This window comes from Capricornis sumatraensis, chromosome 7, assembly GCF_032405125.1.
Source record: "Capricornis sumatraensis isolate serow.1 chromosome 7, serow.2, whole genome shotgun sequence".
Lineage (NCBI taxonomy): Eukaryota > Metazoa > Chordata > Mammalia > Artiodactyla > Bovidae > Capricornis > Capricornis sumatraensis.
The window spans coordinates 87,860,637-87,932,725 of record NC_091075.1 but is presented as its reverse complement, the minus strand read 5'-3'; the positions used below and the strand labels follow the sequence as shown (position 1 = coordinate 87,932,725).

The 72,089-nt window shown below is 37.8% G+C and overlaps 1 protein-coding gene across 2 annotated transcripts; it reads left to right on the top strand.

Annotated features, from left to right (window-relative positions):
* The first annotated feature begins 44,422 nt into the window (after positions 1-44,422).
* Positions 44,423-67,391, top strand: LOC138081749 (sulfotransferase 1E1). 2 transcript variants are annotated; one of them, XM_068974843.1, is made up of 8 exons: positions 44,423-44,527; positions 47,913-48,075; positions 52,035-52,160; positions 52,964-53,061; positions 56,812-56,938; positions 59,490-59,584; positions 62,460-62,640; positions 66,546-67,391. In XM_068974843.1, exons 2-8 carry the CDS (start codon positions 47,925-47,927, stop codon positions 66,656-66,658), a joined length of 891 nt encoding a protein of 296 aa, XP_068830944.1. In that variant the 5' UTR covers positions 44,423-44,527; positions 47,913-47,924; the 3' UTR covers positions 66,659-67,391. The 2 variants fall into 2 exon arrangements, with proteins under 2 accessions (XP_068830944.1, XP_068830945.1); XM_068974844.1 differs by lacking the exon at positions 52,035-52,160.
* Positions 67,392-72,089: the final 4,698 nt, after the last annotated feature.

The following is a 72,089-nucleotide window of genomic DNA, read 5'->3' as shown; positions in this document are numbered from 1 at the left end:
CACACTGCACTTCCTAGAAATGTTCTGAATGCACTGGCAATTATTTAAAGATAGATTTAGAACAAGGAAATTATTTGTTAGGTGTATTTCAGTAACATGAAGTCTCCAATATCAGTATCTTTATTCAGCCAAAATTAAACAGATAAATGTGAAAAAAAGCAAACTGTTGACTGATTCTATAACATAGATTAAATATATTTTAATCTAAAGGGGAAATGTGATTGTTTCACTTGTGTTGATTAAGTTTGAAATCTTATAACATTGAAGAGAAAAGAGACAGAAAGTTACCTAATTATATTACATAGCCTAAAAAACTTACATAGTCTAATAAATTCAATTCTACTGCTGAGCTGCTAATATTGATAAAGCTAGTTCAATACAGTTAAAAACATAGTTTGGCAAACTGTATTAATACTTAGTCTTCTCAGAATTTGAGGACAAAATAAGCTTATAAAAATTGTATTTAATTCTTTAATATTTTGGAAAAAAACAAAGACAGTAAAATTATTATCATAACATAGTAATACTATTGTGTCCCTTTATATGAATAAGGACATGGATTGATTGTTGTAGATAATGAGAAAAAAAATGACACTTTCATTCCAAACATTTAATTCTAAATGTGATAGTTGCAATTATATTTACATAACAATTACAGTTGTTAAATATGGTTGACGTTTCTATTAGCAACCGTAGATCATACCACACCCATAAATGACTGACAAGGAACCCAGCAGCTGTTAAGGACCATAGCAATCTTAACTGGAAATCAGTTTCACCAAGATTTTCTCTTGAGGTTAGTTTTTCCATCTTAAAATGTATTTTTGTCTTGATCTCATGATGTAGCCCATGGGGTTCAAATTCATTCTTTCCTTTCACTAACAAGATGACATTGGTACTGTGCCTTGTCCCCCAAATTCCAAAATCTTCATTGATCCCTTAGGCTTCATCCTCAAATTCCCCTTCTATAACTACCTGTTTACATATCAGTTATTTAGTTTGGTGAGTAGCTAAATTGTTATGACATCCTGAAATAAGCTTACCTCTCCGTTTGGGCCCAAACCTGAAAATATGGGAAATGGGAATAGAAGGAAAGGAAATTCAATATGTAAGAGAATGTAGGAGTTTTGGGGAAGAAAGCAAAGGTTGAGGAACAAGGAAGGTAAAGTTTGGAGTATCTGCCTTATTCAGCATATGTTGCAACATCTGAGATGCCTAATACTTGAGTTTTCAAGAATTATAGTAAGATGTTGTAGAAGAATCCTAGTTGGTTTAGAAGCCCTTTGTAATTCCTCCTGAGCTTGACATTTTTTAATTCAGCCTTTCTATATAATCTTTTGGAAAGGCTGAATAGTAATTTCTCTCCAAATCATCTGTATGGTAGCAAATTCCTACATCTTGTCCTGTTGATCAAAGTACTTCTTTTTCAAATGAAAATTCTAATCTAGATGCATAACATTTCCTCCTTACACATTTCCTTTTGCTTAGTTTTTGTTATATTTACAAAGAAAACTTTAATCAATTTAGAGATGTTTCTATATAGTATCATCCCCATAAGTCTTCCTATTTTACAATTAATAATTACAATTAACGTTGCTCACCTTTGTGTAGGATGTGCTCTTATGGCTCAATCTTAATCTGTCTTATATTAGACTATAGTGTGATGAAGTGGAATAAAAAACATAGGTTTAAGTGATATATAAAGTTATAATCAAATGGTTTCCTATTTTGTATACTTCTTCTCTAAAGGAAGATTCCCTTATTCAAAACATACACTGTTTAATATGTGGCATGTCCTGTAAAAGATGAGAGAACAAATAATTGCTCTAAGAAAATTATCTGTGGACAAGGATGTCTATGCACATGAGGAAAATGAACCTTGGGAAACCACAGATCTGGTGCATGAGAACTGCCATTCGGAGCAGGACTCATTCTGATACAAATCTCAGAGAATGTACAACTGAAAGTAATATACTATTGTAAATCAGCTATATTTCAATAAAAAAAATCTCAGAGTGCTCAAACTCTAAGACAACTCTAAATAAGCAATTTATTGGTCTGAGTATATGTCTACGATAGATTGATTCAAACAGAAGACCAATTTAGCTGTGAAAATGATCAAGAGAGAAAAAAAAATATTGCATTTAAGCATCAACTAGGAAGGACTGAATTATTTATACGGAAATATTTCCTCCAAATAAAGAATGTTAAAATTCTAAATATAAACATTAAAATTGTAAAATTAGATTTCATTTATCTATATAATCTCATTTTGAGAATGTTTCTAAAATAGTTCATTTAATTGTAAAGGTATCAACTTTATCTGAATGGAATATGTTATCTTTCGCTACTAACTTTGTTTCCTTTTCTCTCTCTAGTTTCTGTGAAATTCTCCAAGGAAAACATTATAAATTCAGAAAAATTTTCCTGTGTTTTGGTTGGGTTTTCAATTCTGCTCTCATATGGATGTAAACTTGTCTGTATAGGATATGAGCAATTTGCCTTAGAACTTTCTTAGAGTATGATAGGAATATATTAATATCTTGATATGGTTTTTTAAAAATTTTCAATGATCGTGCATGCCTAAGTATTAAAATATAGTTATTTTTGCATACTTGATCAAAAGTATATTTTTACTTATTATGCCAGTAGTTATAAGAAAAAGTGAAATTGTATTGAAAATGCTTCTTTTAATGATAAGCATTGTGTGATCTATGATCCCTTGATTAAAAGAGGCTTTGCTGACACCTACAGCCTGAATTGATTTTTTATGTGCTTCAAAGTTGCTGGGTGTGTGTTTTTTTTTTTTTTCATTTTGGAGAAATGTTCCATGGTTAGATTTGGATTGGACGTAAGTATGCTTTATTTTCCTTTAACTAGAAAAAATGCTACTGTAAAAGAGTAGATGAGAAAGGAAGACTAGCATGATAGGTACCTCCACTGTGTGTTCTGAATGCAACAGTTTAAAGAAGTGTACATTTGAAAACTGAGTATCTAAAATACATTGATTTCTTAAATGTGCCTATGTCTCATAGCCCTCAGAATATGTTCATGAACCCCTAGAGATGTACCTATCAATTTGAAGACTGCTGCTTCATGCAATTTCATGTTAAATATAAATAACTTTCCTTTGCTGTCCACCTTTTAAATGAATGCCCTCAAATACTTTGAAAGAACTCTGATTTTCACTAGAAGAATACATGTTTCTCTTATATTCCACCTACCAGCAGTATAACTATTCTTTTCGTGCATGATCCAGAAGTGGGTTAGCATTTTCCTCACTTTCTAGTCTGCTGCTGCTGCTGCTAAGTCGCTTCAGTCGTGTCCGACTCTGTGCGACCCCATAGACGGCAGCCCACCAGGCTCCCCCATCCCTGGGATTCTCCAGTCAAGAACACTGGAGTGGGTTGCCATTTCCTTCTCCAATGCATGAAAGTGAAAAGTGAAAGTGAAGTCACTCAGCCGTGTCCGACTCTTAGCGACCCCACCGACTGCAGCCCACCAGGCTCCTCTGTCCATGGGATTTTCCAGGCAAGAGTACTGGAGTGGGGGTGCCATTGCCTTCTCCTCTAGTATGCTTATAAACTTCTAATTTTTCATTTGATGTCGAAAATCTGATCCTTTGGAACTTACATCATATGATAAGTGACTGTTTCACTTTTGTTATCTACTAAACTCATAGTGAAAGTGAAGTCGCTCAGTCATGTCCGACTCTTTGCGACCCCATGGACTGTAGCCTATCAGCCTTCTCCGTCCATGGGATTTTCCAGGCAAGAGTGCTGGAGTGGGGTGCCATTGCCTTCCCTAGGGGATCTTCCCGATCCAGGAATCGAACCCGGGTCTCACGTATTGGAGGCAGATGCTTTACCGTCTGAGCCACCAGGGAAGACTTGCCCTTAAATGCAAGTAGCGACCCCTCTCTAGTCCTGTAAATAATCAAAACCGATTCAACATGCTCCTAGCTCTCAACAGGGAGAGTTGCCCAGTCCAGACAAGAGCCACAATTTCAATTCTTCCACCTCTTCATTACCATTTCCACTTCACTTTTTTTTCTAAATTTTATGTTATTGAAGTATAGTTGGCTTACAATGTTGTGTTAGTTTCAAGAGTACAGCAAAATGATTCTGTTACATAGACAGATAGATATTCTTCATCAGATTCTTTACCCATATAAGTGTTTTTACAGAATATTGAGTGGAGTTCCCTGTACTATACAGTAGTCCTTGTTGGTTATCTATTTTATATATGGTAGTGTGTGTATGTAAATCTAAGCTCCGAATTTATCCCCCCGCTACATTTCCCTTTTCACTTCACTTCTGTAACATATTTGTAAGGTTTACCTCTGCTTTGAGACAATAAATATTAATTACCTAGAAATTCCTCCACTTTTAAAAGGCTAACTTTGAATAGGTTAGCTTTTTATCTTAACCTCCTCAGCTTCTACATAGCCCTTCTATTCAGTTCTCTCTACAGCTGCAATTGTATGCCAAGGGGTCTCTTCTGTAACACCAATGTTTCTCCTTCCTTCCACTAACTACTTTCTAAGTCACCTAGAATCCATTATCCATTCAGCCATTCTATCACCACTAGCTCCACTGTCCTTTCAAGCCATATTGCAAAAATTTCAGCTATCAATCTACACAGCATAATAAACTAGCCCCTAGCCGTGTGTGGTTATTTAAATTGTAAATTTTAAGTAGTTAAAGTGAAGATACGAAAAATGTACCTCCTCTGTCAGTCTAGCTACATTTCAAGTACCAAATGCCACGTGTGGCTGGTGGCTGCTGTATTAGGCACAGAAAAGAACATTTTCATCTTTACAGGAAGTCCTGTTAGACTCCCCTAGGCTGAATGTTTTATACCAACAACTAGACTACTGAACCCTACAGAAGAGAACCATAAAACCATGCAGCTGATGGCCTTGTACATTTCTGTGCTCCAAACTTACCTGCATTGTGGGTGTTGCCATTGAAATAAATATGCTTGGTACTCTCCAATCCTCTATTTCCAACACTCTCCACCTTCTGCTTAACAGAAGCCTACTGTGCCAAACCTGCTTTCACTGTTCCTACCAGCAAACCTGCAAATTCATTCACCCATATTTTCCTTTGTTCCTTCCCTGCCTTTTTGGTAGAACGTGTATCCCTCCTCCTCCTTGAAGTCGGGTCTTCAGCCTCTGCTGAGCTTCACAACAGGGACTGCCCCCACTAATATCTTTCTCTGTGGACATTTTCAATCTTTCTGCTTTAAAGGGTCCATTTAACATGTTGAGATCTCTCCCTTCGGGAGAGGTGATAACAGCAAAGCCTTTTTAATTCCATAATATATTGCTAGTTCTTCAACAATCTCTTAAAATAACATCCTACATTTTCTTTGTATTCTTACTTCCCACTCATTCATTAATATCCTACAATTTGCCTTCTACATCATTATTCCCAGAAACTGGCCCCTCCACGGTGACTAATGACCTCCTGGCTGGTCCTCAATGGATACTTCTCAGTCTGTACCCTATTAAATATCTCTGTAGCATTTGAAATACTGATACTCCTATTTAAGAACACTCTTCTCTGGGACTTCCCTGGTGGTCCAGTGGCTAAGAATCTGCCTGTAATGCAAGGGATGCAGGTCCAGTCCCTTGTTGTGGAACTAAGATCCCACATGTTACAGAGCAACTAAATCTGCAGGCCACAACTGCAGAGTCCACGCACTGCAGCAAAGGGATCCTGCAACTAAGACCCGGCGCAGCTAAACAAACAAACATTTCAAAAAACAACACTCTTTCCAGATTTTATCTCTAGTGACACATCTTCCTGGTTGTCCCCTTGGTCCCTCTGGTTATTTAGATAGTTCTGCTTTCTTAACCATATATGTTGATATTCTCAGCAATTCCTTCTGAGCCATCATAGCCTGTATTTATTTGTGGGAGGGGGGTATTTATTTTTCTTTGGATTGATATCTCTATATTTTTATAATGTCTTATATTGCAACTTATCAAGATAGAGGCCTGACCATTTATTTTCTGTTTTCCTTGCTACTGCAGTGAGGCATGTCAGTTAGGTGAGGTTATGCCTATCAGATACACTTTCAAGGTGCTAAAATCGTAAATTCAGTGAAGATGAGGAAGCAAGTGTGTAGGACATTAACTACCTGATGAGGACTCTAGCTCTGTGCCAACTGGAGTGGCAAAATTCTGGTGTTTATTTTGGTGTTTTTTGTCTGTATGAACCAAGAGTCATAGTGGAGTGGCAGAATCTATGTGAACTTCATTATTTCCCTAGAAATCCCTCACTGTAGTCTTTAGTGCTGTTCCCATCTATTTCCAAGCCTGGATCTCTGAATTAGATTCTCTAAAACACACTAGAAATTTCTAAAATAAATTTCTTTCCTGCTTAAACACAGATTATGTTTCTATAACAACTAGACAGTGATCAACACAGCCTTGATTTTCTTTCTTCCTTCCTTCTCTCCCTTTCTTGTTTTTCATTCTGTGTACATTTCTGAAGTGATCTGATTCACTCCCGTAACTGCAATTATTATTTTTATTCTAAATATACCTGAATCATATGACCCACTGAGGCTTTTTCTTAAGCTTTATATCTATACATAAAGTGTACTATTCTGCTTATATTTATTCTTTCAGGTAGTTAGAACTATTTATGCTCCTGATTTGGCATGATCAGATAAACTTCTGGAAACTCAAAGATGAGTTGAATCAGAACTAGTCTTTAGTCTTGAAACCTGAAGCTTGGTAGATCAGGAGATGTGACTGTAATTGCATAAACATCTGGAAAAGGGCAACTTTGACAACTACAGGAAAAGAGGGGTGTAGTGCTATGGGGACCTGTGAAAGTGTTTGATCTAAATAAGTTAGGAGGACCTTTTTTCATAAGGAACTGCTTTGTAAAGCTATGGTCAATAGAATGAGAAAGAGCTGAAACAGCTACTGAATAGAATTTTTGGTGAAACAAAGCACGATGTTCAGAGCCTATTGAAGGAGAACGAGGATGCCATTGCTGGACTAAAAGAAGCCAGTGTTTGTTGGAGTGGAGGAGAAAGGGAAAGGAGTAGAGAAAGATGCTACCCGACACTAGAAAGGCAGAAATGAGGTCATTCAGGGATTTGTAGACTAATTCAGGGATTTGGTCTCAGTCTTGATAACAATGAAAAGCTATTGAAAGGTTTTGAATAGTAGGACTATGATGGGAGGTGATGAGATCAGATTTATGTACTAAAAACTCACTCTTGCTTCAGAGTAGAGAAGAGATTGCGGTAAAGGGAGAATGAAATCAGGTGCACTAGTTCAGAGCCTTTTGCAGTTATCAGAATAAAAGAAGACGGCTTCCCAGTGGCTCGGCAGTAAATGAAAAATCTTCCAGCAATTCAGGAAAAGCAGGTTTGATCCCTGAGTCAGGAGGATCCCCTGGAGAAGCAAATGGCAGCTAGCTCCATAGACAGAGGAGGCTGGCAGGCTACACTCCATGGGACTGCAAAGGACTGGAGAGGACTGAGTGAGTGACTGAAAGTGAAAGTTGCTCAGTAGTGTCTGACTCTTTGCGACCCCATCCACTATACAGTCCATGGAATTCTCCAGGCCAGAATACTGGAGTGGGTAGCCTTTCCCTTCTCTAGGAGATCTTTCCAACCCAGGGATAGAACCCAGGTCTCCCGCATTGCAGGCGGATTCTTCACCAGCTGAGTCACAAAGGAAGACCAGGAATACTGGAGTCTGTAGCCTATCCCTTCGCCAGCAGATCTTCCAGACCCAGGAATCAAACTGGGGTCTCCTGAATTGCAGATGGATTCTTTACCAACTGAGGTATCAGGGAAGCACTGAGTGTCTAAACAACAACAAATAAGAGACAATATTGTTTAAGGAGGGTTGGTGGGGATGAAAAGAGCTGAACAGTTTCAAGAGGATTTAAAAAGGAATTTACGTGTTGAGCTTTGTAATCATTTGGATATGGAGAGTAAGGCAAATAACACATGCATGACTGTTAGTGCCTTTCACTGAGATGGAGAACTCTGAGGTGAGGGTCAGGAAAGCCATAGAGGCATCTCACATTTACTAGGTCTAAAAGGAACATCTTGCCTTCTGCCTGAGCCTAGCCTTGTTCACCTAGATCATTCTCTCCATTGCTTAGTCCGTCTGCATATCATACCATCTCCTTCCTCAACAGCCAATCTAGCATTAACTATTTTTGAGTCTACCTATCAAATGTCCCTGGTGGCTCAGACGGTAAAAGCATCTGCCTCCAATGTGGGAGACCTGGGTTCAATCCCTAGGTCGGGAAGATCCCCAGGAGAAGGAAATGGCAACCCACTCCAGTATTCTTGCTTGGAGAATCCCATGGATGGAGGAGCCTTTTAGGCTACAGTTCATGGGATCGCAAAGAGTTGAACACAACTGAGCAACTTCACTTCACGAAATGTCCCATTCCTAGGTGAGACACCATCAATTTACTGGAATAGTCTAGTCTCTTCACTCTTCTCACAGCTTCTGATATTGTTCCTATCCAATCTGTGTTCCACACTTTAGCCCAAGAAATCACGTAAAACATCAAAACTAATTATATCTGTCTTACTGAAACGAGGAGCCAATGGTGAGGGGGATAATAGCCTGCCATGCTGCAGTCCATGGAGTCACAAAGAATTGGATATGACTTAGCAACTGAACAACTTATTGAAATCCTTTTTTTTTTTTCCATTGGCTCCTCATTGCTTATATGGTACTAGTCAGTCATCTAAACTCACCTACGAATCCCCGCGCGATTTGAGCCTCATCTCTCACCACTTTCCACACCCATCTTTTTCGCAAGGATACAGACACAGCACATGTCTTTTGATTTCAAGAATGTATGAGACTCTTGTTCCTGCATCCCTATGTGTGTTATTTCCTTCAACTAGAATATTCTCATTTTATATTACTCCACTCCATCCCCGCTCTGCTGGCCTACCCCTGCTTTGGCATCACTTCTCCTCTGCTATTTGTCAGGTTATCCTTTTCTGAGGTCTTCTGGAAAGTGTTAAATTTTCATGAGATCAGTGTTGTATTTTTTCAGCAGCATATTTTAAGGGCCTATTTACATTTTTGTCTTCCCTCTCAATTTTGAATTTTTTGACAGCAAGGATAGCTATCACTGCATAGTCAGTATCTTGCAGTGCTTGAAATATACTTGCCCATAAATTGATAACATTTAATTGATTGAAATTAAATTGGCTACTCATCCCTAACCTCATGGCCTTGACCTAAACTTACAAAAGAGAGACATGCATGTAGATAGGAAATTTATTTGTGCATTTTAGTGTCTAGTATCTAATGATTTTAAATGTCCAGGACCTTATCCATTGATGATACAAATGTCTGAACAAATGAAATTAGCAATGCTATTTTTCAACAAAGATAAACTAACTCACATGATAAAGTCATATATTTAATTATAGAATTTATAATTAAAGCATTTTGCTATGCTCTTTAATGATTAACAAGCTATCCTTAAAGAAGGTTAAACGATCTATGTAATATTATTTCAATTCAGATGCAGAATCCTCATCTTAACTAAGGAAAGATAATGTGTTGCATGACCTTTTTGTTTTTCTCTGACTTTGCAGTCATCTAAGCATATTTCATAGCTATTCGATGCCACCTACTGGTAAGAGGTGATATTTTTCCTGAAAAGAAAAAGATTAAATTAGGTCTATCAGTTCATGGGAAATAGATGGGGAAACAGTGGAAACAGTGTCAGACTTTATTTTTTTGGGCTCCAAAATCACTGCAGATGGTGATTGAAGCCATGAAATTAAAAGACGCTTACTCCTTGGAAGGAAAGTTATGACCAACCTAGATAGCATATTCAAAAGCAGACATTACTATGCCAACAAAGGTCCATCTAGTCAAGGCTATGGTTTTACCAGTAGTCATGTATGGATGTGAGAGTTGGACTGTGAAGAAAGCTGAGCGCCGAATAATTGATGCCTTTGAACTGCGGTGTTGGAGAAAACTCCTAAGAGTCCCTTGGACTGCAAGGAGATACAACCAGTCCATCCTAAAGGAAATTAGTCCTGGGTGTTCTTTGGAAGGAATGATGCTAAAGCTGAAACTCCAGTACTTTACCTCATGTGAAGAGTTGACTCACTGGAAAAGACTCTGATGCTGGGAGGGATTGGGGGCAGGAGGAGAAGGGGACGACAGAGGATGAGATGGCTAGATGGCATCACTGACTTGATGGACGTGAGTTTGAGTGAACTCCGGGAGTTGGTGATGGACAGGGAGGCCTGGCGTGCTGCAATTCATGGGGTTGCAAAGAGTTGGACACGACTCAGCGGCTGAACTGAACTGAATTGATTCAAACTGATTGTCCCTTTTCAAATCTATAAGGTAGAGAGGGGATTGAATCTCTCTTGGTTATGTGCGTGCAAGTGATTATGTGTATGTGTGTGTGAGTAAGTGAATGTGTGTGAGAGAGAGAAAAAAGAAGAAAGACGAGGAGAATGTGGGGAGGAGGGATGGAGGAGAAAGACAAGAGGAGAGGAGGAGATGGAATGATCCTCTGAGGTTGCCCCCGGTCCATACGAGGACTTTTTCCTACACGCAAAATTCAAATATTTTCTTTTGGAATGCTTAGAAAATACTTAACTTAGAAAGAAAACTTTGAATTTCCTTAACACTTGGAATATGTTTCACAAAGTTGTTCAGAGTTATAATAAATCTTGAAGTCTAGTTTTCCTTTTATTTCTCAATGTTACTTCTCTGCTGCTTGCTTTAAAACTCCTTATAGGTTTTAGCTCTGCTTATTGGAATCAATGAGAACATAACTTTTAACATCATTATAAATTTAAAACAATATCAACAAATATTTTTTCTTTGAATGTTTAATAGACATCCCCTGTAAAATAATTAAATCTGATATTTTTTTGTAAAGTCTTAAATTGTTTATTAAACTTATTTAATGGTTATAGCATTATGTAAATACTTATTAAATTTCTTTACATTGTAATAATATAGAATTTAATAATCATTAAAGAAATTTAATTAAAACCTAATGCTTTGATATTTTTCTTTGTACTTATTGACTAAAATTATATTTGAAAATTATATTTTCAAAACTGTCTCAATTTAGTCTATTTTAAAATCTATTGGCAAAGAAGATAATCATAGATATCTTAACTCTTCATAAATCACTTGTTCTCATTTTCAGTACTGTTTGCATGTGTGATATTTTTCTTGGTTTAGTTTGCTTGTCTTCCTCAATTTTAATCTGTATCTCAAAGACAAAATTAAAAAACTTTTTCTTTTCTCTAAAAACTTTTTCTTTTCTTTTGTTTGTAATATTGAGTTTTATACCTTTTGAGCTTATTCTGACATATTATTCTTTTTTTCCCCTAACTTTTAAGTTAAACTCTTATTTTATTGCTCACTTCACTAGTCTTTTAATTTTAGAACAGTTTAAAATGTATTTATTCATTTGTTTGTTTTTGGCTGTGCTGGGCCCTTGTTGCTGCACAGGCTTGTCTCTAGTTGGGGAGAATGGGGGCTCCTCTCTAGTTGAGGTGTGCAGGCTTCTCATTGCGATGGCTTTTGCTGCGGAGCACAGGCTCCAGGGAACATGGGTTTCTGTAGTTAAACCGCACATGGGCTCAATAGTTGCGGCTTCCAGGCTCCAGATCACAGGCTCACTAATTGTGGCATACGGGGTTATCTGCTCTGAGGCATGTGGGATCTTCCTGGACCAGGAACTGAACCTGCATTGACAGGTGGTTTCTTTACTTTTGGGCCACCACGGAAGCCCTAGAACAGTTTTATATTTACAGAAAGATTGTGAAGAGAGTTCCCATATACCCCAAATCTAATTTTTTCCTGATATCTTTGTTAGGGAAACTAAAATAGAGGCAGTCTTGTTCAGTCTTCAGAGGCAAGAAAGCAAAATAGGCCTCTGATCTGATTCTGATCTATCTGAACACGTCCCTGATGACTTGCTAGCTTCCTGCCGGCTTGTGAGTGCATAGGTTTTTACGAGGGAGCTGAGTGGCATTTTAGATAAGAGAATGACTCTTGGAATTTTCTTCAGCCCCTGAGGGTTCGGTCTGGAAGTTCTCTTATCTCACAAGATGAAACATAAAAATGTTAAAGTAAAACCAGAACTGCATTTTTGCAGTCAAACTGATGATGGTATCAGTTTGTGGCCTGGATTTAAAAAGCATGAGCTCCTGACACTGCGATTTGAATCTCATCTGTGGAGGGGAAGCACTGTTTGGGACTCTTTCCTGATTGGAACTCCAGACTACTCTCAATATTGGTCAGCCCAATCTGGTGATGTATGTACTTCTACCTTTCTCTATTTCTATTTTTCCTTTCTTCTAATGATTGTATATTGAAATTAAGTTAAATAATCCTCTATGACATATTGAAATTTTTTATAGTGTTTAACAGGCAGTTTTGTTGGTTAACGAATCTTTTGAACCTAAAACAAAAGTAAAACTTTTGGCAAAACAACCTTATATTACCAGAGTACATTTGTTACAACGGCTGAACCAGTATTAATACATTGTTGTCATTAGGTCACTAAGTCGTATTGGACTCTTTGTGGCCTCATAAACCGCAGTAACACAGGCTTCCCTGTCCTTCACTGTCTCCTAGAGTTTGCTCAAACTCATGCCCATTCAGTTGCTGATATCTGCACTTTAGTTAATATTAATATACTGATTTTTACTCCCTTGATGGTAGTGGTTTAGTTGCTAAGTCATGTCTGACTCTTTTGCGACCCAATGGACTCTAGCCCACCAGGGTCCTCTGTCCATGAGATTTTCCAGGCAAGAATACTGGAGTGAGTTGTCATTTCCTTTTCCAGGGGATCTTCCTGACTCAGGGATCAAATTAATGTCTCCTGCATTGCGGGTGGATTCCTTACCATTGAGCCACCAGGGAAGCTCTATTCTCTTAGTTTTTTACTTAATATCTTTTTCTGTTCCAGTTAGTTCTTATGTCTCCTAGGCTCCTCTCAACTGTGACAGTTTTTCTTATTTTTGATGATCTTGATAATTTCGAGGAACAATTGTCAGATATTCTGTAGAATGTCTCTGAATTAGGACCTGCCTGATAGCTTTTCTCAGTATTATACTGGAGTCATGAGTGTGGGGGAGGAAGAATACAAAGGTGAGGTGCCAGTTTCACTTCCACATATTAAAACGATCTTGATGTTAATTCTGATAAATATGACCTGTGCTGTGGCTCTCACCCCCTACTGAGTTTCTGATAGTAAGACTGGGGTGGACTAACAAACTTCCAGGTGATGCTGATGCTACTGATCTGGGAACCACAGTTTGACAAGCACTGTTGTAAAAGAAGAAAATGTAACCTGTGAATAGTGACTGGCCTATGGAAGATGGTGAATTTTACTCTAAGTACAGTATGCCTTAATAAGTCTGACTTAAACAAAACAAAGAAGATTTTAACATATTACAAAGGAAAAGAATTAGCATGGGTTCTGGGACACTCATTCTGGTTCTCCTGTCTCTTAAGTGAAGAATGTTGGGTACATTCCTTACCACTTCCGTGTCTCTGTGTCCTTATATGCAAAATGTAGGTGATAATGCTGTTGTTTCATAGTTTTCTGAAAATTACAATTTGACAAATGGTAGCATTTGATTCATGCTAAACATGAATATAACTCTGTGGTATTCTTTTATTAAAAGGAAAAACTATTAGGTGAGTATGAGTTCTTAGTAGGCATCCAAAAGAGAGTAAATTGGATTTTTTTCCCAAGGACAGCTGGGGTTAGTGAATTGACATGCCAGATTATTAACAGTGATTCTATGCGTAACAGAATGTGATGTGGAAAAATATAAATGAGCTTCTATTTATAACTGAGTTGTATTTATGGAATTATACATGATTATGCCTGAAATTGCAAATGGTTTTACTCAAGCTTGTTCTTTATAGAACTGTGTGTTGTTGTTGTTGTTTAATCGCTAAGTCGTGTTTCACTCTTTGTGACCCCATGGACTGTAGCCTGCCAGGCTCATGTGTCCATGGGATTTCCCAGGCAAATATACTAGAGTGGACTGCCATTTCCCTTTCCAGCAAATCTTCCTGACCCAGGGATCAAACTCACATCTGCTGCATTGCAAGTGGATTCTTTACTGCTGAACCACAAAGGAAGCCCTATAAAGTTGTGTAATGTTATAAGATTAAACCTTATATATGATATAGACATTCATTAATACCTCCAATTGTGACATTTCTGAAATATATATTATTATAATGCTTTGACTGGATAGATATTAGGTCTCAATTAGTTCTACTTAATTTATCTTTTGATATGATCTTTTGAATGAGTTATATCAATGAATCTCAAACTTAATGTACTTTGGAATTGTATACAGGGCTAATCAAAACACAGAATATGGACCTCCTTTCAGAGATTATGATTCAGGAGATTTGAGATGAGGTCTGAGAATATGCATTTTTGAAATTTGTAGAATATATAGATGTTAACAGTTGAGGCATATCACATTTTGAGAATGACAAAACAATTAAAACTATGTGGGCATGTTCTATTGTATTCTTCCCAGACCAGATTCGATTAGAATCTTCTCCAGGCCAGAATACTGGAATATTCATACTGTTGTCTTTGGATATAATTATTTCTCCCTTCTTCATGTCCTGCCAAAGTTCTACTTGACTTTCAAGACCATTTCAAGTTTATTTTTTCAAAATTACTTTTACATGCCTTATACCTGTAATGCCCAGTTCAGTTCAGTTCAGTTCAGTCGCTCAGTCATGTCCGACTCTTTGTGACCCCATGAATCGCAGCACGCCAGGCCTCCCTGTCCATCCCCAACTCCCGGAGTTCACTCAGACTCATGTCCATCGAGTCAGTGATGCCATCCAGCCATCTCATCCTCTGTCATCCCCTTCTCCTCCTGCCCCCAATCCATCCCAGCATCAGAACTTTTCCAATGAGTCAGCTCTTTGCATGAGGTGGCCAAAGTACTGGAGTTTCAGCTTTAGCATCATTCCTTCCAAAGAAACCCCAGGGCTGATCTTCAGAATGGACTGGTTGGATCTCCTTGCAGTCCAAGGGACTCTCAAAAGTCTTCTCCAACACCACAGTCCAGAGGTCTGTTCTATATTTCTCTTCTTGTTTTGTATTCTTTCATATAGCAAGCTCTTTATATAATTCATGGATCTATTCATTTATTTTTCAAGTATAGAATAAATTATACTGCTGGGGAAGAGAAGTTGAATGTATTATGGATACTTTGTTGAATATGGAATGATTTATAAACTGTTTTTTTTTTTTTTTTTTCCTCAAAACTCCAACACAGACACTATAGGCAATCAGGTTAGAAACCTTTATCACAGTTGTTTTCTTTTCTTTTACTGTTTTAGGGTACCTGACATGACCATGAAAAAGGTTGCAGGAAAATGATCATGGCATATTTTTCTTGCTCTTTGAAGATATCAAAGAGATGATGATAATCCTTAAAATGAGGTTAAAATGACAGGAAAATGGGAGGAAGATTTTCCAAAAGTAATGATAGGAGCTGAATTTAATTTATACTACTTTCTGGTAGTGGGATCAGAAGCTGAAGTTAATAGGGAATTATCAAGAAAGTGGCAGCTCTTTGACTTATAAAGTCAGTGTTGTTCAGCTGCTAAATCGTATCTGACTCTTTGCGACCCCATGATCTGCAGCATGACAAATTTCCCTGTCCTTCACTATCTCCTGAAGTTTGCTCAGACTCATGTCCTTTGAGTTGGTGATGCCATCCAACCATCTCATCCTTTGTCACCTCCTTCTCCTCTTGCCCTCAATCTTTCCCACCATCAGGGTCTTTTCCAACAGTTCCATCAAGTGGCCAAAGCCAGTAGTTAAAAGTAATCAAATGCACAGCAAGAAGAAAAATATTTTAAGAATGAAACATAAGTTATGCATTAAGGTTTAATGAGATACTTAAGGGACGCAAAATTCTACAGACCAAGTCTTCCAATGGAAACTGGAACCAGCCTCATTATGCTTCTTCATCTTGTATTCAAAACATTCTGTAACCAATAAGCCTCTTCCCAAGAAACTGACTCCAAAATTGTCTCCTTTTAAGAGTCCTTAGGCAGAGCAAAGATTTCCATAATTTTTGTGGCTGGATGGAGTCTGGTACAGGCAGAATTTATACTGGAAATGTTTCTTTGGTAGATGATGAAGAGTGAGGCAGTAAATGTGAAAAATAACTATTGATCCACAGTCATACCTACTGAATAATTCAGTAATTATTCTTGTAAAAGTGAATGGGCAATCATCAAGAGGACTGTCCTCTATCCTTTGTCTGACAAGGACATAGACAAAGTGGTTATGATGTTGTAGCCATGCATTCTGGGAGAAAAACTCAAAAGGACAATGCAAATAGCGGAGTGCAGTTTATTACACTGTCGGGCCCAAGGCAGAGTCTCCTCTTAGCCAAGGACCCTGACCAGTTTTTGTGAAAACCTTATATATCCTAAGTGTACGTGCTCAAACCCACCTTCCCAGATTCTCTGAAACTAGTCTGAACAAAGGAAAAGAAAGATGCAATCAAATTTAACCTGTGATTTGTATGCCTTAAACCCATGATTAGTGTGCCTTAAGCCTAGGTAGTTAACAGTGGACAGTTATCAATAGGGCTTCCTTAGTGGATTAGATGATAAAGCTCTAATCTGTCTGCAATGCAGGAGACCTGGGTTTGATCCCTGGGTTGGGAAGATCCACTGGAGAAGGAAATGGCAGCCCACTCCAGTATTCTTGCTTGGTAATTGCCTAGCACATAAAATAGTTAATCTGTAAGTACTTTTGAAGCAAAGCATAAATAATGCTCACTGAGATACTTATATGCTTCACATATTATTTTTTGAGTAAAGTAATTGTAATTATTCACAATTATTACCAGGGACAATGCTATGACTAATAAATAAATTATCAATAGGCCTGTGGTCATACCCTAATAACCATAATAGAATTTATGATTCTATTTGGCTACACAGATAATTAAGGTATGCTTTTAGGTGATGGAGAGTGCAGGTACGAGCCCTGGGGCTCTTCCATCCGGGGGTGGGGGGGAGGGGTCTGGTTTTCCAGTTGGTATGTCGTTTCCATAGATACTGGGCATATAGCTCAAAGTCCACAGTTTGGCACAAGATGGAGTCCTGCTCTCAAGATGGAGCCTATTCTGTTTCCTCCTTCAAAGACATACAGTCGTCTAAATGTCCAGGAAGGAAAGAAGCACCAGATATAAGGAAGTACCTGGGTAAACTACATAATCTCTCATTTGGAATGCTCAGAAGGCTCCTTCAATTTAACAGCCCCCTAGGGCTTTTATTATCCTTACCTACAAATGTGCAAAATAAATTGCTAAAATAAATTTGCATTAAATAAAAGTCAATGACAAACCATTCAGGTCTTTATTTGCTAATTAAATATGTTTAATAAATGGTGGAGAGGGTGTGGAGAAAAGGGAACCCTCTTACACTGTTGCTGGGAATGCAAACTAGTACAGCCACTATGGCGAACAGTGTGGAGATTCCTTAAAAAACTGGAAATAGAACTGCCTTATGACCCAGCAATCCCACTGCTGGGCATACACGCTGAGGAAACCAGAATTGAAAGAGACACGTGTACCCAAATATTCATTGCAACACTGTTTATAATAGCCAGGACATGGAAGCAACCTAGATGTCCATCAGCAGATGAATGGCTAAGAAAGCTGTGGTACGTATACACAATGGAGTATTACCCAGCCATTAAAAAGAATACATTTGAATCAGTTATAATGAGGTGGATGAAACTGGAGCCGATTATACAAAGTGAAGTAAGCCAGAAAACAAAACAAAACACTAATACAGTATACTAACACATATATATGGAATTTAGAAAGATGGTAATGATAACCCTGTATACAAGACAGCAAAAGAGACAACAGATGTATCAAACAGACTTTGGACTGTGGGAGAGGAAGAGAGTGGGATGATTTGGGAGAATGTCATTGAAACATGTATAATATCATGTAAGAAACAAATCACCAGTCTAGGTTTGATGCAGGATACAAGATGCTTGGGGCTGGTGCACTGGGATGACCCAGAGAGATGGTATAGGGAGGGAGGTGGGAGGGGGGTTTAGGCTTGGGTACACCTGTGGTGGATTCATGTTGATGTATGGCAAAACCAATACAGTATTGTAAAGGAAAATTAAAAAAAACACAAAACAATGCTAGATGCTTGGGTAGGTGTTTTGGGAAAAATATGTGAATAATTACAATTACTTTACTCAAAAAATAATATGTGAAGCATATAAGTATCTCAGTGAGCATTATTTATGCTTTGCTTCAAAAGTACTTACAGATTAACTATTTTATGTGCTAGGCAATTACTAGGGACAATGCAATGACTAATAAATCTTTTTCTTTAATGAAGCTTATATTTTATTCTGATGGAGGGAGAGAGAAAACAAACAAAAACTTATGTGTAATATGCCATGTGGAGATAATTCCTGTGAATTATCATACTGAAGAGTGGAGGACTAAAATTTGGGGGAACATTGGTATAAATCAATCTAGAAATGCCTATGAAAGTGATGCTTAAGCAAAAAACTGAATGAAAATTATACTTCATGAAGAACAGAATAAACCATTTATAGGGTACAGACTGGTATCTCTACATGGAATGCTCCCCTAAAATTCAACATTTGCTACTTATCTCCATGTAGATGTCTATACAACTTCTCAAAATTTAACTCTTATCCTCCCTTTCTTGTAACTTGTATCCCAAGTGAGTAAATTCCCAAGAAAACGTTCTTTGACTTGCTCAGCCCCAAAACTGTGGAATCATCCTTTACTCCACTCTCTCACTTACCATTCCCAAATCCTGTCAGCTCTGTGGCTATTTCTTACAAATCCATCACTTTCATTTATGTCCAAGTCATCATGGTCCATTGCCTGAATAGCTGAGGAAATTCTTGCCAACTGAAAAAACACTCTTGCCAACCACCATACAGATCTATAAGAATTAGGTCATTAGCCACTGTGATTGCTGACCTCTAACAGACCCTGAAAGGAGTAAAGGATGGAGATTAGGAAAGAGGCACATTGTGCTTTGGGAAAACTGAAAGAATAGAATTTCAGATAGTTAGATATTTTCATGAGAAACTTTTGAACTCAAGTACTTGCATCTTCTCGTACCTAAAGGGGCCCTAAAATCATTAACAGAGACATCTGTTCCTTGTGACTAGCAGAAATCTTCTACAGATTTGTGTGCTTGGTTGCATGTATCCTCTTCACCAAAATCATATATATACAGAGAGAGATACAGACTTCCCCATACCTTTTCAGAGCAGTTCTTCAGAACTAGCTGAGAGGGTGTCTGCCAGGCTATAGGCCTCAGCAATTCCCCCAAAAGCTGAATTTATAACTCTTACATTGTTGTGTATGCATGTTTTTTTAGTTAATATCCTGACTATTCTTTCAGATTCTACTCTTGCCCACACCTCCAATCTCACATTTATTTTCAGCATAGTCATTAATGTAAATCTTTTAAAATAGGGATCAAATCTCTCAGTCCTCTGCTCAGATCTCCATGTTGAATTTTTCAAAAACAACCAAAGATGTTAGAGTGGACACCAAATCCCTTTGCAACCTGGCTCCCCAACCTTTTTCCTGTCCTCTCTCTCCTTGTTCCTTTTTCTCCTCTATCCATACTAACCCCTTTTCAGTTTAGTTCAGTTGTTCAGTCATGTTTGATTGTTTGCGACACCGCAGCACTCCAGGCCTCCCTGTCCATCACCAACTCTCAGAGTCCATCCAAACCCATGTCCATTGAGTCAGTGATGCCATCCAGCCATCTCATCCTCTGTCGTCCCCTTCTCCTTCTGCCCCCAATCCCTCCCAGCATCAGAGTCTTTTCCAATGAGTCAACTTTTTGCAAGAGGTGGCCAAAGTACTAGAATTTCAGCTTTAGCATCATTCTTTCCAAAGAACACACAGGACTGATCTCCTTTAGAATGGACTGGTTGGATCTCCTTGCAGTCCAAGGGACTCTCAAGAGTCTTCTCCAACACCACAGTTCAAAAGTATCAATTCTTTGGCACTCAGCTTTCTTCATTCCAACTCTCACATCCATACATGACCACTGGAGAAACCATAGCCTTGACTAGATGGACCTTTGTTGACAAAGTAATGTCTCTGCTTTTTAATATGCTACCTAGGTTGGTCATAACTTTCCTTCCAAGGAATAAGCATCTTTTAATGTCATGGCTGCAATCACCATCTTCAGTGATTTTGGAGCCCAGAAAAATAAAGTCTGCCACTGTTTCCACTGTTTCCCATCTATTTGTCATGAAGTGATGGGACTGGATGCCATGATCTTAGTTTTCGGAATATTGAGTTTTAAGCCAAACTTTTTCACTCTTCTTTTTCACTTTCATCAAGAGGCTCTTTAATTCTTCTTCACTTTCTGCCATAAGGGTGGTGTCATCTGCCTATCTGAGGTTATTGATGTTTCTCCCTGCAATCTTGATTCCAGCTTGTACTTCCTCCAGCCCAGTGTTTCTCATGATGTACTCTGCATAGAAGTTAAATAAGCAGGGTGAAAATATACAGCTTTGATGTACTCCTTTTTCTATGTAGAACCAGTCTACTGCTCCATGTCCAGTGCTAACTGTTGCTTCCTGACTTGCATACAGGTTTCTCAAAAGGCAGGTCAGGTGGTCTGGTATTCCCATCTGTTTCAGAATTTTCCGCAGTTTATTGTGATCCACACAGTCAAAGGCTTTGGCACAGTCAACAAAGCATAAACCCCTCTTTACTATTCCCCAAATATACTGAGCATGCCCTTGATTTGGCACATTTGTACCTACTGTGCCATTTTTCTGGAATGCTCTTCCCCAAAATATTTTTATAGGTCACTCATTTTTCTTATTCAGATCCCTATTCAAATACTACCTGATAGTGAAAGTGAGTTGCTCAGTCGTGTCCAACTCTTTGTGACCTACTGGAGTGGGTAGCCTTTCCCTTCTCCAGAGGTTCTTCCCAAACCAGGGATCAAACCCAGGTCCTCTGCATTGCAGACATGTTCTTTACCAGCTGAGCCATTAGGGAAGTTCAAGAATACTGGAGTGGGTAGTCAACCCCTTCTCCAGGAGATCTTCCTGATACAGGGATTAAACCTCAGTTTCCTGCATTACAGGCAGATTCTTTGCCAACTGAGCTATCAGGGAATCAAATACCTACTCAGAATGAAATTTCTTGGTCACTATATTTAAGATAAACTACTCCTTACCTTATCATCCTGCTTTACTTTTTGGAAATTAGTATCAGTCAATACTTGGCATTCTAAATGTCTCACTTGTTTTGTCTATTGCCTGCTTCATCTAAGCAAACTGTGGGAATTTAAGTCTGCTTTTATCCAGTATTGTACTTTGGCACTGTGTAGTTCAGTAGCCAAGTTGTGTTTGACTCTTTGCAACCCCATGAACTGCAGCATGCCAGGCTTCCCTATCCTTCACTATCTTCCAGAGTTTGTTCAAACTCATGTCCATTGAGTCGGTGATGCCATCCAACCATCTCATTCTCTGTTGCCTCCTGGTGAGTTAAAACACACACACACACACACACACACACACAATGTCAGAGTTACAAATCAAGTTTTATTTAAGGGTAAAATGAGGACTATATCCCAGAAGACAGCACCCCAGATAGTGCTGAAGAACTGCTCCAAAAAGGTGAACAGGGTGGTCAGTATATATGCGATTTTGTTGAAGGGGGAGTACATGCAACAAATCAGATATTTTTTTTTGCAGAAAGTTACTGCTAGTCTCATGAAGTATACTGCTAGTCATGAGGAGCAGATATCACCATGAAGGATTTTAGGGCTTTTCCAGATATGAGGAGATACAAGAATTGAGCTCATAAAATCACTTCCTGAAAATATCTATCTATCTAAAGACCTATCCTGCAAATTTCCCCAGAGTACAGAGTGCCTTACTTCTACTCTCCACTCTGAATTCCTTTCAGGGGCTGTTGAAAATCAGCATCTGCAGTTAACACATGATTTAAACCTTGTAGAGGTGTATGGCAAATGTAATTTGTAGTTGACACCTACTAGGCCATTAATAGAAAACTGTGAAACAAAAAAGACAAAATAATATCTTTCAATTTATATGCAGAAAATGATGGGATCAAGAAAAAAAAAGCAAAACACTAGGAATATAGCCACCTTCAACTCTGCCACAAAAGTATGATTCTCAGTAAAATTGAATATCAGTGCATGATAAGATTTTAATATTTATATTTTCTCATATTATCTGAAAGTAAGCATAGAATTTCTGGAGAAGTGATCAGAGGTATTATTCCTCACAATAATTACTTTGCTAATTCCCTTTTGCCTTAGTTCTTTCTTATTCTGAAGTAAAGTGATAGCCATATAGACACACCTACAAGTACAAAGGCTGCTTTTACATTACAGGAATGGAACCCCAAAAATATAAATAGGAGTTCTATAAACATGTTGACTTCCTCTGGTCCAGAAAGGGAAAGGGAAACTTAATTTCCCTAATTTAAACAAATTATAATTGGCAAATGAAAGTTTTCAAGGTTCTTATTCTTTGGAATGTAAATAAATATCTCCAGAGATGGAAATATGTCAAGTGCCTCTAATTTTGAAAGTCCAGGTGAAGTTTCCTGGATTCCAAATGATATAAAGACATATCTGTCAGAGAGTAGATCTCAGGATCTTTTAACTACCAAGTCTTGTTTATTAACTTGGACCCCACATTTCATAAAGTCTTGCCTGTATAAAAATGTAAAAGTATTTTCTCTATAGTCCTGCCATCTGGTCATGTTTTAATTTTTTTTTTTCCTACTGAGCATTTTTGTTCTTTCCTTTCAACAAGCTGTTTCTAATTTCCCAACGAACATACTAATATACATACACACACACAATCCTACATCATCACGTTTTACAAATCCAGCCAATTGTTGTTGTTCAGTCTCTACATTGTGTCTGATTCTTTGTGACCCCATGGACTACCTTGGGAACAAGCTCCTCTGGCCTTCACTATCCCCTGGAGTTTAACCAAATTCATGATCATGAGTCAGAGATAATAGCTAATCCATTTCATTGTCAGCTGCACCTTCTCCTTTTGCCTTCAGTCTTTCCCAACATCAGGGTCTTTTTCCAGTGAGTTGGCTCTTTGCAGCAGGAGACCTAAGTATTGGAGGTTCAGCTTCAGCAACAGTCCCTCCAAAGAATATTCAAGATTGGTTTCCCTTAGGATTTACTGATTTGATCTCCTTGAGGGCCAAGGGACTCCAGAGAGCTTCTCCAGCACCACAACTCAAAAGCATCAGTTTTTCAGTGCTCAGCCTTCTTTATGGTCCAACTCTTACATCCATACATGACTATTGGAAAAACCATAGCTTTGACTAGACGACCTTTATTGGGAAAGTGATGTCTCTGCTTCTTAATGCACTGTCTAGTTATGTCATAGGTTTCCTTTCAAGGAGCAAGCATCTTTTGATTTCATGGCTGCAGTCACCATCTGCAGTGATTTTGGAGCCCCCTCAAAATAAACTTTCTCACTGTTTCCATTGTTTCCTCATCTATTTGCCATGAAGTGTTGGGACCAGATGCCATGATCTTAGTTTTTGGAAGGTTGAGTTCTAAGCCAACTTTTTCACTCTTTTCTTTTACTTTCATCAAGATGATTTCTGCCATAAGGGTGATGTCATCTGCATACGTGAGTTTATTGATATTTCTCCTGGCAACTTTGATTCCAGCTTGTGCTTCTTCCAGCTCAGTGTTTCTCATGATATACTCTGCATATAAGTTAAATAAGCAATATACAGCCTTGACACACTCCTTTCCTAATTTGGCACCAGTCTGTTGTTCCATGTCCAGTTCTAACTGTTGCTTCCTGACCTGCATACAGGTTTCTCAAGAGGCAGGTCAGGTGCTCTGGTATTCCCATCTCTTTCAGAATTTTTCACAGTTTGTTGTGATCCATTCAATCAAAGGCTTTGGCATAATCAATAAAACAGAAGTAGATATATTTCTGGAACTCTTCTGCTTTTTCAAGGATTGAATGGATGTTGGCAATTTGATCTCTGGTTCCTCTGCCTTTTGTAAATACAGTTTGAACAGCTGGAATTTCATGGTTCTTGTACTGCTGAAGCCTGGCTTGGAGAATTTTGAATATTACTTTTCAAGCATGTGAGATGAGTGCGATTGTGTGGTAGTTTGAACATTCTTTGACATTGCCTTTCTTTGGGATTGGAATGAAAAGCGGTTTGGAGTTTTCCAGATTTGCTGGCATATTGAGAGTAAAGATTTCCAGATTTACTGGCATATTGAGTATAGCATTTTCACAGCATCATCTTTTAGGATTTGAAATAGCTCAACTGGAATTCCATCACTCCCACTAGCTTTGTTCATAGTGATGCTTCCCAAGGCCCACTTGACTTTGCATTCCAGAATGTCTGGCTCTAGGTTGGTGATCACACCACTGTGGTTATCTGGGTGGTGAAGATCTTTTTGTATAGTTCTTCTGCGTATTTTTGCCACGTCTTAATGTCTTCTGCTTCTGTTAGGTCCATACAATTTCTGTCCTTTATTGTGCTCATCTTTGCATGAAATGTTCCCTTGGTATCTCTAATTTTCTTGAAGAGATCTCTAGACTTTACCATTCTATTGTTTTCTATTTCTTTACATTGATCACTGAGGAAGGCTTTCTTATCTCTCCTTGCTATTCTTTGGAACTCTGCATTTAAATGGGTTTATCTTTCCTTTTCTCCTTTGCCTTTTGCTTCTCTTCTATTCACAGTTATTTGTAGGGCTTCCTGAGACAACTGTTTTGCCTTTTTGCATTTCTTGGAGATGGTCTTGATACCTGCCTCTTGTACAATGTCATAAACCTCTGTCCATAGTTCTTCTGGCACTCTGTCTATCAGATCTAATCCCTTGAATCTATTTGTCACTTCCTCTGTATAATCATAAGGGATTTGATTTAGGTCATATCTGAATGGTTTATAGATTTTCCCTACTTTCTTCAATTTAAGTCTGAATTTGTCAATAAGGAGTGGTGGCTGCATGGCAGGAGTGACTGTGAGGAGATACCCCATGTTCAAGAACAAAGGAGAAGCCCCAGCAAGATGATCAGTCAGCCAGTCAGTTCAGTAGCTCAGTTGTGTCTGACTCTTTGCGACCCCATGGACTGCAAGCAAGCCAGGCTTCCCTGTCCATCACCAACCTCTGGAGCAAGATGGTAAGAGGGGCAAAATCACATTTAGAATCAAACCCCATACCTGCCAGAACCATTCAGAGGGCTCAGACAAACCTGTGCACACCAGGATCCAGAGATCCCACAAGACTGAGACAGAACTGTATTTGTGTCTCCTGAGGAGGTACACGTCCACAGCGGACTGCCACAGGGGCATGGGCTCGGGCTCTGGCTGCAGTAAATGTGGGTATGGCATAACGCCTTTTGGAGGAAGTTGTCATTAATTCCGCAATAGAGCTGCCAGAACTTGCACAGGACTGGGAAAGAAACTCTTGGCAGGCACAATCAGAACCTTGCGTGCACCAGGACCCAGGAGAAAGGAGCAGTGACCCCACGAGAGATTGACCCAGCCTTGCCCAGGAGTGTCCAAGAGTCTCTGGTGGAGGCATGGGTCGGCAGTGGCCTGCTGCAGGGCTGGGGGCACTGGGTGTAGCAGTACATGCATGGGACCTTATGAAGGAGGTCACCATTATCTTCATTACCTCCACCATAATTTGGCTCCAGGTAAATAACAGGGAAGGAACACAGCCCCAACTATCAACAGAAAATTGGATTAAAGATTTGCTGAACATGACCCGCTCATCAGACCAGGACCCAATTTCCCCCTCAGTAGTCCTTCCCATCAGGAAGCTTCCATAAACCTCTTGCCCTTCTCTGTCAGAGAGCAGACAGACTGAAAACCACAATCACAGAAACTAACCAATCTGATCACATGGACCACAGCCTTGTCTAACTCAATGAAACTATGAGCCATGCCATGTAGGGCCCCCCAAGATGGATGGGTCATGGTGGAGAGTTCTGACAAAATGTGGTCCACTGGAGAAGGGAATGCAAACCACTTCAGTGTTCTTGCCTTGAGAACCCCATGAACAGTATGAAAAGGCAAAAAGATAAGACACTGAAAGATGAACTCTCCAGGTCAGTGGGTGCCCAATATGCTACTGGAGATCAGTGGAGAAATAACTCCAGAAAGAATGAAGAGACAGAGTCAAAGCAAAAACAACACCCAGTTGTGGATGTGACTAGTGATGGAAGTAAACTCCAATGCTGTAAAGAGCAATATTGCATAAGAACCTGGAATGTTAGGTCCATGAATCAATCCAAATTAGAAATGGTCAAACAGGAGATGGCAAGTGTGAACATTGACATTTTAGGAATCAGTGAACTAAAATGGACTGGATTGGGTGAATTTAACTCAGATGACCATTATATCTACTATCGTGGGCAAGAATCTCTTAGAAGAAATGGAGTAGCCATCATAGTCAACAAGAGTCTGAAATGCAGTACTTGGATGTAATCTCAAAAACGACAGAATGATCTCTGCTCATTTCCAAGGCAAACCATTCTATATCATGGTAATCCAAGTCTATGCCCCAACCAGTAATGCTGAAGAAGCTGAAGTTGAATGGTTCTATGAAAACCTACAAGACCTTCTAGAACTAACATCAAAATAGATGTCCTTTTCATTGTAGGGGACTGGAATGCAAAAGTAGGGAGTCAAGAAATACCCAGAATAATGGGAAATTTTGGCCTTGGAGTACAGAATGAAGCAGGGCAAAGGCTAATAGAATTTTGCCAAGAGAATGCACTGGTCATAGGAAACGCCCACTTCCAACAACAGAAGAGAAGACTCTACACATGGTCATCACCAGATGGTCAATACTGAAATCAGATTGATTGTATTCTTTGAGGCCAAAGATGGAGAAGATCTAGACAGTCAGTAAAAACAAGCCTCGGAGCTGACTGTGGCTCAGATCATGAACTCCTTTTCCAGAGGTTCTTCCAAATCAATTTGCAAAAGCATTTTGCTTACATGTATACATTTATTAAAATATATATATTTTTGCTTGTTTATTTTAAATTAAGGAGACAACACCTTATGAATTACTTTTCTCCCAGTTTTTCTCATTCATGAATGTCTTAGAGATAATTTTTTATCAGTATATACAGATCATTATTTTTAAGTAGTAAGTGTTTAGATGTCTTACACCTATTCTTCTAATTAGAATGTTATTTCTTCTCTTTTATTTCATTCTGTATAGAAATCTGAGTTGTCCTTTTAAACCTGGCTCAAATATTATCTCTTGCATGAAACCTTCCCGCATCTTTCAGGCTATGTTAAAATGGGCTGAAAGACTGGGTGGATAAGAGGATGAAACGGGACCTGATCCATGTGTAAGGTTAATCCCCCTGAGGGGTGTTCATAAATTGAAGCACAAGGTCCAATGGAGTGGGATGAATTGGAGTGTAATTTTGAGCAGTGAGCAGTATTCATGTCTGTGGGGGAAAGGGGTTTTAGTGGTAATATTTATAAATCAGTGGGCATTAGGGGGAAGCTTTTGTGCTTAGATCCTAGATCTTTTCCTTTTTTGAAATAGGATTTTCTCTACTAACTAGAGTGAACAAGGAAAGAATCTGATTCTAAAGAAGATAGAATTGAAGCACGTCATATCTCTTTCCATTTGTCTGAAGTTCAGTATAGAATTCATATCCAACTATGGGACTATAGAGGGCTTCTCTTGTGACTCAGCTGGTAAAGAATCCGCCTGCAATGCAGGAGACCTGGGTTTGATTCCTGGCTTGGGAAGATTCCCTGGAAAAGGGAAAGGCTGCCCACTCCAGTATTCTGGCCTGGAGAATTCCAACGACTGCATAGTCCATGGGGTCACAAGAGTTGGACGTGACTGAGTGACTTTTACTTTCACTTTCATGGAACTATGGAAGATGTGGTCTCGTGTAGATGAGAACACTTTCAAAGGTAATGGAGAAGGTTGCAACAACATCGTAAATAAAGAAATAACTTTTTTGAGGAATGATCTTAAAATAAGAAAAAATAATTTTAAACCTTCTTTCCTACCAGGCTCTGTCAGGTTTGGTTCAAGAACTTGAGAGAATGACACTGTAGGGAAAAAAATGCTTTTTATGAAATTAACTAGGGATGGGGAAAGCAAAAGCACATATTCTTCCTCTTGGTACTTCCTTTGTCATTATTATCATAAATAATACTTCTGGGTAGTTATTATAGCATGAGTTCCTTGAAGGTAAATTTTACCTGTGATTGAATTATGTGTGTTCAGTGACTAACATAATGTCTGGCACTTAGTTGATGCTAAGAAATTGTTTCTTGAATTGATTTTTAAATAATTAACTGTTTGAATTGCTTTTCAAAAGAATATGAAACAAAAAAATTAGCTACTCTTGCAGAACTTCAGAAAACAGTAGCAAATTAGTAGAATTTATTATCTTCAAACTTGCTGATTATCTTTGATTTTCATTGTGCTCCAAGTTGTATGTATGAGTGTGTACTCAGTCATATCTGACTCTTTGAGAACCCACAGACTGTAGCCTACCAGGCTCCTCTGTCCATGGGATTTCCCAGGCAAGAATACTGGAGTGAGTTTCCATTTCCTCCTCCAGGAGAAATTCCTGACCCAGGGATCAAACCCACATCCCTTACATCTCCTGCATTGGCAGACAGATTCTTCACTAATGCACCGTGTGCTCCAAGCTAGAAATCCAAAAATGAAATATGTGCAGATACTGATGTGTGCCAGTAGAGAGCAGCATGGCCCTGTACTGCTGATAGATCAAGAATTCTTTCTTTGACCAAACCTTAGTCAGGCTTTTTTGAGCCCACTACTTGAATAGGCCTGATCTCGGCCTTATCTTAATTCATGTAAAGCATAGTTTGGGCAAGGATTTTGCTAAGTCAGTTTAACTAGAATGCCCCATGATTGATATCTTCAGGTCAGTTCAGTTCAGTCGCTCAGTTGTATCTGACTCTTTGCGACCCCATGGACTGCAGCATGCCAGGCTTCCCTGCCCATCATCAACTCCGGGAGCCTACTCAAACTCATGTCCATCGTGTCGATGATGCCATCCAACCATCTCATCCTCTGTTGTCCCCTTCTCTTCCTGCCTTCAATCTTGCCCAGCATAAGAGTCTTTTCCAGTAAGTCGGCTCTTCACATCAGGTGGCCAAATTATTAGAGTTTCAGCTTCAGCATCTGTCCTTCCAAAGAATATTCAGGACTGATTTCCTTTAGGATTCCTTTAGGATTTCCTTTAGGATTCCTCTGCATCTCCTTGCAGAGTCCTCTCCAACACTATAGTTCAAAAGCATCAATTCTTCAGCGCTCAGTTTTCTTTATAGACCAACTCTCACATCAAAACATAACTACTGGAAAAACCATAGCTTTGACTAGATGAACCTTTGTTATTAAAGTAGTATCTTTGTTTTTTAACATGCTGTTGGTCATAGCTTTTCTTTCAAGGAGCAATTGTCTTTTAATTTCATGGGTACAGTCACCATCTGCAGTGATTTTGGAGCCTTCCCCCCCAAAATAAACTCTTTCACTGTTTTCATTGTTTCCGCATCTATTGCTATGAAATGATGGGCCCGGATGTCATGATCATAGTTTTTGGAATTTTTTCACTCTCCTCTTTCACTTTCATCAAGACGCTTTCTGCCATAAGGGTGGTGTCATCTGCATATCTGAGGTTATTAATATTTCTCCTGGCAATCTTGATTCCAGCTTGTGTTTCTTCCAGTGCAGCATTTCTCATGATGTACTCTGCATATAAGTTAAATAAGCAAGGTGACAATATATAGCCTTGAAGTGCTCCTTTTCCTATTTGGAACCAGTCTGTTGTCCCATGTCCAGTTCTAACTGTTCCTTCCTGACCTGCATACAGATTTCTCAAGAGGCAGATCAGGTGGTCTGGTACTCCCATCTCTTGAAGAATTTTCCATAGTTTATTGTGATCCACACAGTCAAAGGCTTTGGCATAGTCAATAAAGCAGAAATAGATGTTTTTCTGGAACTCTCTTGCTTTTTCCATGATCCAGTGGATGTTGGCAGTTTGATCTCTGGTTCCTCTGCCTTTTCTAAAACCAGCTTGAATATCTGGAAGTTCATGGTTCCCGTATTGCTGAAGCCTGGCTTGGAGACTTTTGAGCATTACTTTACTAGCGTATGAGATGATTGCAATTGTGTGGTAGTTTGAGCATTCTTTGGCATTGCCTTTCTTTGGGATTAGAATGAAAACTGACCTTTTCCAGTCTTGTGGCCACTGCTGACTTTTCCAAATTTGTGGCATATTGAGTGCAGCACTTTCACAGCATCATCTTTCAGGATTTGAAATAGCTCAACTGGAATTTCATCACCTCCAGTAGCTTTGTTCGTAGTGATGCTTTCTAAAGCCCACTTGACCTCACATTCCAGGATGTCTGGCTCTAGGTGAGTGATCACATCATCGTTATTATCCGGGTCATGAAGATCTTTTTGTACAGTTCTTCTGTGTATTCTTGCCACCTCTTCTTGATATTGTCTGCTTCTGTTAGGTCCATAGCATTTTGTCCTTTTTCGAGCCCATCTTTGCATGAAATATTCCTTTGGTATCCCTAATTTTCTTGAAAAGATCTCTAGTCTTTCCCATTCTGTTGTTTTCCTCTATTTCTTTGCATTGATCACTGAAGAAGGCTTTCTTATCGCTTCTTGCTATTCTTGGGAACTCTGCATTCCGATGCTTATATCTTTCCTTTCTCCTTTGTTTTTCACTTCTCTTCTTTTCACAGCTATTTGTAAGGCCTCCCCAGACAGCCATTTTGCTTTTTTGCATTTCTTTTCCATGATGATGGTCTTGATCCCTGTCTTCTGTACAATGTCACAAACCTCTGTCCGTAATTCATCAGGCACTCTATCAGATCCAGGCCCTTAAATCTATTTCTCACTTCCACTGTATAATCATAAGGGATTTGATTTAGGTCATACCTGAAAGGTCTAGCGGTTTTCCCTACTTTCTTCAATTAAGTCTGAATTTGGTAATAAGGAGTTCATGATCTGAGCCACAGTCAGCTCCTGGTCTTGTTTTTGTTGACTGTATAGAGCTTGGTCATATCCAACACTTTGCGACTCCATGGACTGCAGCCTGCCAGGCTCCTCTGTCCATAGGTATTCTCTAGGCAAGAATATTGGAGTGGGTTGCCATACCCTTAACCAGGGCATCTTCCCAACCAAGGGATGGAATCATACCAAAGGATGTAACCCTCATTGCAGGTGGGTTCTTTACCAGCTGAGCCACCAGGGAAGTCGCCAGTTCTCACTGGAATCTAGTAATATCCTTTCCCTCATTCCTTCAGGCTAAGAATGGTGATCACTTTGTACTGAAGTCAGTCTCTGGGTGCCTTATCAATTCAGGTTCCTTAATCTTGGCTGCATCTTTGGAAATAATCTCATGAAAATCACTTTGGGGAAATCCTCTTGAGTGAATTATATTTTTGCTTGGCTACCATTTGATAAAACAAAATTAGGTGACAAAACAAAATTTACCACCCCAAAATGTATCTCTTCAGCTTGACAGTTAGTTTTGGCTGATTGTTTTTAAGAACCAAAAGGCTCAGGAAGTCTTTCTTATTACCTCCCTGTTAGCTGCCTAAAAGATTTTAGCTAAAGGGCCTGGTCCAGGACAAACCCTCTCATTGGAGAGATCTACAGAGAACATGGGCTACTGTGGTAGGAAGCTTATCAGGGCCTGGAGACCAAAGTCTATTCTGTGTCCCAATATCTCTATGGTACAAGCAAACATTCCTTTATCAAATATTTGTTTTTCCATCTCCATATGAATTGCCTTTCTCCCCTTTAAAGCCCCACATCCCTACCCTCTTCTCTCAGAAGAAGATTCTCAAGTTAATTTAAACTTGTCCTTGGCCCTCAGTCTTATGGAATCTCCAAATATATGTAATTAAATTTAGTTTTTCTTCTGCTAATGTCAATTTAAGTCTTAGCTGAGTCAGAAGAACCTAGAAGTACAGAGGGAATTTTTTTCCTTCCCCAATATCTATATATTGAGTTTTGCAATTAGAGATTTTATCAAATGAGAGTTGAATTGTATTGATGAGTTTATGCTGGATGAGAACAATCAAACTATTGAGAGAATAGTTAAATTTAGTAATAATTGAGTATGTCTTGATTTCCATTTAAGTTAAATACTAAAGCAATATATAGGTTGTAACATGCTGTTTTCATCAATAAAATATCCTTTTTATATGACTGCATGGATCATACATATAATCTCTCTCTTTTTTTTAAAATCTTTATTGTTTAGTCACAAAGTTGAGTCCACCTTTTATGTGACCCCATGGACTGTAGCCTGCCAGGTTCTTCTGTCCGTGGGATTTCCCAGGCAAGAATACTGGAGTGGGTTGCCATTTCATTCTCCATCATTGAATCTTATTTTGTTCTAATTTTTAATTTTCCCTTCTAAAAGTAAGAGGAGACTAAATAATTAAAGAAATTTATGTTCCAGAAATATCCAGCTTCTAAAACTAGACATATGGTTTTTCCATGAGGGTAATCTTAATTCTAAGAACAGGGATGTAGTCTTTAGAAAGACATTTGAGACCAAAGAGAAAAGATGCCAACGATTTATCTTTTTCTCACATCTGCTCTTTTCTTCACTCACTGTGTGGCCTCATCTACTCTTCAATTAGCAGTGCAAATAAAATTTTACTGTCTTGGTGACATCACTGAATTGTTTGAGATTAACTCCAAGTAATGCAGAGACTCTAGGTTTAGATACCCAGTCATAATCTGACTAGCCCACTGCTGCTGCTGCTGCTGCTAAGTCACTTCAGTCGTGTCCGACTCTGGGCGACCCCAGAGATGGCAGCCCACCAGGCTCTGCCATCCCTGGGATTCTCCAGGCAAGAACACTGGAGTGAATTGCCATTTCCTTCTCCAATGCATGAAAGTGAAAAGTGAAAGTGAAGTCGCTCAGTCATGCCCGACTCTTCGTGATCCCATGGACTGCAGCTTACCAGGCTCCTCCGTCCATGGGATTTTCCAGGCAAGAGTACTGGAGTGGGGTGCCATCACCTTCTCCGGACTAGCCCACTAGGAATATCTAATTCTTTCTTGATCATCTGTAACCAAATGGATCATCTTTAACACGATTGACTTTCAAGGTTCTAAGCTTGTAGAGTTCAAAGCATCCTTTTTAGCTACAAACATAATCTAAAAAAGTTTATGATTTCCAGAAATTGTGATAATCTTTTCCAATATATAATTTCGTGTGATGGCCCAGAAATTCTATAAGGAAGTTACTATACGAACATCATGTATAGATAAACCACAAGGAACTTCAATCAATTGCTCAAGGTCACAATGATTAAGTGACAGAACTGGAACTTAAATTCAGTTCTGCCCCAGGTTTAGAGTTGGAGCTGTCAGCCCCTTCATCAAACTCCTTATGGAGTCTTGGCTCAATGAGCTTATCCTATGAGAAGACAAAATAAGTTAGTGTAAGTGCTGGCTCTTTGATGGCCTGTTTTAATTGCTTCCTTGATAGCTCAGTTGGTAAAGAATTTGCCTGCAATTCAGGAGACCCTGGTGTGACTCCTGGGTCAGGAAGATCCTCTGGAGAAGGGAAAGGCGGTCTAGTACTCTGGCTTGTATAGTGAGTCCATGGGGTCACAAAGGCTGAGCAACTTTCCCTTTCAGTTTACTTTAATAGAAAAGTAGCATTTTAAAATACCCAGAGAAATTGATAGAATTCACATCCTCAGACAACTCTCTATAAATATTGCTTTCATAACCTGGCTTTTGATAAGTACCAGGCAGCACAGAATCCAAAGCTTCTATCTCTGGAAAGCTAAACCTAATTTATTATTTCCTTCTTAAGCAAGATGTGAAGGCAAGCATGGGGCAGAGGAAGAGATATATTCTAACAAAGTAGCAGAGGGAACATGAGGCTCTTCCTGTACCCTGACACCTCTGTACTTGCTCACTTGTTCAGCCAGTGTTCACTTCATAGATAGTAAACTCATGTCTGATGTTTTGCAGTTTACAAAGGGTGTTTCCAAAGATGTTCATATTTGCCCCATTTCTTATAGTAAGCAGAGATGTGTTATTCTCTTTTATATAAAGAAATAGTAGTTAAAATAATTGCCCTGCATTGTACAATTTATCACAAGCAGACCAGGTAGCCTCACTATCAAATCTATTTTCATTCACTACTTTGTGTTGTTGCAAGTCTAGACTTCAAGGGAAACAACTACATTTGATTTCTCATCTCAATGTATTTACAGTTATATGCTGACAATGTTGAACTTTCTCTGTTGTTCTCCAAAGAAACATTCTTTCTCATATGACTTTGCTAAGAATCACGGATGCCTGTTTATTGGTGACACCAACACCCTCCACATATCCATGTTTTGCCTTGCTAATGATTAACTGAACAAAATTCTTGTTGACTAAACTTTTGATTCTTTCCTTCCCCCAGGGTCCTGAACTTTGTCTTGCTATCTGCCTGAATTGATAAACAATTCAATTTTAAATTCATTTTTTCATTGAGATAACATTGGTTTATAACATTATATAAGTTTCATGCGTACAAGATTGTATTTCTACTTCTGTAGAGACTATACTGTGCTCACTACCAAAAATTTAGTTTCCATCCATCTCCATACAGTGACTCTTTTTACCAATTTTCCATTCCCCTTTGGTGACCATTACTCTGTTTTCTATCTGTGTTCACTTTCATTTGATTTGTTATTTACTTTGTCCTTTTGTTTGTTTGCTGTTTAGTTTCCGCATATGAATGAAATCATGCAGTACTTGTTTTACTCTGTCTGACTGAGGTCTGTCTATTAATAAATATATTGCTGCAAGTGACAGTACTTCATCTTTTTTTTAAAGACTGAGTAGTAACAATCATGTTTTAATAGTCCATCCTGAAAACAGGCTGGCCTCAGGGTAAGACATTTTCTGACCTTCCTTTCCATCACACAGCTCTTCATCCCATTTCTCCACTCAGGGTGCTTTCTAGTCTGCTGACTTCTCTGTATGAAAGAAAACCCCTTTTGCCTAGCTTTCCCATCCCCAGCTTTCCTTGTGTGTGTGTGTGTGTGTGTGTGTGTGTGTGTGCACGTGCGTGTGCACACACACACACAGTCATTTCAGTTATGTCCAACACTGCAATACTATGATCTATAGCCCACCAGGCTCCTCTCTTCATAGGACTCTCCAGGCAAGAATACTAGAGTGGGTTCCCATACCCTCCTTTAAGGGATCTTTCCAACCCAGGGATCAAACCTGTGTCACCTGCGTCTCCTGCATTGTAGGTGGATTCTTTACCACTGGGAAAGCCCAACGTGGCATAAAACTGATAAATAAAAATTGTACAAATTGTACAGTGTGATGATTTTATATAAGTATATATTGTGAAGTGATTACCTTGATCAAACTAAATAACATGTCAATCATCTTTTATAGTTAGCTTTGTCTCTGTGAGGAGGACACAAAAAATCTACTGTCAGAAAATTTTGAGTATACAATGCAGTATCACTAACTATAGTTACCATGCTGTCCATTAGATTCCCAGAACTTATTTATTTTATAGCTGGAAGTTTGTACCTTTTAACCAACATCTCCCCATGCTCCCACCCAGTCACTTCCTGGTAACCATGCTTCAACCATGCTTCTATGAGTCTGAATTTTGGGAGTTCACGTGTAAGTAAGATCATATAATATATATCTTGCCTAACTCTTAAGATGCTTGCTGATCTATCAGAATGTTCTACGTATCACAATGGTTCTTCTTCTACCTCGTCTCAGCCCACCTGCCATTTTGCAATAAGCCTTTTAAACAAAATTTCTTTCTACTAAGTCAATCTTTTTTGTTCTTTGATAATATAATATCACAGTCTAGAAGGGACATTCTCCATATCACTGTGAGGGTAAATGTTCTTTTGAAACAGTAATCTAACCTTATTCAAGGCCAGATATTCCCACGATCTTGGCTCTAGATTTTATCCGATCCCCTTCATAATACCAACCCTAATTTTAAAGTCTTTTATAATTCTTCACTTCTAATTACATATGCTTTATGTCCTAGTTGAGGGCTTCCCTGATAGCTCAGTTGGTAAAGAATCTACCTGCAATGCAGGAGACCCCGGTTTGATCCCTGGGTTGGGAAGATCTGCTGGAGAAGGGACTGGCTACCCACTCCAGTATTCTTGGGCTTCCCTTGTGGCTCAACTGGTAAAGAATCCACTAGCAATGGAGGAGATCTGGGTTCAGTCCCTGGATTGGGAAGATCTCCTGGAGAAGGGAAAGGCTACCCACTCCAGTATTCTGGCCTGGAGAATTCCATGGACTGTATAGTCCATGAAGCCTCAAAGAGTCAGACACCACTGAGCGACTTTCACTTTCACTTTATCCTAGTTAAAACAAGACACTTTTGTTGTATTATAAAACTGTATCTTTTTTCCTAAATCTGTGCAGAGGCCCACAACTCCTAGATTACTTTAGAATCCTCTGTAATATTTTTCTAAAGTACAGTATGTGTGCTAAGTTTCTTCAGTCATGTCTTGACTCTGTGCAACGCTATGGACGGCAGCCTGCCAGGCTCCTCTGTTTGTGGGATTGTTCAAGCAAGAATGTTGGTTGCCATGCCCTCTTCCAGAGGATCTTCCTGACCCAGGGATGCAGTCTGCATCTCTTATGTCTCCTGCGTTGGCAGATGAGTTCTTTACCACTAGAGCCACCTGGGTGTACCTCCCTTATATTAACTGTATCATATATATCACAGCATGGCTCATTTGGAAAGATACAGTTTTATTTTCCAGGATTTCTTCACTAGTTAGCATTTAGAACAGACAACTGCAAAACATCAGTGACCTAAAATGAGAAAAATTAATTTCTTGCTCATTCCACTTGAAGGCTACAACTCAGTTATGATGTAACTGGGCTCTGTGACTCTCATTTGTTTCCTTGTTCTAACACTGAAGATGAAGGAGGAGGTATTATTCGGTGCATTATGTTCTCTTGGTGGAGGATAACAACATGAGTGACAGCCAAAACACACAAAGGCCTTCCAAACTTTTGCTCAGATATGGCCTCTGTCATGTCTTCTCATACTCTATTGCAAAAAGCAAATTACATAGTTAATTGCAGTAGAGAACTACCCTTCACTTTCAGGTAGCAAGGGTAGTGCACTGTTTCCCAGGGCTGCCGCAACACCACAAACTAGGAGGCTTAAAGCAACAGAAATTTATTCTCTCAGAGTTCTGGAGGCTTGAAGTCCAAAATCAAGACGTCAGCAAAGCCATGTTTCCCTTGAGATTGTGGATAGAATCATTCTTTGCTTTTTTTTTTTAGCTTTGATGGCTTCTGTCAGTTCTTGGTGTTCCTTGGATTATGGACACATAATTCCAGTCTCTACCTCCATCTTCATATGGAGTTTTTTCCTTATATCTTTACATTGTCAACTTATAAGGACATCTTTAAACTTCCTTGGTAGCTCAGATGGTAAAGAATCAGCCTGCATTGCAGAGACCCGGGTTCAATCCCTGAGTCTGTGGTATTCTTGCCTGGAGAATTCCATAGACAGAGGAACCTGGCAAGCTCCAGTCCATGGGGTCACAAAGACTCAGATGTGACTTAGTGACGTCTATATGATTAACAAATACACAAGGACATCATTATATTGAATTAAGGGTCCTGTCTACTACAGTAAGATCTTAACTAGTTATATCCATAGTGGTTCTATTTCCAAAGCAGGTCATGTTCTGAAGTACCAGGGTCAAGACTTTAACATATATTTTGAGGGGCCGCATAACAGATAAGGAACACATTCTTATAAGTAAATTATAAACCTGCCACCATTTTCTTCCTTCCTCCCTGTCTGTAACCTTTCAAGAATATAGACTATTAGAGTTACCTCAAGAAATTGAGAGAGTAGAGGAATGGATCAAGATTCAAGGTAGAATTCTTTCTTAGGAGATGGCCAAAAAAATAGAAAGTGAACTGATTCTAGAGATCAGAGAAAAAACCCACAGTTGCAGTGGACCATCATAGATGAAAACTATTTCCATGGCTTCAGATATTCAGGTATTGCTCCAGTTCACCAGTCCCCTGGTGTAGTTGATTATGAGATTCCTACGAGCAATGGGAACATGCAAATTACACTTGAGTCTCTGTGCCCAGGGCATCCCCAACGTTTCAGTGATCAGGAATCAGACTGCATTACGCAGGAGCGGCAGATGAAGTTCAGTCCATGGGTTGGGAAGATCCCCTGGAGGAGGTCATGGCAATTCACTCCAGTATTCTTGCCTGGAGAATCCTATGGACAGAGGAGCCTGGCGGGCTATAGTCCATAAGGTCGCAATGAGTCGGACATGACTGAAGTGACTTGGCATGCGCACAAATAACGAATCACATCCTCACAAGGCAAAAAAAAAAAAAAAAAAAAAAAAGAACTGGAAATCAATAAGACTTCTTAGATCTATCAAATAAATGAGGTCATAGGGAAAACTGCAGTTCCCAAACCTAGAAAAACAGAATCCATAGAATAAGATCCGATGAAAGATTTGGAGCCAGTAACTGGTAGGAACTGATGAAATACTGGAGGAGGCTGGGCATATAAGAGCTGACTTATTGGAAAAGACCCTGATGCTGGGACTGATTGAGGGCAAGAGGGAAAGAGGGTGGCAGAGGCTGATAAAAGCCTGGTGTGCTGCAGTTCATTGGGTCATAAAGAGTAGGACATAACTTAGCGACTGAACAGCAACAACAGTTTGCTGTAATTTAAGAGTTAAAATCGCTGGAGGGCTCAGTTAGAGAAACTCTCCAGGCTTCTGAGAGGGTAACAGGCAAGAAGGTCAGGGGTCTCCAAGTGGAAGAAATAGCCTGCAAGTGTCAGACATTTTTATCTCCCTTAAGCGGCAAGAAAAAACAAACGACATTTTTTTCCTTCTCTATACAAATTTAAAAGGAAGTTTCTCTTAAAATTCTGTGTTGCCATGACACCTGGTTTCACCTGAAGTTAACCAATGCCTTTTTCTTATGGAAATGTTTATCTTAAGCTATGCTAATGTACTATGCATTTACCCCAAACTCTGTCTTCAAGTCGGTTCCGCCTTTTGGGCTCAGAACCTACTTGATAAACCAGTATGTTATACTCTGATATTGTTCGTTTAATCTATGTAAATGACACTATTTATATGGTGCTCTGCCCTTCTTCAAGATTCAAGTTAATCCTTTTATGGCCCAAGATAAACCATTTGGACCCAAGATTATCCAAAATTACATCTTATGGGTGAGGGGCCTGGTGCCATTCTAAGTTTTGAGACATTCCTTTCTTTCATTAACAGACTGCTGGTGACTATATAACATCCAGCTAAAGACTAGCAGGGGGGTACTCTTTCTAACCCCTTCTGATGCCTATGTCAGAAGCTTTCTCTATTTCCTTTATACTTTAATAAAACTTTGTTACACAAAAGCTCTGAGCGATCAAGCTTCGTCTCTGGCCCCGGATTGAATTCTTCTCCTCCGGGGGCCAAGAATCCCGGTGTTGTGATTCAACAACAACCTTTCACTTCTGTGAATTTTACTTCCAAGTCTCAATCAGATTATCATGGTGAGGAACCAATGGAGGAAGACCGCCTGGGTTCAGGCAGAGGGAGGGGAAAAATAACCATTTAAAAATAAACCTAGAGTGTTCTCCATAATAAGGGCCTTCTGGCTAAGGAGAAACATCTTACCAGCAATTTATCTGATATAGGGGAAGGGAAATACTTAACTACAGCCCTTTTGGCATTCCTGTCTCATAAAGGGGAGGTAAAAGATAATGGAGATCAAAGCAAGGACACTAGAGGAAACTAAAGTCTATAACACAACAGCAAACATTAAACACAGCCTATCTTTTAATCAGATAATATCCAACATTCTTACAATTCTAAATACTGGTGAAGATGTAGAGCAAAAGGAACTCTAATTCATTGCTGGTGGGAGTGCAAAATGGTACAGCAACAGTGACAGTTTCTTGCAAAGCTAAATATAGTCATAACCATTTGGTTTAGCACTCACACTCCTACATATTTGCACAAATGAGGAGCAAACTTATTTCCGCACAAAAGCCTGCACATGAATGTTAATAGAAGCATTACTGATGACTTTGAAAACTAAAGCAGCCAAGACGTCCCTTAATAGGTGAGTAAATAAATAAATTCTGGTACCTTCAGATAACAGGATGTCATTCAGCAATTAAGATAAATGAGGTATTAAATGATCAAAAGACATGGAGGAACTTTGAATGTACATCACTTTAAGTCAAGAAGCCAGTCTACTATATGGCATTCTGAAGTCAGAACTATAGATAGGATAAATCATCAGCGATTGTCAGAAGTGCACAGGAGGGGAGGCAGGAGGAAGAGGTGGAGCATAAGATATTATTGTGAGGAGCTAGGGCAAAACTATTTTGTATGATACCATAATGGCAGATGCTTGGCATTAATTTGTCAACATTCACAGAAATGTGCAACACAAAAAAAATGAACCTTAATTAAACTCTGTGTGTGTGTGTCTGTTGTCGTTCAGTCGTGTCTGACTCTTTGTGATCCCATGGGCTGTAGCCCACCAAGCTCCTCTGTCCATGGAATTCTCCAGGCAAGAATACTGGAGTGGGTAACCATTCTTCTGCTCCAGGGGATCTTCCTGACTCAGGGATCAAATCCGTATCTCTTGCATTACAGGCCCATTCTTATTTTAAACTATGTGATTCATACTTTATAAGATGATACAGAAAGTTCTTTAGGGCAAAACTTTTTCTTTTGCACCCTTCAGGTTATAGTAGCTATCTAACACACATTAGGTGAACTCAGTGCCCCATATGGAGCTAGTGGTAAGGAATCCACCTGCCAATGCAGGAGACTTAATAGATACGGGTTTGATTCTTAGGTTAGGAAGATACCTTGGGGAAGGAAATGGCAACCCACTCCAGTGTTCTTGCCTGGAGAATTCCGTGGACAGAGGAGCCTAGCAGGCTACAGTCTGTGAGGTTGCAAAGAGGTGGACACAACTTGGCGACTAAACAACAACATACTTTCACACTTATTTTTTTTATTAGTAAATGAATCCTCATCATTTGAAAGATATTTTTTAAGGATAAATGTGTTTTAGACTTCAGTGGCTGCCAGCGTCACATGGTTTAGACACATTTGTAATATCTTTACAGCCAATTGCTTACAACTGAAAGATAAGAGAGATGGCTTGAAAGCTAAATCTGTTCCAATTAGCCTATGCTTATATCCTGACTTTTTGGATCAAAGAATATCTTGGTAAACAATGATAGAAATCTTACAGATCCTTATCATTAAATGATGATAATTTTAAAATTAAGCTATGCAATAGTATTAAATATTACAATCTATATTAAACTTGTATATTTAACAATTACATCTTTTAACACTTAACACAAATAAAAATAAAAAAAGTAAAATGACAAAGTACATAAAGTCAAATGACATGCGAGTTAAAAATAAGCCTCTGGTTAACCCTGCTCTATTTTGATTTTCTATCATAAAAAATTGCCATTTCTCAAAAACCATTCATTTATTTTATTTTGGGTAGGGCTGGATATTAATGTCCTTTGTAATTAACAATGGCAGTTCTCTTAACTTTAGTTTTTTTTTTTTTTTTTTTTAACACATCAGCCATTTTCACTCTGTTAATATGTATCCAATGTCCAGCCTGTGAGCTAATTACCAAATATCACCCTGCTTTAAATGTATACAGAGACTAATAAGGAAATTGGACAAGTACATTTTAATTCTGGCACAATAAAATAAGAGAAGAGTTTCAAAGGCCATTTGAAGGGATATTCAGTCTTGCAAAAGTTAGGAAAGGTCTTTCAAAGTAAGTGCAATCAAATTAAAGACAAGAAGCAAATGAGAACTAGTCAGGTTTTGAACTAGCTGAGTTGGAGGTATTGATGAGGGTATAAGGTAGAGCAAAGGAGAATATCCTCCACTGAAAAGAGTAAGTGCAGAGACATGAAAAAAAAAAAAACAAAAAAACAAAGAAACCTTGGCCTTTTCTTGATTTGAAGTATAGTTGATGTACAATATCCTATGTTACAAGTGTACAATATAGTGAGTCACAATCTTTAAGGGTTATGCTCCATTTGCAATTATTATAGTTCAGTCAGTACAGTCTCTCAGTTATGCTGTACTCTTTGTGACCCCATGGACTGCAGCACACCAGGCCTCCCTGTCCATCAGCAACTCCTGGAGCTTGATCAGACTCATGTCCATTGAGTTGGTGATGCCATCCAAACATCTCATCCTCTGTTGTTCCCTTCTCCTCCCACCTTCAGTCTTTCCCAGTATCAAGGTCTTTTCCAGTGAGTCAGTTCCTCTTATCAGGTGACCAAAGTATTGGAGTTTTAGCTTCAGCATCAGTCCTTCCAATGAATATTTAGGACTGATTTCCTTTAGGATGGACTGGTTTGATCTTGCAGTCCAAGGGAATCTTAAGAGTCTTCTCCAACGCTGCAATTCAAAAACATCAATTCTTACTGCAGTTCAAAAGCATCAATTCTTTGGCGCTCAGATTTCTTTATAGACCAACTCTCACATCCAAACATGACTACTGGAAAAACCATAGCTTTGACTAAATGAACCTATGTTGGCAAAATAATGTCTCTGCTTTTTAATATGCTGTCCTAGCTTTTCTTCCAAGGAGCAAGCATCTTTTAATCTCATGGCTACAGTCACCATCTGCAGTGATTTTGGAGCCCAGAAAAATAGTCTCTCACTCTTTCCATTGTTTCCCCATTCATCTGACGTGAAGCGATGGGTCCAGATGCCATGATCTTAGTTTTCTGAATGTTGAATTTTAAGCCAACATTTTCACTCTCATCTTTCATCTTCATCAAGAGGGTCTTCAGTTCTTCTTCACCTTCTGCCCAAAGAGTGGTGTTATCTGCATATCTGAGGTTATTGATATTTCTCCTTACAATTTTGATTTGGGCTTCATCCAGCCCAGCATTTTACATAATGTACTCTGCCTATAAATTAAACAGGCAGGGTGATAATATACAGCCTCGACTTACTCCTTTCCCAATTCGGAACTAGTCCATTGTTCCATGTCCAGTTCTAACTGTTGCTTCTTGACCTGCATGCAGATTCTCAGGAAGCAGGTAAGGTGGTCTGGTATTACCATCTCTTGAAGAACTTGCCACAGTTTGTTGTGATCCACAAAGGCTTTGGAGTAGTCAAAATATTATGTGTATATATATATATATATATATATATATATATACTCTATATGAAATATTATAAAATATTAGCAATGTTCCTGGTCTTGTGCAGTATATCCTTGAAGCTTATTTTATAGCTGATAGTTTGTACCACTTAATCCTCTATGCCTATCTTTCCTCTCCTTCTTTCCCTCTCCCCACTGGTAACAACTAGTTTGTTCTCTACATCTGCGTGACTGCTTTTTTTGTTATTGTTATATTCACTGGTTTGTAGTATTTTATAGATTCCACATACAAGTGATGTCATACAGGATTTGCCTTTCTGTCTGACTTATTTTATTTAGCATAGTGTCCTCCAAGTCCATTTTTCTCATTCTCTTATCTAAGTTTCAATTCTGTCAATGACTAACTTTACCTGGAAATTCCACACTATATCATTGAACATGTGATTGGGAGCAGAGATAAGTGAGATTTTAAAAACAGTAATCCAAAGGTGAGTTCTATTGCATTATTCCTTTAGCTGTCATCTGTTTTTGATTTTCAGGGTTGCTCAAGAGTTAAAGGCAAAGATTTTTAAACAAAATGTATTTTCCAAGTGACCTGTTAAGACACAAGCAAGTACTATAAATCCGTTTTTGAAAAGTCTCCCTAAGCTAATCTAGGTCTCCTGATGCAGGGTCATTTTCTTCTCCCTTCTTTCTCCTCTAGGGAGTTTAATCTTTCAAACGTCAACCTCATCCTTTGATTGAGTAAGTGACATTCTCTTACAAATTCTCTTATATTTTACTCCATCTTGCTTACATTTTTCTTCCTCATCTTTACCTTTACTTCCTTTTCCTCCTTCTCCTTAACCCAGTGATGGCTACTGGCAAATTTAGAAATTTGCCTAAGAGCCAAGAATGATAAATAACTGGAGAACCTCTAATATCTGTGTGAATAAGCATGACTGTGTGGCTCACTGCACCTGCAGGTATGATTCCATATTTGTTTTACCCCATTGCCTCACGAAATCCAGAAAGCCTAGACTCACAAGTTAATCTCCGCCTCCTTCTCTGGTATTCAGAATAAAAACTCACCAGAAACATTCCAAATGCACAGTAGTTCTCATCTTTTTTTGCAGCTTGAAACCTGAGTGGGGATTGAAGAAAACTGAATTGGATCACCCAGTTTCTGTCACAGGATCATCTGGACAGGTTTTATCTCTATTATTATTGCTGATATTAATATTTAGATTTCAGATATAGAAAATACAGAATTACTTATTATAAAACTATGTTAAAAAGGAAAGATAGAAAATAAAGTTTTTATCAATATTTTACTTAGTGTAAAGCAAATAATCACTTTGTGATAAAAGATCACTTATCATTAAAATAATATATTTATATAATGTTTTGCTGTTTAAATTAAAGAGTTTTAACATAAAACTTAGTATCATAGTTGCCTTGTAAATCCTGCATATTAAACATGTTCTCTATTTTACTGAAGTGAGAACAAAGCAAGCAAAGTAGAAAAGTTAAAGTGGAGACTGAATTCTAGTCAGATGTTTATGTCTGTAAAATATGTCAGAAGCAATCTATTACTAACAGGGAACTTGCAAATATTACTGTTATTTTTAAGTGAGAGATATTTGACCTTCAAGAGCAGAAATCCAAGTCCTTAGTAAGTAGTTGAAAAGGTACACCATTGGCAAGACAGTGGCTGTTTCATTTAGGAATTGTTAGTGGATACTAGAAAACCTGAAGAGATTTGATCTAACAATGAAACAATTGAGTTTAATAAAGATTTTTTAGCATCTATTTTGTGACACAGTACTATGGTTCAGGATAGAAAAATATCCAAAAGGATAGTCTCTCCTTTCAGCCACATTGCTCAAATCCAAATTAGGTTGTAGAAGGTGAGGCTGAAGCAAGGCCTTTGCATCTGTACTCATCCTGATATTCAGACTTATCACTGTGCCTGGTAACAGCAGAGGAACTCACAAAGCATATACTCGCTGAATGAAAGGCAGACTGGGGAGTAGAGGAGGGGAAGGTGGAGAAAGAGAGAAAGAAAGAGGAAGGGAAGAGGAAATACAAAGAAAAGAAGAAACATATTTCTTTCCTCTACTGATTTCATGAATCACAATTCTAATAATTTTTAGTCAGTGTTTCTAGACAATAGCACCCTACACACTCAGTTAGGGAATGAAGTTGACAATTTTGAACTGAACTATGTCTTTTGAGAAAGAAAAAAGCAGCTGGAGGTGAATCTGTACATTACAAGATGAGACCGCTTACCAAAAGAAGCTAAACAAAGCAAGAGATTTTATTATATGCCACCTAGTTTCACCCTGAGATTAAAATTGACCATGAAGGGTCAGTCAGAAGTCAGCCAACTGTTTTTGATAATAAATCAGCTACTCCCACTTGACTATAAGCCAATTCTTACAAACCTGGCAGAACACCAAGCAAGTTGTTCATATGAATAAACAAATCAATAGGCAGGACAAGGTATGCCTTTTGTACACATTTTTTTTTCCCCTAGTGATTATATGAGCAATAAATTTCTTTATAAACCATTAAAAAAAACAACTGGCAGTATAAAATGGGAACACTTCAGATATCTTCAATTTATAAATCAATCATAAATTACCTGCTATATATCATTTAGGAAAAAAACCACTTCTGATGGACAAAATTGACCAAAATGATTAAAATAACCAATAAACTTATGAAACATCAAAACATGAAAAGTTATAAAATATCTTTTATGTACAGATTTTTAGGGGTTTCCCTGGTGGCTCAGATGGTAAAGAATCTGCCTGCAATGCAGGAGACCCGGGTTCAATCCCTGGAAGATTCCCCTGGAGAAGGGAATGGTTACCACTTTACTATTCTTGCCTGGGAAATCCCATAGAGAGAGGAGTTTGGCAGGCTACAGGCATCCCTGATGGCTCAGCAGGTAAAGAATCATCCTGCAATGCAGGAGACACAGGAGACCTGGGTTCGATCATGTGTATGAGTATAACAACTTATCCTACAGGGTTTTTTTTTTTTTTTTTTTGACAGTGGATAAAAGGGAGGTCCTACCATGTGTAAAACCGTTCGCTAGTGGGAAGCTGCTGTATAGCAGAGGGAGCTTAGCTCAGTGCTCTGTGATAACTTAGAGGGGTGAGATGGAGGGCAGGGGGGAGGTTCAAAAAGAAAGGAATGTATGTGTACTTATAGCTGGTTCACTTTGTTGTACTGCAGAAACTATGGGCTTTCCTGGTGGCTCAGTGGGAAGGAATCTGCCTGCCAGTGCAAGAGATGTGGGTTTCATCCCTGCGTCAGGAAGATTGGGAAGATCCCAAAGATCCCCTAGAGAAGGAAATGGCAACCTACTGCAGTATTCTTTGCTGGGAAATCTCATGGATAGAGGGGCCTGGAGGGCTACAGCCCATGAAGTTGCAAAGAGTTGGACATGGTTTAGCTACTAAACAATAACAACAATCCTGAGGCAGTCTTGTAACTGAATATTGCCCAGTTCTTTGGCATGATGAGCCTCACTTTACTCAGTATTACCTCAAGTCTTAAAAGAAAAATAAAGGAGATCCTGTGAGGGTAATATCAAAGAAGGATAACATTTGTTGAGATGCTATATCACAAACTCAGAATGGAGTAAGTTTGCAGAGGAAAAAGGTAATGAGAGAAGTTGAAAGGCAATAAAGGAAAGTTTGTCTAATTAAAAAGTTTAAGGCTTACTCTGAACATGAAATGAGGTATCATGGGATCAGGCACTGTCAATGATAACCGTGTTGTTTAACCTTATAATTTTCACACAAGTCACTCAATGAGAGTGTCAACTTTACTGATGAAGTGAGAGAGAAAAGTATAAGTAATGCTAGGGGGTCATACAAAAATCTTCTGTATCTTCAAGAATCCATGTCTTAGACATATCCATTACAGTGTCATTATTTTCATCTTTTTAATATACTCACCAAGCATTTTATTTTATTTTTTTCATTGAATGGAACATATTCAGGATCAAAGAAAGCTTTGACTTTGACATCTGGCAATAGCTATCAAATGCGGCCATTAAAATTTATTGTTATTTAATGTATACAGAATTAATTAAAGGGATATTTTGCCAAAATATTGCTGCATTTTCTCAATCTGTTAGTCTTTTTATATGTTTTATCAGTTTTGACAGAGAAATCAAGGCTCTACTCGATGTATCACACATTTTGTACATAGTTTTAAAACATGTAACATTTTTGTGCTTTGTACTACTTATTCTTTTATATGTTAGAATTAAGTCACTTCAGTCATGTCCGACTCTGTGCGACCCCATAGACAGCAGCCCACCAGGCTCCTCCGCCCATGCGATTTTCCAGGCAAGAGTACTGGAGTGGGGTGCCATTGTCTTCTCTAGTAATAGGATTAGAAACTCTTAAAGCAACAAGGCTATGTTATATATTTCTTTAATATTATTACCCTATTTGTTCAACATAAAAGAAATGCTAGATACCCAAGAGAAATTTGATGTACAGGACTACTATTAATATTAAAACAACTTAAAGTGCATGTGAAGTGGAAAACATACCTTTTTTTCTTTCAGTGTACCCACTCCATGATGAGTTCTTCCAAACCTGTCTATAAAGATTACTTTGGCAGAATCGGTGGAATCCCATTGTATAAAAAATTTATCAAGTATTGGCATAATGTGGAGAAATTTGAGGCAAAACCAGATGACGTTGTCATTGTCACCTATCCCAAATCTGGTAAGTCTCTTTGTTATGTCAAAGTTGTTCCCTTTTCACCTAGAAAAGAAAAATCCGCCTTTTCTGTTAAATTTTAAGCCATTTCTCCCACATTCATTCTCTGTATTAAATGACAGATTATAAAAGTTCTGGTATATACACAGACAATAGTGGCATATTATAGCTCTATTCTCTCCATATAAGTTAAATAAGCAAGGTGACAATATACAGCCTTGACGTATTCCTTTTCTTATTTGGAACCAGTCTGTTGTTCCATGTCCAGTTCTAACTGTTCCTTCCTGACCTGCATACAGGTTTCTCAAAAGGCAGGTCAGGTGGTCTGGTATTCCCATCTCTTGAAGAATTTTCCACAGTTTATTTTGATCCACACAGTCAAAGGCTTTGGCATAGTCAATAAAGCAGAAATAGATGTTTTTTTCTGGAACTCTCTTGCTTTTTTGATGATCCAGTGGATGTTGGCAATTTGATCTCTGGTTCCTCTGGCTTTTCTAAAACCAGCTTGAACATTTGGAAGTTCACGGTTCACGTATTGCTGAAGCCTGGCTTGGAGAATTTTGAGCATTACTTTACTAGCGTGTGAGATGAGTGCAATTGTACGGTAGTTTGAGCATTCTTTGGCATTGGCTTTCTCTGGGATTGGAATGAAAACTGACCTTTTCCAGTCCTGTGGCCACTACTGAGTTTTCCAAATTTGCTGGCATATTGAGTGCAGCACTTTCACAGCATCATCTTTCAGGATTTGAAATAGCTCAACTGAAACTCCATCACCTCCACTAGCTTTGTTCGTAGTGATGCTTTCTAAAGCCCACTTGACTTCACATTCCAGGATGTCTGGCTCTAGGTGAGTGATCACACCATCGTGATTATCTGGGTCATAAATCTCTTTTTTGTATAGTTCTTCTGTGTATTCTTGCCACCTCTTCTTGATATCGTCTGCTTCTGTTAGGTCCATACCATTTCTGTCCTTTATTGAGCCCATCTTTGTGTGAAATGTTCCCTTGGTATCTCTAATTTTCTTGAAGAGATCTCTAGTCTTTCCCATTCTGTTGTTTTCCTCTATTTCTTTGCATTGATCATTGAGGAAGGCTTTCTTATCTCTCTTTGCTATTCTTTGGAACTCTACATTCAGATGCTTATATCTTTCCTTTTCTCCTTTGCTTTTCATTTCTCTTCTTTTCATGGCTATTTGTAAGTCCTCCTCAGAGAGCCATTTTGCTTTTTTGCATTTCTTTTCCATGAGGATGGTCTTGATCCCTGTCTCCTGTACAATGTCACGAACCTCATGAGAAACGCTGGGCTGGAAGAAGCACATGCTGGAATCAACAGTGATGGGAGAAATATCAATAACTTCAGATATACACATGACACCACCATTATGGCAGAAAGTGAAGAGGAACTAAAAAGCCTCTTGATGAAAGTGAAAGAGGAGAGTGAAAAAATTAGCTTAAAGCTCAACATTCAGAAAACTAAGATCATGGCATCTGGTCCCATCACTTCATGGGAAATAGATGAGGAAACAGTGGAGACAGTGTCAGACTTTATTTTTTTGGGCACCAAAATCATTGTAGATGGTGATTGCAGCCATGAAATTAAAAGACGCTTACTCTTGGAAGGAAAGTTATGACCAACCTAGATAGCATATTAAAAAGCAGAGATATTACTTGTCCAACAAAGATCTGTCTAGTCAAGACTATGGTTTTTCCAGTAGTCAAGTATGGATGTGAGAGTTGGACTGTGAAGAAAGCTGAGCACCAAAGAATTGATGTTTTTGAATTGTGGTGTTGGAGAAGACTCTTGAGAGTCCCTTAGACTGCAGGGAGGTCCAACCAGTTCATCCTAAAGGAGATCAGACCTGGGTGTTCTTTCGAAAGACTGATGCTAAAGCTGGAACTCCAATAGTTTGGCCACCTCATGCTAAGAGTTGACTCATTGGAAAAGACCCTGATGTTGAGACACATTGGGGGCAGGAGAAGGGGACGACAGAGGATGCAATGGCTGGATGGCATCACTGACTCTATGGACGTGAATCTGAGTGAACTCCAGGAGTTGGTGATGGACAGGGAGGCCTGGTGTGCTGCAATACATGGGGTTGCAAAGAGTCTGACATGACTGAGTGACTGAACTGAGCTGAACTGATAGCTCTGTTCTAAAACTACAATCTGTACATATAATTTGAGCAGCACAGTGATAAATGGGTATTGTTGGCCAGATAAGAAAGTCACATAATATAGATGGGTGACTATAGAACCATCAGTAAAATTTAAAATTACCCTTCTGTCTTTATGTCATTGTTGTCATTGCTGTATAGAGAAAGTATAAGTATTTTTCATGGATTTTTAAAAAAATTAGCACTTTTTAGCTAATAAGTTCCTCTTTCTAATGTCCATCTCTGAAGCTCTATTCTATATTTTCCTGAAATTAACTTGTTAGTCATAGTCTTACAATCTTAGAACTTTAGAAATTAGAAAGTCCAATCCATACTTCTTCTCTATGTGGTTGTTCCAATTAGTACTTAAATATGTCAAACGTTTAATATACCTTAGGTTATTCTGCCTCTAAAGTGTTCTTCCATTCTCTTTCCTGTCTGGACCAATGTCACCACAAAACCGAGGACATATGAGTGCTATTTCAGAATCAGTTTCTCTTAACTTCTTCATCTTCCATATTCAATCAATCAATCAGTTTTGCCCTTTTAGTCTCATAGATATGCCTCAGAGTCAGTTTCTAATTTTCTTGTCACCTTCTTATGACCCTTCATTCCATTATTGTATTTACTCTGCCACTAGAGGAATTCTTCCAAAACATGATCCTTATAACCTTGCTTTCTTGCTTGATGTATGGCAATGACCTTTAAAATCTTTTAGAAATGACTTGAACTCTAGTATGAATTACAAGGCTTTGTAGGCTTGGTGTCTGCTTGACACTGCATCCTCATCTCCATTCATCCCTTCAAGTGGCCTCTGATTTAGGTTTTATAATCTACATCCATGGAGATGGAAATGGCAACACACTCCAGTATTCTTGCCTGGAGAATCCCTTGGACAGAGGAGCCTAGCAGGCTACAGTTCATGGGGTCGAAGAGTCACAACAGAAGCAATCTACATCCAATTCATTTCCTCACCACTTTACTATTTGTAAATGTCTGGCGATGATTTTAAAAAAAGGAGAGAGAGTTCTTCTGTCTGATAGAGCTCTCTCCTATCTTGCACAACTAGTGAATTTCTGCCAATAATTTGTTAAGGCCAAACTCAATTACCATGTTCTCTTAAAGTCGTTTCTTTCTTGTGGAAACATCATGGTGACAGCAGAAGCACATAAAGTCCTCCTTTGCTGCTGCTGCTGCTGCAGCTAAGTCACTTCAATCGTGTCCGACCCTGTGCGACCCCAGAGACGACAGCCCACCAGGCTCCCCTGTCCCTGGGATTCTCCAGGCAAGAACAGTTCTTTAAATCCCTGTGCCCATCTGTATTACAGCATCTTAAGAAAAATGAAGTGTAATTATTGAGCACTGTTTCTGACTCTTCTGAGGGCCCTTGAATATCACAGGACAAGGACCAGACTTATTCTTTTCTATATTCTCTGCACTAGGACTCAACCTGAGGCATAAAAGCTATTAAGAAACCCTGTGGTTGAAAGCTTGCTTACTTTTTAGATGTGAACATTTAGATCCAAATAAGTTATCAGCTTGTACAATATCACAATTCATTTTTGACAAAGTCAAATTTCTATCATAGGTGTATTTTATTGCAACTATGTTAATCCTTATTTTTGATGCTATGTTTGGATCCTATAAAGGTAAATATTAGGGCAAATAGTTTTTGTGTCCTTCCGTAATTCTGACAACTTTCAAATACTATTTCATTGGTAGCTTCTTACTTTATCCAACTACAAGTACATTGATCCCTGCATTATCAATATGCATTGTCAATGAGAGACTCAGGTGTGTTTAATTTTTTCAGGTACAACGTGGGTTAGTGAAATTATATGCATGATTTATACTAACGGTGATGTGGAAAAGTGCAAACAAGAAGTCATTTTTAATAGAGTTCCTTACCTGGAATGTAGCACTGATCACTTTATGGATGGTAATACATAAGTTAATTTTAAAAGCTTTACACATATATTTTAATGTGTGGGTGTAAATGGTACAAGAAAGACTGTATGCAAAATAGTATTTTTTGGCAATAGTATTAACTGGCAATTAGTATTATGTCATCTACATAGAGAGGTATGTAAATTTAAATCTTGACAGAGTTTATAGTATAGCATATTCCTGGAATAGAGTGAGTGAGGATAGCTCTGACATGCTTTCATTAAAGCCTAGTAATATATGAGAATTATATTTCTCCTTGGGATAGATGCAGTGATACTTTAAACACTAGGGACATATCCATAAATTTTCAAGGGTATGCAAAAAGATGTTCATCACAGATTCTTTTATTATTATAAAAAATTAGAGACAATATAAATGTTAATCAATGGAAGGTAAAAATGACATGAAGTCATTAAACATATTATGATATCATATGTCTGTTTTCACTGAAGTGCTGGTATAAAATATTAAGAAAAATGCAGTTATACAATATTAAAAAATTTCATCTGTGTGTCTGGTATTTATATAGCTATGAGTCTGGGCATATAGATATAGTTGTATGGAAGGATGCTTACCAAAATGTTAATAATGATTTTTTTCAAAGTGGGGAAAATTTATTTAATCTATTTTTTTCTGTATGATTTTATCTATATAAACTTCTGTCATAGTAAATACATATCATTATTATGAACATAATATAGAATGCATAGATGCTTCTATTTTAAAAATCTGTAAAAATCCATACAAATATTTATAATTTTTGAAGTTGTCCAACTTTTTTTTTTTTTTAATTAGGAGTAAAACAGTTAAAAGAGATAGCATCTCCTAGAATAGTGAAGACTCACCTGCCTGCTGAGCTTCTTCCAGTCTCATTTTGGGAAAAGAACTGTAAGGTAACAGAGTCAAGTGTTCTTAGAACTTCACCCAACTCAAAGAATGTTACAATGATAAAGTTAGGTAATATCCTGCATCTTATATACACTGGTTTATTTATTTCTTCACTGAATCTATAAACATTTTAAAAATGTGGATCATAGTATAGTAAGAAAGTCTAGACTTGAATTCTAACTCCAGAGCTGATTCTCAGAAAAACAGATAAACTCTCTAAGCTTTCAGGAAGCTGAAGTTTCCTCATCTGTAAAAGAGAGATAATAATTGCATTTCACATAGAGTTGTTATAAGGATTAGCTAGAATAATGCTTGTGAAGTGCTTAACATAGTACCTAGCATGCTATAAATAATTCACAATGGCTACTTTTATTTGTTATTATTAGTAATTGTAGTCAATGTACTCTTTTTGCAAACTATTGTGCTTGGCCTTGTGAGGCATGCAAATGAGCTAGGCAAGGATAAACCAGACAAAAGTGATAGAATAATTATTTATTGAGTGCCTATCATGAGCCAGCAATATAACAAATACACATGTAATCTTTGTCTTCATGGACACATGGTTCACAGGGGAAAGGGATAAATAACAGACACTACAGAAGGTGATATAAGTCAAGTAAAGGAAGAATTCTGGCCTAGATATTGAGGGCAGAGAAGGAACCTTAAAGCAAGTAACATCTCATCTGATATGTGAAGGATGCATAAGAATTAGTCTATATAATCTCTGAGGCAACCCAAAGTGGGATGTGAAACCAGTTCAATTTAGCTAGAAGGCTGAGTGCCTGTACTGGTTGGATGAGTGATGGGAGATGAGCTGGGTTTGTTTGTAACAGATATGGAAGCCAACTTATGAAGTTTGGGCTCTACTTTGAGGATAATGAGGAGTTACAGCATATTAAGCTGCTGATTGAGATGATCAGTTTTGCTTTTTAGAAAGAATAATAACATGGAATCCTAAAGTACAGGCCAAACATTGTCTTAGACCACTGATGTTGTTCCTCAAGACCTTACTAGTTTTATTAGGACACACTATGATCCATACTAAACATATGAGATATTAAAGTACTATATATAGTCATTATTGACAAAAAAGGGATCTATCAGAGTCATGAAGTATTTCTATTTTGTACTGTGATATAACATGGTATATATGACATTTTCTGGAACTACATAGTGCAGACTTTTGAAGAGTCCAATGTTTTTTGTTTGTTTGCTTTTATCATAAGCAATCTTAGAAAGATCACATTACATCCTTTTGAAGTCATACATAAGAGTTCTTTCTTTAATAAATACTGTTTATATGTATCTTCTGGGAAATGTGTGATTACTATTTTTTCAAGATATTTGGCCAAGTTACTTTTTTTTCTTTGAAAAATGGAATGAAGTCTTGGTGTTATCCCTTTACTTGTACGTGAAAAGATACTGTACCTTTACAATAGCTACAGTCTTCAAAAACCTGCTTATTATCGCCGGGATCATCAAAGAGTAGGAGACCATTGGATGAATCACAACTTGAGTACTTCTGGGGTGATTCACTGGTGGACAAGAAGACAGGTGGATTGAGACTATTGGCAAAAGTGTGTTTGGAGTTTTGAACTAAAAACTTTCAGTGGTTAAAAAAAAGAGAGAGTGAAAAAAAGGAACAAGCTAAAAACTAAAAGAAGCAATTGAAGTCAGTAAACTTGAGGCTTTGGAGTTGTTGCAGAAGAGATATATCCTTGATAAGAAAGAAAGGATAAAGAAACAAAACTGTCTTGGAAGAAATCATGGTGCTCAAGGGCAAGTCTTCAGAACCTTTAAGGTACTGAAGTAGTTTCAAGATTTGGCTACAAATGTTGCTCACTGAAGTAAAATAGAGGTAATGACCAAAGACCCCAAGAACCTAGAGAATCTGATGGATCATGTATACAAATACTAAAATTACACAGCATGATGAAAAGCTTTGGAATGGAGAGTAATATTATGTCTGATGTTCAAATCTTAAGTTAAAGCAAGGGAGTGACCATAAGTTTAAAAATGGCTTCAGTTAGGAGAATGAATTATTACAGGGTTTTTTCAAGTGTAGGATTTTTAAGACATATTATATCCCAAGTGAATTGTGGGCAAACTAGAAACTTTGACTTGAGAGAGATGAGGGGAAAGACCTAGATTTTCCTCAAAGGCAGGAAGAGCATGCACAGTAAAAATTTAGTGTATAGAATCAAATTTTCCAAAATGGAGAGAAGATAAACTAATGGAAGTTTAAGGAAAGAGGGGTTGCTTTTACATTCCCTCTTCCCCCACCTTGAAGAATAGGGAACTAAGAGGTACAAATTACTATGTATAAAATAAATCAGCTACAATGATATATGGTACAACACAGGGAATATAGTCAATATTTTATAAAAGCTACAAATGGAGGTAATCTTTAAAAATTAATCACAATGTTATACACCTAAAACATATAATATTGTACATCAACTGTAACTCAATAAAAAAACAGTACATTAGGGAAAAAAAAAAGCTTCATGTATGACCTGGAGCAAAACTTTAATACAGATTGTATTTTGAGATGCAGAGACTATTCAAGACAGAGGGAACAGTATGAACAAAAAAAGAAATAAAAATGATAAAGCAAATTTGTGGATATATATATATATATATATATATATATATATATATATATATATATAATGGCAAAGAGTTCCATTCAGCTTATAAGCAAAAAGGGCTAGGGAAAATTTTAAATAAATGTGGAAAAGTTTCATATGGCCAATGATAGCTTTGTTGAGAAAGAAAGTTGACTTTTTCTGTAGTATTTGGAGCTACTTCTTAGAATATTCAAACAAATTTCTTTAAAATTGTTTGAAAATGTAGTAACTTGAGTAGGACAGATTAGTGAGCCTTATCAGATCCACTAAAGAGTGGAAAATCAAGAGCTGCCATAGACCACGGCATGGCTCAGGTGCCTGAAGGAGGAAGTGGAAGACCGCAGAGAGACAGAGTTTTCTTGTGCAGGTCTTTTCCTGCAATGCAGAGTTGTTGTTTAGTCGCTAGGTCATGTCTGACTCTTCTGCGACCCCATGGGCTGTAGCCTGCCAGGCTCCTCTGTCCATGAGGTTTCTTAGGCAAGCATCCAGGAGTGGGTTGTCATTTCCTTACTCCAAGGGATTTTCCTGACGCAAGGATCCAACCCCTGACTCCTGCATTGGCAGGCAGATTCTTTACCACTGAGCCACAAGGGAAGCATGGAGTATCAGGGGTCTAAGCATCCCATAAAAATTAGCTTTTCTTCAAGACTATGAGTAAGAAAATAGCAGGACCTTTTTAAAATTGTTATGCAGGATCATTGTGTAGTATAAACGCCAGAGGACTTTATTTTTGACTGAATGATTTATCAAATCACTTACTCTCATTGATTAATTCTCAATGATGTATTCTGACTCATATTTAGTTTAGTTTCTTCATTTATAATTTGGCGATAATAATCTGCCTCACCCAATTTAGAGCAATGGAATTTGAGGCTCTCAAATGAAACATGTGAAAATGGCATAAAAATGAAAAGTGAAAACTAACATTGAACAGCAATACAAAAGACGTTGTCATTTCAGTTTATTGAAGGAATTTCCTTTTTTATAATTTTAATATTTTGTAAATATTCTAAAGCAAATATGTTATGTTTACAGTTAAAAACATAAACTTTTTCTTTTTAAATCTTGATGTGACCAAATTTGAAAAATAGTAGGTGATTTAATAACTAATTTCATCTTCCTTAGATCATCTATCTTTCCCGGAATGCCAAGGATTTGGTTGTTTCTTATTATTTTTTCTTTTTAATGGTGACTGCTAATCCAGATCCTGGTTCTTTTCAAGATTTTGTGGAGAAATTCATGAATGGGGAAGGTATGAAGAGTTTCTTTTTCTGAATTCTTTCAAGGTAAATGATACAAGGCAAATGACATATTTGGGGATAATTTTTGCTTTCTGTTCTGGTCTATTATCCTTCCTGGTCCTTAATTAAAACACAGAAGTTCTAGAAGCCCTTGAACTTAGAACAAGCATAGTTTTTGCAGATGAGAATGGTAAAGTTCAGAATCTGGACACTCGAGTACAGTGCCTACAAGTAGGTATATATATGTATATGTGTTTGTCCAATTCTCTTTCATGTCTTATTACAGAAGTACTTCACAGTGTGTTATTATAACTTCACTGAACAAGAAGGAAAAAGATAGAGGAGAGAACTTGTTCATTTGTATTTAAGAAAAATTTCAGATACTAAATGAGGCCAGCATTCACAAAGAAGTCTGAATATCTACAAAATTCTTACTCATTCTACCCACTGTACAGTCTGAATAATTCAACTAGATTTCTTAGAATAGTACAAGAGTTACTTGAGCAGAAATTCTGGGAAATTTTGTCTTTTTATTTAACTCCAGACTAAAGCAACAGAGTATTCAGGTTTGAGAAAGAAAGTGTTCAGAAGAATCTAATATTAACTAAAGAAGGCCATTCTGACTCCTTAATAATAAGTGTAAGGAAAGGGATAACAATGTCGTTTATATCTCCCAAAATTAATCAGTTCAGTTCAGTTCAGTTCAGTCGCTCAGTCGTGTCCGACTCTTTGCGACCCCATGAATCGCAGCACGCCAGGCCTCCCTGTCCATCACCTTCTCCCGGAGTTCACTCAGACTCACGTCCATCGAGTCCATGATGCCATCCAGCCATCTCATCCTCTGTCGTCCCCTTCTCCTCCTGCCCCTAATCCCTCCCAGCATCAGAGTCTTTTCCAATGAGTCAACTCTTTGCATGAGGTGGCCAAAGTACTGGAGTTTCAGCTTTAGCATCATTCCTTCCAAAGAAATCCCAGGGTTGATCTCCTTTAGAATGGACTGGTTGGATCTCCTTGCAGTCCGAGGGACTCTTAATATTGCCTCAATAAAAGTGTGGTATATGTGCTTTATGTTTGTTGCTACCTTTGGAAAATTTTATACTAAAGCACGAATAAATTACATGCCTCAAGATCATCAAAACGTGCATTGTAAAATGGATAAAGATAATGCTGTACCTCAGCAAAATAGATGAATAAGATCACTATAAAAGTCATTTATGACTTTTCTGCAAAGAAACAAATGGGACAAAGCAGAAGCAGACCTACCCACAGGTACAGAGAAAAAATTAGCAGTTACCATAAAGCTGGATGGCATCACAGACTCGATGGACATGAATCTGAGTGAACTCCGGGAGATGGTGATGGACAGGGAGGCCTGGCGTGCTGCGATTCATGGGGTCGCAAAGAGTCGGACACGACTGAGCGACTGAACTGAACTGAACTGACTGATAAGGGAGAAGGATGGGGAAGGGGCAGAATGATGAAGGGGATTAAGAGTCCAAACTGCTAGCTATAAAATAAATACATCACAGGGAAGTAATGGACAAGACAGGGAATATAGTCATTATTTTATACTAACTTTTGGCGTGTAATGTATTCAAATATTGAATCACTATGTTTACACCTTTGATGTTATTTTAGGTTAACTATAAATAAATAAATAATTGTCAGTAGGGTCAAAGAACAAAAGAAATATCCGATGACTTAATGCAAAGCAGAATACTTTGGCTCACACATCATCATTATTACTATGTCAGCTTTTTACTGGGTGAAACACTTGGATACATGTGAGAAAAGATGAGGGAGAGAAAAGAAGAATCCATATTTGGTCATATCACATCACCTCCAAAATCTTCTAACATTTTAAAGTGAGAATGAAACTAAGGATCCCTAAGAAAGCACCCCTTTACCCTTTAAACTGCAACAGTGTAAAAAAAAATATATAATTATAAATTATTCAGTTACCAAAGCTACTTTTTAAATGGTAAATTTGAGATCTGGACTGCATTCTAATCATAAGAATGTTGATAGTTCTACTACTGAACTCCTTTCATTTACAACACACACACACAGACACACACACACATACCATTTTCAAAAATACTCTTATAAGTTCTAAATCAAATGGAAAGACTTCCATCACTTTTCCTCTGAGTTATAAACTATGTAATAATAATGAAAGTTGAGATTATATTTCTGTATGTAGATTTTTCAACATATTTCCTTCAGAGAAATTTGCCTCAGTTGGGCAGCTGATCTCTAGTTTTCATTCCATGACCATTTATTTATATTTTTTTCTCTGAAACCTCATTTTCAAGCTGAGTCTGAGCGTAGAGTTGATGCTATGTCCTCACATTGTTTTTTTTTTAATATAAACTTATTTATTTTAATTGAAGGTTAATTATAATATTGTATTGGTTTTGCCATACATCAACATGAATCCGCCGCAGGTATACACGTGTTCCCCATCCTGAACCCCCCTCCCTTCTCCCTCCCCATACCATCACTCTGGGTCGTCTTAGTGCACCAGCCCCAAGCTCACACTGTTTTTATCTCTGATCTTAGTTCCTTATGGTTCCTGGTATGAACACACAAAATCTTGGTGGGAAAAGAGGAAGAATCCACAAGTGCTATTTCTTTTCTATGAAGACATGAAGGAGGTGAGAAACTCAAAAGACATGGCAACTTCATAATTATCAAAATGTTAGCATTTGAAAATAGTGTAGATACAAAATTTTGCCTTTGAATAAATAATGCAGCCACCTCCAAAAGTTACAATAATCCAGATACTCTACTACAGATTGAACGTAGTGAATAAAAACCTTCTGTAAATGAACACATGTAAACTCAAGTCTCAAAAATGTTACCAAAGACAAAAGTGGAAAGAGTTTGAGTTCTTAAATCAAAGCAACAGCCACACACAACACACACACACAGATGCAGATGCACAAAAGGAATCACAATGGGCAAGAAGAGTTAAATGGTCTCTAAATCCATAGATAATGGAATTATTAGAAAAAGACCATAAAATAGCTATACTTCACATGTTTAAAAAAATAAAAGAAGAATTTAAAATCTTACAAAGAAACAAGAGGTTACTAAAATTGACAAAGCAGATTTGGGTGGAAAAAAAGAGCAGCAAACCAGAATTTCTAAAATAACTTCTAAAAATTAAAATCTGAAAAGCAAAAAGATGGCTTAAATAACAGATAAGGCATGGCTACATAGCGAATTAGTAATGTGGTAGATGATGCTGAGGAACGTCCACAGGATGTATTTCAGAGAGATAAATAGAATACTTTAGAAAGAGTAATGGATATGTAGGATAGAGTAATAACATCTTACATGTATCAAGTGAAAGTTCCAGAAGAGAGTAAAGAGAATGCCAGAATAGCAAAATGCAAAAGTATGATGACATCACAATTTCTAAAAATCTAGTTTTTTTCTAGCTTCATTAATAATCAGGGTAATCCAAAATAAAAATGTCTATGAGGTGCTATTTCACACACAGCAGAGTGACAACAATGAGATGTAGTCTGACTGGGCTATGCTTAGTTGCTTAGTCATATCTGACTCATTGCACACTGTAGCCCGCCAGGCTCTTCTGTCCATGGGGATTCTCCAGGCAAGAATATTGGGTTGGGTTGCCATACTTACTTTCAAGGGATCTTCCCAACACAACCCAGGGATTGAACCCAGGTCTCTCACATTGCAGGCAGATTCTTTACCAGCTGGGCTATAAGGGAAGCAAAGTCTAACTGTAGTCTGACAATAAATACTAGTCAGGATGTGGCTTAGTGAGAAGTAACACACTTCTGATAAGAGTATAAGAATATACAAACATTGTGGACAACATGTCACCTAGGGAGGGCAAATGCGTATAACTTAAGGCTCACAAATTCCACTAGTAGATATAAGTTTATGAGAAACACGGATGTGTATATTAGTTTATATGCGCAGCAATCTCCATAACAGCATTCCGCACGACTGTAAAAACAAGCCCAATACACATATACTCAGGAATAAATGCATTGTATATACTATTATTCCACAATTAAATACTATATTGCAGTGAAAAGGAATGTATTTCAAATGTGCTTATCAGTTGAGTAAAATCAAGCTATATGTTGTCTAGGGATACATACATGAGTTTCAAATCTACAGAGTAAAGGCACAGGATTGAGTAGGTCAATTTCAGGACAGCAAGTTTGTTTGTTGTTGTTATTTGTGAAAATTGGAATGGAGAGTGAAAAAATGAAGTTGGGAACTTGCAAATGGAAGAACTTAGCCAATTATGAATGTTTTCTTACATGCACTGGGTAGTAGGTAAGGGTGCTGCATTCATATTAATTCTTTAAAGCATATATGCACACATATCAAATAATTTATAAATGAAAGAAAAAATACTAGATCTTTTTATTAAGGGATAACAAATATCTTCTCTAATTTATTATTTATTTATTTATTGGCTGTGCTGGGTCTTCACTGCTGCTCAGGCTTTTCTCTAGTTCTGGTGACCAGGGGCTACACTACATTGAGGTGGCCAGGCTTCTCATAGCAGTGGCTTCTCTTGTTGTTGAGGATGGGCTCTAGGGCATGTGGGCTCAGTAGTTGCAGTTCCCGGGCTCTAGGGCACATGCTTGATAGTTGTGGCGCATGGGTTTATTTGCTCCACGGCAAGTGGGATCTTCTGGATCTGAGATTGAACCCATGTCTCCTGCATTTGCAGGTGGATTCTTTACCACTGAGCCACCAGGGAAGCCCTCTTCTCGCATTCTTTATTAGCACCAAGAAAGCAATTGATATCCAGGTCTTGTTCACATCTTCGAGCAATTATTGAAATTCATTTCACAGTAATTCTAGAGTTGTTTTGATGAGGACATATTTAAAATAAAACTATGGATATTATTTTAGAAGCAGAATTATTTCTTTATAGAATTTAATGCAGAACAGATTTGAATGAGAAGCGACCATGATTTGTAGTTTGCTATTATATTACTTAAATTTGTGTTCTATAGCTAGAATATTGAAGACAGTAAATTTAACAGGCACACAAACAAAATTTATTAGTTAATCCATGCCTTTCACCCTCCCAAATTGTCTCTATCCATTTACTCCCTATTTTGATCAATAATGGCCAGGTTTATGTTTCTTCTCTATTTGCAAAAATGAGGAGCAAAAGAATAAATCTTTTCTCTTGTTTCTGCAATACATCAAGTAAGAGTAAAAGACATTAACTGTATATGTAGAGATACTATCTTTTTTGTGGAAACAAGTAAATAAAAAATGTGTGAGAATGCATATGTGATACAATAGATTTATATGGAATTTATGGAGCAAAAATAGAGTTATCTAACTTAAATTGGAATAGTCAAGGAAATAATCCCAAAGAAAGTGATACTTAAGCTGAAGTTTAACAGGTAGACTGCTCATTAGAAGCCTACTTTCCAATATCAGTGTGGGGAGGAGAGGGGAAGAATGATTTTCTTATTGTGTCCTTTTTTTTTCAAACACAAAATATGTTTTTCTTCCTAGAATATCAGAAAAGAGGTGATGAAATTGTTAGAATTTCTGGGAAGGGAGGCATCAGATGAGCTTGTGGACAAGATTATAAAGCACACTTCATTCGAGGAGATGAAGAACAATCCATCTACCAATTATACAACATTGCCAGATAAAATCATGAACCAAAAGGTATCTCCCTTCATGAGAAAAGGTGAGATGCTCATGGTATTTGCCTCCATTGTTACAGGAAGGCCTAAGTTTAAACATTTACAGGCAAACATCTATTAAAGTCTATTCATGCCTGTGGACCCCACTTGTTTTCTTTAGAGCTGTTTCCATCTTTTAGTGATCAGTTCTGCAGAAGTACAAAATATTAATACTACTACTAAGAAATTACTATTAGAAACATTACTAATAGTAATTGACTAGTTTTGCAGAAGCATAAAATACTAGTACTACTACTAATAAATTACTATTACATGTTGATTATTTAGTGCATACAACAAATTATATTAAGAACCACCAGCAGTCACCCCAGCCTCAGTACTAGCACTAATATCATAGCCTACTACTACTACTACTACTACTAAGTCACTTCAGTTGTGTCCGACTCTGCGACCCCTTAGACGGCAGCCCACAAGACTCTGCCATCCCTGGGATTCTCCAGGCAAGAATACTGGAGTGGGTTGCCATTTCCTTTTCCAATGCATGAAAGTGAAAACTGAAAGTGAAGTTGCTCAGTTGTGTCTGACTCTTTGCGACCCTATGGACTGCAGCATACCAGGCCCCTCCATCCATGGGATTTTCCAGGCAAGAGTACTGGAGTGGGATGCCATTGCCTTCTCCGATACCACACCCTACTAGCTATTGTTTGTTAAGTCTTTATGCCTTGGTGCTACACACATACATTATACAAAATGTAAATTCTTATCTTTATTAAAATTCCAATACAAGAGTTAGGAAAAAACTTCTATTATCTCATTTTGAGATGAGGAAACAACCTTAGAACAGTTAGTCAGCTCTTCCCTAGCTAAGTGGCAGACATTTTTCAAGACTAAATGTCAAATGTCAAACATCAAATGGTACACATTGAATATGTACAGTTTTCTGTGTATTAATTATGTTTCTACAAAGCTGCTAAAACAGCACTAAGTTTCAAAACACCAAGCAGAAAATACTGCTCAACTTGGTAAAAATATCAAAATACAATGAGGTGACATCTACTGGGAGGAGGCACGTACTTGATGAGACACAGTCAGTTCATAAATACATAGGTATATAGGATATGGACCTAACAGAAGCTGAAGATATTAAGAAGAGATGGCAAGAATACACAGAAGGATCATACAAAAAAGATCTTCACGACCCGGATAATCACGATGGTGTGATCACTCACTTAGAGCCAGACATCCTGGAATGTGAAGTCAAGTGGGCCTTAGAAAGCATCACTACGAACAAAGCTAGTGGAGGTGATAGAATTACAGTGGAGCTATTTCAAATCCTAAAAAATGATGCTGTGAAAGTGCTGCCAATATGCCAGCAAATTTGGAAAAGTCAGCAGTGGCCACAAGACTGGAAAAGGTCAGTTTTCATTCCAATCACAAAGAAAGGCAATGCCAAAGAATACTCAAACTACCACACAATTGCAATCATCTCACACACTAGTAAAGTAATGCTTAAAATTCTCCAAGCCAGGCTTCAACAATACGTGAACTGTGAACTTCCTGATGTTCAAGCTGGTTTTAGAAAAGGCAGAGGAACAGGAGATCAAATTGCCAACACCTGCTGGATCATGGGAAAAGCAAGAGAGTTGAAAAGAAAACATCTATTTCTGCTTTATTGACTATGCCAAAGTCTTTGACTGTGTGGATCACAATAAACTGTGGAAAATTCTGAAAGAGATGTCAATACCAGGCCACCTGACCTGCCTCTTGAGAAATCTGTATGCAGGTCAGGAAGCAACAGTTAGAACTGGACATGGAACAACAGACTGGCTCCAAATAGGAAAAAGAGTCCGTCAAGGCTGTATATTGTCACCCTGCTTATTTAACTTATATGCAGAGTACATCAGGAGAAACACTGGACTGGAAGAAACACAAGCTGGAATCAAGATTGCCAGGAGAAATATCAATAACCTCAGATATGCAGATGACACCACCCTTATGGCAGAAAGTGAAGAGGAACTCAAAAGCCTCTTGATGAAAGTGAAAGAGGAGAGTGAAAAAGTTGGCTTAAAACTCAACATTCAGAAAACTAAGATCATGGCATCCAGTCCCATCACTTCATGGGAATAGATGGGGAAACAGTGGAAACAGTGTCAGACATTTTTGGGCTCCAAAATCACTGCAGATGGTGATTGCAGCCATGAAATTAAAAGACGCCTACTCCTTGGAAGGAAAGTTATGACCAACCTAGACAGCATATTCAAAAGCAGAGACATTACTTTGCCAACAAAGGTCTGTCTAGTCAAGGCTATGGTTTTTCCAGTGGTCATGTATGAATGTGAGAGTTGGACTGTGAAGAAGGCTGAGTGCCGAAGAATTGATGCTTTTGAACTGTGATGTTGGAGAAGTCTCTTGAGAGTCCCTTGGACTGCAAGGAGATCCAACCAGTCCATTCTGAAGGAGATCAGCCCAGGGATTTCTTTGGAAGGAATGATGCTAAAGCTGAAGCTCCAGTACTTTGGCCACCTCATGTGAAGAGCTGACTCATTGGAAAAGACTGTGATGCTGGGAGGGATTGGGGGCAGGAGGAGAAGGGGATGACAGAGGATAAGATGGCTGGATGGCATCACCGACTCGATGGACGTGAGTCTGAGTGAACTCCGGGAGATGGTGATGGACAGGGAGGCCTGGCATGCTGCAATTCATGGGGTCGCAGAGTCAGATGTGACTGAGTGACTGAATTGAACTGAACTGAACTGATAGGATATGCAAAGTATTGGGACATCCACTGTTACTTGGATAATCTTCCTTCTGGAAGAAAAACTAATAAAAGAAAAGAAAAGAAAAATCTTCCTCTTGGAACCAAATTGTCAATGATAGGGTTAAGGATTTTTTAAACAATGTATTAACAAACTTGCAATTGGGTTAAAACAGGACACCCCTGAAAAAGGAATAACATGCAGATTAAATTTAGGTTACTTATACTCAGATTATCTCAGTTTCTTTCCCCAGAATGTCTTCATATATTTTAAAGATAAAACAATAAACTAAAAATAATTTTCATGCTTATAAAGTGCTTCATACTATTGAGTCCTCTGACAGAATCTGATTTTCAAGACACATTTTCTATCTTATGATTTTTGGATTATTTCATTGGGAAGGTTTAGAGCTCCTTGGATTAAGAGGACAAGTGAACTACTGATTAATTTAAAGTACTAGTGACTTCTTCCTTTCAGAGGAGAGTTGGATGTGATGAAAAGCAAAGAAGAGCCTGCTAGAATTTTGTAACAGCACAGGTGGTAAATATTGAGGAGCTTCTCTAACTGTTGGTGGCAGTAAAAATGGGGAGGAGGCAATGTCTATGAAGAAAGTCTGAATATAAATAAAGAATTAGATATTCTGGCCTAAAGACAACAGCCACGCTTATGCAATGGATATCTGCATTCAATTAACCAGGTTATGGAAAATGACTCAAAGAAAATGCAGTCTGGTGGGGAAGAAAATGAATTCGTTTTTTAGCTGGGTGAATTTGAGATGTTCCTATGAAATACAGGTGGCCACATCAGGTAGGCACTTGGGTATGAAGACATTATTCTGTATTTTAATGTTTTCAACATGAAGATGATATTTAATACCACAGAAGAGGTAAAACATGGATCACGAATATTTCAAAGGAAATTGGAGAAGAAAATTAAGTAGCATAAGAAAGGAAGGTCAGAGAAATAAATGTGCTTTTTTTTTTGTATGTTTATTCATTTTATTATTTTTAAACAATCAGGACAAATCCTTGTTTGCACTCTCAAATATATAGTATTTATGGTATATACTTACAATTAAGGGTTGCAAAAATAAAATTTGATTAGGTGTTAATGAAAGTGATAGATATTAGAAAATTTCACTATTCTGACTGGAAGACATAGTGTTTACTGCTTTCTTTGCTTTTCTGTTATAGGAGTTGTAGGAGACTGGAAGAATTACTTTACAGTAGCCCTGAATGAGAAATTTGATAAGCACTATGAGGAGCAAATGAAGGGGTCTACACTGAAGTTCCGAACTGAGATCTAGGAAGAGTTTTCTTAACATCTGAGATTAAACTGTTGTTTCATCCTTCCTCACCTTCTTCACTTTAAACTAGTAGAGAATGAATTATACAAAAGACTATGATCAGGTTCACATGATTATTGAGATCTTAGTATGAAAGAGTTCAGAAATATTTTTTTTCTGTAATTATCTCTTTAATATGTTCTTTCCTTTTTACTTTACTGTAAATATTACACAAAGCTATAACCTATGAGAATGATGTAGGTACACACAAATTGTTCAAGTTGTTAGAGCCTCAGTAAAAATAATCAGACATTCCAAATTATTTAACTTTGTGTCTACTTTTTCCCATTTATTAGTATATTTGGTATATAATGAAGGGGTATATGTATATGTACCTTTAAATACATATGGTAAATGCATATTAATAACCATACATGGAATTTTAAAACCTTGACAAATAGAACTGAAAAGAATAAACATGAGTGTATAACTAGATGTATTATTTCTTGGCTGAAATTATCTTTCATTCACTGCAAAATGACTTAACTTGGAATTTACCTTAGTTTAGTGTAAATTTTCAGCATTTTCAGAACTGATTTCCAGATGTCTATAAATAATTCCAAAGAGTATGATATATTTTTGAATAATTTAGCTAATTTAAAATAGTTATACTTTAGAGTTCCTTCTATCCTATACACAGTGTAATCAAAGTAAATCTGTAAACTAAACTTTTAATGAATGTGAGATATACCAATAAAATAAAACAAAAGCAAAAGCAAAAGAAAATTGTTTCTTATGTAAACAATGTTGTTTTGACTTACGTCTCCTATTTTTCTATATTGTATTGATCATCTTTTTCCTATAGTGTTTTTATTTTAACAGTCAATGCATCCTTTCTCTGAATCAGAAGACACACAAGATTATGAAAAAATCACTATGGGTCTCCAGTAGAATACAACATTGTTAATTTCTAAACTCTAGGTCAATTGATATATGTTTTCTTATTCTTTGGAGAAAAGACTAGGAGTTTCCTAGCACCTTGTTTAATAATTTTGATTTTTCAGAATCAAAGCTATATTTAGTGTAACATTTCTATAAATTATACAAAAATTGAAGAATCTTGAAAAATTTTAAGAATTTGTTGGGTTGGGGTGGCAATTAGAATCTCAGTTTCCAGAGGGAACAATCATTAATGCATACATACACACAGGTATGTATGGATCATGGCAAATAGAAGGGGAAAAAGTGGAAACAGTGACATTTTCTTTTCTTGGGGTCCAAAATCACTGCAGATGGTGAAAGCAGCCATGAAATTAAAAGAAACTTACTCCTAGGAAGGAAAGCTATGATAAACCTAGACAGCATATTAAAAAGGAGAGACATCGCTTTGCCAACAAACGTCCAGATAGTCAAAGCTATGCTTTTTCCAGCAGTCATGTACAGATGTTAGAGTTGAACCACAAAGAAGACTGAGCACCAAAGAATTGATGGTTTTGAACTGTGGTGTTGGAGAAGACTCTTGAGAGTCCCTTGGACAGCAAGGAGATCAAATACTTAAGGAATCAGCCCTGAATATTCATTGCAAGGACTGATGCTGAAGCTGAAGCTCCAGTACTTTGGATACCTGATGTGAAGAGCTGACTCATTGGAAAAGCCCCTGATGCTGGGAAAGATTGAGGGCAGAAGGAGAAGGGGAGGACAGAGTTGAAATGGTTGGATGGCATCACTGACTCAATGGACATGAGTCTGAGCCAACTCCAAGAGGTAGTCAAAGGACAGGGAAGCCTGGAATACTGCAGTCCACGGGTTGCAAAGAGCTGGACATGACTTAGCAACTGAACAAAAACACACATTAATACATACATGCACATACATACACATTTATTATCATTATTTTTTTTCTGAACCGTCTGAGATCAAGTTGTAGACATAATCATCCTTCAATATGCCTGTGTCTATTTCTTAAAAATAAGAGCACTTTCTTGTATAATTACACTATTCAAATTCAATATTGACACAGTGCTATTATTCAATTCATATGGTACATTAACATACATCCAAAATTTTTCATCACAGGATTTTTAGTTCTTACCTTCTTGTCCTAGATCCAATCTTGGATAACATACTCCATTTTATTGTCAGATTTGGAGATTTCCTTCAGTCTCAACAGTTGCTATGCATGTTTCTGTGTTTCATGACCTTTGCAGTTTTAGAGTATAGACTTTTATTTTTTTATTTTTTATTAATTTTTTTAATTTTTTTTTTTAATTTTAAAATCTTTAATTCTTACGTGTGTTCCCAAACATGAACCCCCCTCCCCTCCCTCCACATAACATCTCAGTGGGTCATCCCCATGCACCAACCCCAAGTAAGCTGTATCTTGCGTCAGACATGGACTGGCGATTCAATTCTTACATGATAGTATACATGATAGAATGCCATTCTCCAAAATCATCCCACCCTCTCCCTCTCCCTCTGAGTCCAAAAGTCCGTTATACACAGCTGTGTCTTTTTTCCTGTCTTGCAAACAGGGTCGTCATTGCCATCTTTCTAAGTTCCATATATATGTGTTAGTATACTGTATTGGTGTTTTTCTTTCTGGCTTACTTCACTCTGTATAATCGGCTCCGGTTTCATCCATCTCATCAGAACTGATTCAAATGAATTCTTTTTAATGGCTGAGTAATACTCCATTGTGTATATGTACCACAGCCTTCTTATCCCTTCATCTGAGGATGGACATCTAGGTTGCTTCCATTTCCTGGCTATTATAAACAGTGCTGCGACGAACACTGGGGTACATGTGTCTCTTTCAATTCTGGTTTCCTCAGTGTGTATGCCCAGCAGTGGGATTGCTGGGTCATAAGGTAGTTCTATTTGCAATTTTTTAAGGAATCTCCACACTGTTCTCCATAGTGGCTGTACTAGTTTGCATTCCGACCAACAGTGTAGGAGGGTTCCCTTTTCTCCACACCCTCTCCAGCATTTATTGCTTGCAGATTTTTGGATCGCAGCCATTCTGACTGGTGTGAAGTGGTACCTCATTGTGGTTTTGATTTGCATTTCTCTGATAATGAGTGATGTTGAGCGTCTTTTCATGTGTTTGTTAGCCATCTGTACGTCTTCTTTGGAGAAATGTCTATTTAGTTCTTTGGCCCATTTTTTGATTGGGTCATTTATTTTTCTGGAATTGAGCTGCATAAGTTGCTTGTATATTTTTGAGATTAGTTGTTTGTCAGTTGCTTCATTTGCTATTATTATCTCCCATTCAAAAGGCTGTCTTTTCAACTTGCTTATAGTTTCCTTTGTTGTGCAGAAGCTTTTAATTTTAATTAGATCCCATTTGTTTATTTTTGCTTTTATTTCCAGATTTCTGGGAGGTGGATCATAGAGGATCCTGCTGTGATTTATGTCTGAGAGTGTTTTGCCTATGTTCTCCTCTAGGAGTTTTATAGTTTCTGGTCTTACATTTAGATCTTTAATCCATTTTGAGTTTATTTTTGTGTGCGGTGTTAGAAAGTGATCTAGTTTCATTCTTTTACAAGTGGTTGACCAGTTTTCCCAGCACCACTTGTTAAAGAGATTGTCTTTACTCCATTGAATATTCTTGCCTCCTTTGTCAAAGATAAGGTGTCCATATGTGTGTGGATTTATCTCTGGGCTTTCTATTTTGTTCCATTGATCTATATGTCTGTCTTTGTGCCAGTACCATACTGTTTTGATGACTGTGGCTTTGTAGTAGAGCCTGAAGTCAGGCAAGTTGATTCCTCCAGTTCCATTCTTCTTTCTCAAGATTGCTTTGGCAATTCAAGGTTTTTTGTATTTCCATACAAATCTTGAAATTATTTGTTCTAGTTCTGTGAAAAATATGGCTGGTAGCTTGATAGGGATTGCATTGAATTTGTAGACTGCTTTGGGTAGTATACTCATTTTCACTATATTGATTCTTCCAATTCGTGAACATGGTATTTTTCTCCATCTATTAGTGTCCTCTTTGATTTCTTTCATCAATGTTTTATAGTTTTCTATATATAGGTCTTTAGTTTCTTTGGGTAGATATATTCCTAAGTATTTTATTCTTTTCGTTGCAATGGTGAATGGAATTGTTTCCTTAATTTCTTTTTCTCCTTTCTCATTACTAGTGTATAGGAATGCAAGGTATTTCTGTGTGTTGATTTTATATCCTGCAACTTTACTATATTCACTGATGAGCTCTAGTAATTTTCTGGTGGAGTCTTTAGGGTTTTCCATGTAGAGGATCATGTCGTCTGCAAACAGTGAGAGTTTTACTTCTTCTTTTCCAATTTGGATACCTTTTATTTCTTTTTCTGCTCTGATTGCTGTGGACAAAACTTCCAGAACTTTGTTGAATAGTAGCGGTGAAAGTGGACACCCTTGTCTTGTTCCTGACTTTAGGGGAAATGCTTTCAGTTTTTCACCATTGAGGATAATGTTTGCTGTGGGTTTGTCATATATAGCTTTTATTATGTTGAGGTATGTTCCTTCTATTCCTGCTTTCTGGAGAGTTTTTATCATAAATGGATGTTGAATTTTGTCAAAGGCCTTCTCTGCATCTATTGAGATAATCATATGGTTTTTATTTTTCAATTTGTTAATGTGGTGAATTACATTGATTGACTTGTGGATATTGAAGAATCCTTGCATCCCTGGGATAAAGCCCACTTGGTCATGGTGTATGATCTTTTTAATGTGTTGTTGGATTCTGATTGCTAGAATTTTGTTGAGGATTTTTGCATCTATGTTCATCAGTGATATTGGCCTGTAGTTTCCTTTTTTTGTGACATCTTTGTCAGGTGTTGGTATTAGGGTGATGGTGGCCTCATAGAATGAGTTTGGAAGTTTACCTTCCTCTGCAATTTTCTGGAAGAGTTTGAGTAGGGTAGGTGTTAGCTCTTCTCGAAATTTTTGGTAGAATTCAGCTGTGAAGCCGTCTGGACCTGGGCTTTTGTTTGCTGGAAGATTTCTGATTACAGTTTCAATTTCCGTGCTTGTGATGGGTCTGTTAAGATTTTCTATTTCTTCCTGGTTCAGTTTTGGAAAATTGTACTTTTCTAAGAATTTGTCCATTTCTTCCATGTTGTCCATTTTATTGGCATACAACTGCTGATAGTAGTCTCTTATGATCCTTTGTATTTCTGTGTTGTCTGTTGTGATCTCTCCATTTTCATTTCTAATTTTATTGATTTGATTTTTCTCTCTTTGCTTCTCGATGAGTCTGGCTAGTGGTCTGTCAATTTTATTTATCCTTTCAAAGAACCAGCTTTTGGCTTTGTTGATTTTTGCTATGGTCTCTTTTGTTTCTTTTGCATTTATTTCTGCCCTAATTTTTAAGATTTCTTTCCTTCTACTAACTCTGGGGTTCTCCAATTCTTCCTTTTCTAGTTGCTTTAGTTGTAGAGTTAGGTTATTTATTTGACTTTTTTCTTATTTC

What these genes read in the sequence shown, in the direction of transcription:
- LOC138081749 (XM_068974843.1), top strand. Translation starts at nt 47,925, where the DNA reads ATGATGAGTTCTTCCAAACCTGTCTATAAAGATTACTTTGGCAGAATC. An exon ending in TGTCACCTATCCCAAATCTG is followed by an intron (nt 48,076 to 52,034) that starts GTAAGTCTCTTT and finishes TAATTTTTTCAG; the next exon opens with GTACAACGTGGGTTAGTGAA. An exon ending in CACTGATCACTTTATGGATG is followed by an intron (nt 52,161 to 52,963) that starts GTAATACATAAG and finishes TTTTTTAATTAG; the next exon opens with GAGTAAAACAGTTAAAAGAG.